The sequence below is a fragment of the Lissotriton helveticus genome, chromosome 11, assembly GCF_964261635.1.
Source record: "Lissotriton helveticus chromosome 11, aLisHel1.1, whole genome shotgun sequence".
Taxonomy (NCBI): domain Eukaryota; kingdom Metazoa; phylum Chordata; class Amphibia; order Caudata; family Salamandridae; genus Lissotriton; species Lissotriton helveticus.
In genome coordinates, this window is record NC_136072.1 from 570,050,270 (window position 1) to 570,122,358 (window position 72,089).

The window sequence follows — 72,089 nt, forward strand, 5'->3', positions numbered from 1 at the left end:
TCTTAATGGTGTTGGTGGATCAATGGTGGCGGGACAGGGTGGGTGTTTACTTCTCAATCCTGACTTTCACTTTCCGCCTTCTGGGACGCGTATGCGCGCCGTGGGGGGCGGGGGCAGAGGGGCTGGCTGGTGACCAATGCCCTCATTACATTTGTTGGGGGACAGGGACAACACATGCACATTGCACATTAAAAAATGTGAGTTACAGTAAGGTGCGCCATCAGGGGCGCAGAGAAGAGAAGACAAAGCCACGCTCAGGTCAGGACTGTGCAAACTCCATCACGGGCGGGGCCTTTATTTGCATTTGCAATCATTTAAATTGCCCGGCCCCTACCTGGCTAGCCCCCCCCCCCCCCCGCCCCCATCTACCCTGGCCCCTGCCTGCCTTCTGCTGCCCATCCGTTCACCTCGCGATGCCAGGCCGAGCAGGCCCCCAGCCCTCAGGTCAGGAGGTGAGTGCGTCTCGTGAATGGTGATGAGTCATCGACTCGACATCATGCAGTGTGAGTGAGACGGTGATCCTGGCTGCCCTGTTGTAGAACGTTAGTGTGCAAGCAACTCTGTGCTTCGACTCTATGGCATGCTATTTTTTTTGTTCTATTCCTGCAACAGTTCTCTTATGTAACATAACTGGTTCAGGTTCTATTGTACAGTGCTCTGACACCTTCGGGTACAGTGAAAGTCCGCGCTTTATAAAAATGCATTAAATAAATAAATAAATAGGCGCAGAAACGGCTATGACAATGGGGTATGATGACGTGAGTGAAACTGTGTGTGTATGGGGGGTACTGCTACTGCAGCTAGTCATAGACTGTCTGGGAGTCGGACTCAAGAGAACTTGAGGCTATCACCATTATTGTTTAATCTGTCATGTACCAAAAAGGGTGTTTACTGACATTAAGGTGTCTGCTCTGCTTGTACCCGACTGTGGCTGTGGGCGACTATCTCTGGGTGTTAAGGACAACGAGAGTTAATGTGAGGACTCGCCTTCAGACAGTGCAAGGCCTTCAGCCCTTCCTGGTTTGGGGCGTTTGCAGCAGAGAGAGTGAACTCTGAAGGCCTTGGCCTTCCTCTGTAGGATAAAAACCCTACAGGACGGGTCAGCAGCGGATTACTACGTCTGATTCTGTAGACCTTGGTAACAGATAGATTCCAATGCGGACTCCGCCTTTTATTTTTCCACTGTGGGCAAAATTGGTACCCTTTTGAAATGGTTAATAACAGCCATTACTTAACAGCTAGGAGAGACAGACGGTTCACTTTATAGTGTTTAAGCAAAAAGCTAGACCATGGGCAGATGATTAGGTGAAATTGGGCAGAAGAAACCCACAGATCCTGTGTTTACCGGGACGGAGTCATCACCTGCCTTCAAGCCACTCTGTCCAGCCTAGCCCTTCAGTTGTCACAGTGTAGTGCCTGTGTCCCATCTCTGAGCTCCGTGATAGCAAATGTGATCCATTATTTATATTGTTCATCATGGCACCTGTATAGCGCCCAATATTCCTTTAACATGGCATCTCAGCACCTTTCAGTTACATTAATGAGGGAAATCTGTGCCTTTCCATGCGTTTTCACGGTAGTCTGGTGCTAAATCTGTTTGTTGAAGGTGAGCGTTCAGTATGGTGAGTTTCACCATGATAGCTCGTTGTACCCTGTGACGGACGCCTGTTCTACTTGGAAATGGATAAATGCTCCAGTGTTTAATGAGGTGTTAGGTTTTTTTTGTGTGTGTTTGTACCGAATTGTTTATGCGGGTCCTTGGTTGGCAAACGTGCCCACTGCCCACAAATATATCTTGGTATAAGTAGCTGAGGGAAACCAGTGCTGCAGGATGGCTTCATAGATACTTGAATAACTGTCGGCCTGTGTAGGGCACATGTTCATATAGCACTAGCACATGACGCAAATTAAACTGCCTCTGAGCATTGGAGTGCATGAGTGAGTGAGGCCTAGGACAGCTGTGGTGCAAGTGTGTGCGAGACTCAAAGAGATGCAACCCATCAGCCATACCAAGAGGCCGGGAGTTATTGCAGCGAGTCAGTGAGGCAGAGGCACGGGGGGAGGGGGAGAGTGCTACTTTTGAATCTGTGTGATTTGGAAATAATGTAGGACATCAGACAATTGTGGGAGACTTGCAGATGTGCTGTCAGTGAACCGGAGGGTGTTACTCTGTAGCAATGGGCATGAGACTCCGCAGTGGTTCCTATCCAGCCTGCAGCACTCTGAAGGCCTCACCAAGCGATAAAGAGGACTGCTGCATCTTGTCAATGAGTGGCTCTCGAGTGTGAATGAGTGAGTCAAAGAGCTGCAGCCACTAAGCCAAGGTTACTACGAACCAGTGACGTAGCCAGTATGTCACTGTCATGAGACCTAGAGGGAGCAAGGAAGGAAAAGGAAATGGGGCAGGGCGGCAGGCAAGTTTGAAATCATAAAAACCAAGCACTAAGTGCTGCTTCGTGGGAAGCTACAAATGGGTCGAGGGGTTTCCTGAAGCTGCATCTTGCTTCATGTTCAATGATTAGCACTACCAATCAGCTCAAACACTACAGAGCAACCACTCACTTTGCCAAGAAGAGCCACTACATAAGTGATTGTAAGTTGTTTGCGCAAAATCAATAAAATTCTGTTTAAAAAAAAAAAAGAGCCACTACATAAACAGAATAGCCTCTCCTATCTTCTCCCAAACAGTGATCTGTTGGCCAAGAATTTCATAAAATACTTAAAGAAATTCAGCAATACATCTCTGAGCTATTGCCTCACCAATGCAACCCCAATGATTACCTCCCTTGCCATCCTTCGGCTGACTCACATAACCTCCAACACATGTCCAGCCTCCATTCCGTGTCACTTTGCATAAAGACATAACAAAATACATCTACAGGATCGCCATTAGATACTAGTCTTCCAGGTTTATTCAAAGACCCAATGGCACTCCCATGCAATCCAGGGATTTTCTGTTCTCTCTACAACAACTCCTAAATTTTAATTAAGTCTATACACCACTTTCTTCAGGTGTGAATTAATTTTAATTTTCTCTTTCAAAGTTTCAAGGTATTGTCAATTCTATTTCAGACCCTTCATAGTTGTTCTTTTTTCTTCATCCATAAGCAGTATCTGAGACAATAGGATCACTCCTTGGCATTGTTCTGATTGCTGCCTCTGTTAAATAATCTGCTTTTGACAGTATTGTTGCAAATGGCATAGCGTGTATGTTGAGAGCGTTTCCAACTTTCTCACTAGAACTTACAGAAAGACAATATAGAGGCATTTCATTTAAATGTTGGAGGTTTCAAATCAAATTATGCTAGATTTCTGGGAGGTAGGGCAAAGTGGTACATGGTGTGCCGCACCGCCGGGGGGGGGCCCTCCATGTGCTTTGCAGGGGGGGGCCCTCAAGTTTTGTTACGCCACTGTGTGGCGCACACGCTGCCGACATGTCAATCAAGCGCCAGGAGGCACTTAAAAGGATCCCCAGGCTCCTGCACCACGGGACACACGTGGGTGGCACCGGGCGAAGCCAGGGCCAAGGGCGGGCCCGTCTGAGCCCGTCAAAGACCGGTAGGGGCCGGGCTGGGCCACCTTATGTACATTTACTTAGTGTCATTTTTTCTTTCTTTTTCAGTTGCAGGGGGTCTGCATTATTCTATTGAACTGGGGCTATGCCTCATGCGGGGAAGGGACCCTCTTGTAAGTGCAAAATAGGAGTGGGAGGGGGGTAGTGGGTATGCTCGATGCCTTTCTGTCCAGGGCAGAATCGGCTCTGATGCATGAAAATAAACTAACCGAGCATAGAACCCCAAACCCCAGTCCCAAGCTCGAGGGTAAGCCCCAAGGTAGTGGCAACATGCGAAAGCCCTACACTTTCACCCCCCTAATGGTTCAAAGTCAGCAAAGCTATGGCTCAGAGATTCTATCCAAGTCTTCACCCCGCCCTCTGTTACTAACTTACATCCACTAATGGTAACCACTAGGGGTAAAAAAGCTCTGCAGGCTAATCAAGGTGAACCCCCCTCGAAGAAAAGGAAAGGGCGGGGCCCACCCAAGTCTATCCCACAGCCTATGGCAGGGGTGATACGGAAGGTAGCACAGAGGGGGCATGTTGGTTGTAGCCAATTTAATCCATCCAGTACAGAAGTCTCTAGCCCCGCTAAAACGGATGAGGACTCCCTCTATAATCGGATGATGAAGGGTATTGCTGAACATCTCGTTCCCCTGACCCACAAACTGTGCCAAATAGAAGGTAGATTAAGCAAATTAGAACAGGTCTTATTACATCCTTCTTTAACCCCGGTCACAGCTCAGATAGTTTGTGGGTGTAGTGCAGTAGATGAGGGAGGTGGAGAACATGGAGCAAGAGGGGCTGTCTCCGAAGACCAAAATCTCCCTGATTCAGCTCCCGTCCCCAGCAATCTGACTCCACCTTCACAGGGGGCACTTAATCCTACTAGGCAGCAACCTGCTTTAATGGCACTTCGAACATGTCCCCCTAGCTAACCAGGTCCTCCCGATGCCCAAAATGGACCCCCCTCTTTGCATCTTCCCCCTGAAGCCACCCCTTACATCATAGTTTTGGGCAATGTCGCTAAATTGGCACCGCTGGTTACTGGGGATTGGCCAGCATTAAGGAACAAGGCCTTATATTAACTGGGTTCAAGGACGGGGCTCAACAATCAATTGTTTAAAGAATTCAAAATGGTTAGTAGAGTCCCCTGCATTGGGAAGGCGCATAAGTCATTTCAGGGTGATTGTGTGGTCTTAAGTTTTGGCTCCCCTAGTTTGGTCCAGCAAATCCTGGAGAGGGCCGGGGATGAATGTGCACGTGATTGTATCTCTGTCCTTCCCCTGGGGTACTTTTACCGCCCCATGCCTACCTCTAGTTTTTATGGAAGGCGATGGCCTATACAACCACTTGGCCAACCTAGTTTCCCCATCTCTCTTAACAACCGATTTAACGCCTTAGCCTCAGTTGAAGATATCGACTGACTGCAGGGTCCTGATCTCAGTATTCCCACTGGGCCTACTCAAATCAGGGTCGCGGTGGATTCAGGACATGGTTTCCCCCTTGTAATTTACCTGTGTTCCATACTAGTCCGAGAGCGATCTCCCTAGTGGGGGTTGCACCGTGCATCAATTTAGGACACCAAGGAGAAGTCTGTAACACTCAAGAGAGACTGCGTAGGGAAGCGCAAGCAATCAAGGTTATTTTACATCTACAGGGTCACACACTCAATCAGTGCCTCCGGGTAGTGGTAAGCAGGGGGAGGAGGAATTTATGCCCTCCTCTCCTCTAGGTAGTTCCAGGCCAGACGACCACCTGTCTGTTATGACAGCAGGTTCTTGGAACATCACAGGTCTTTTATCTAAAACTGTATGGGGCGAATGGGGCGGGTTTGTTGATCAGTTTGATCTCCTGGCATTCCAGGAGACTTGGTCCATGGCCTCAAGGCTCAAGAACGGCTGAAAGAACGCTGAAAATAAAAAACGAGCTGTTTGGGTAATGCCGACTAGGGTGCAAATGGAATTTTGCACATGAATCGGCACTACAAGTTGTACACAACTTTATCAAGATCCTGACATTTATCCACACAAATTTCGACTTACTGACTTAACCCATGTTCCACCGTCTATAGTGTTTCAAAACGAATGAAATAATTCGCTATTACACTACTGAAAAAAAACAGGGTAGCAACCAGCTGTTAGTGGTGTTAAGTATGCAGAAATTAAAAAAAAACTAATGTGAATGGTATTTTAGAAGATATTCCACATATCTGTACCGCATTCCGAGTGCCATGTTGTTTGAGGAGGTAGTACCGCACCTGGAAAATACAGGCAACTCATGATACATTATTTCTCAAGTATTACACTGCCTCCCATTGCATGATCTATCCATCAGAATGGAGGATAATTTGATAATAATTAGACGCTACGTGTGAAAAACGCTAATTCAGAGGCAAGGCAAGCATTCCAGGTGCAGTAACGTAATTATTGCACTATAGTATTATCGTGGATTTAGCATGCGCCATGATTGACGGTCACAGAGGGATTAGTGAAAGGCAAATATAGAAATTGCTTTATTGTATCAATTCCGGATATATGAGCATCACTTATTAGACCATCTCCTGACAGCTCCAGTCGCCGAATCACTTCGGCTGTAATTCCTGTTACAGAACCATTCCTGTGATGGGAACATCTCTGCACTAACGCAACTCATGCCTCCCTATGGAAGTAATTGCTGTAATAAGAATCTTTACAATAAGCAAATCTTTTGGCAGGCAGTGCTCTGACATTTGCGCAGACAGAATGCTCACCCCGGGAGCTCCCCTAGCAGATCTGCTCTTTACCGCTGAGCTAAACAGAGACGTTCGGGGAAGTGACGCAGAAAGGCCTGCACATGGCCCGTATTTCCAGCCAGCTTCATAAACACCAGCAGGGCATTTATTCCTGATATGTATCCGAGCTGTCACTCACAAGGGCACGAAATTAAAGGGAGCGAGGCACGCGGGTCGGAGGTCACGGCATGATGGCTCCCAATAGAAAACAAGCAGCTTTTTATTAACCCGACTTCCCTTCAGACGAAGGAGAAAAAATGGGTCGTCAGCAGAGAGGAGTAATTGAGCTCTACTGCTAAGGGAGCCGGGGCCGTCACAAGGTCACACAAGGCATCGGCCTGAGTGGCAGATAGTGGGAGTCCAAATTTATCCCACGACTAAATAGATCTTCCCATATGTCGGGAAATAAATGCGAATTTTGAGATTTCAAGATATTGTCAGAGTGAGAGGCTAGTTGGGAAAGGTAGAGTCAGTCACATCACTTCAGACATATGTTGCTTGAAACGCAAGACTAAAACTCAATTGATATGAGAAAAAAAGAAGTTGGGCAGAGAGGTTCAAAGAGCCAAGTAATATAGAACATATTTGCTATTATTACAACGTGCACCACAAAAGAAATTGCCTCTCAATACTTAATAACAGGTGTAACTCCTAAACATTTGCTTCTAAGTACTCAATATCAGGTGTAACTCGTAACCAACACAATCGTACTCATACTATTGAACTTGAGTCAGATATGGACGGTAGATTTGTGCAGGAGGTTGCTAGTGTTGGGCACCAGCACTCATTTTTTGACTGAGACACATTTTTTTATCATTAGACATTGACCCAGAGCTAGATACAATAAGGAAGAAAACAGGAGTAACAGAAATATAAAAAAAAGTGACAAATGAAGAACGCAGGGATGAAAAAGAACATGAAAGAGAACTTGCAAGACGGAGTTAACCGCTACCGCGTTTTCCCGCTGTGCGCTGATTTTTAAAAATCGCGCTGTTTATGACAAAGCCAGCTCGTCATCCGCGTAGCGCAGGTAACGCCCATGACGAGCTGGCTTTGTCATTAGCATCGAAGGGGTTAAAGACAAGAAGTGTAGGGTGATGAAAGAAACTGAAAGTGGCATACAAGAAATTCCTGGTGTTTGATAGCGTCTGTCGCAGGTACCGAAGAAAAACTTTGGGCACTGCACTTTGAAATATTTTTAAGAAACTAAGCAGCAAGTTGTATTTATTTATTACATTTTATAAATTAACCACTGACAGTTATTGAAACAGATGATTGGACTGATTCCCACTGCTGGTGTAAGAGCAAAAAATAATTTGAGACAACAAAAAGTGTTTAGAAACCAAAAACAAGGTGATAGATGGAATGCTTGAATTAATCCCAGCCACTCGAGCCCTATTCCAGCAACCCAGGACCGTTTTTTGCCCATATTAGGGATCATCAGCCAGTTGTAGCTTGGTTCCTGTGGTACTGAGACTGGGCCTCAAGTCTGTCAGTGGCCAACATTATGGATCAGGTAGGGCCTGGCCTCGAATTTAGGGCTAGACTGTTCCCTTTGGATCAGGGGCAAGACTGATTGCATATGGCAGGGTCCAAAATGAGGTGGGTTAGTGGGGGAAAGCAAAGCATTGGATGTGACCCTGAGCAATTGCCACTGGCTGAGGTTAATTCAAGCATTCCATCCATCACCTTGTTTTTGATGCATTAAGTATTTGGAAATAACACTAGAATGAAAAGGGGGGCTCTTGGCCCCCCCGCCCGCATGGCGGTGTGGCGACCGCTCCCCTCCACCAAGGCCTCTCGGTGGTGGGGCGTGTCCTCAGGGGCGCGCCCTACCACCGATTGGCGGGCGCCCTCTCTGACCCGGATGGCATTGAGCGACATCCGGGTCGGGGGGCGGGCTGTAGGAGGGGATAAAGAAGCGGGGAGCGCCCAGGGGACTCCTTGTTGCCTGGACGCTCCCCCCATATCGGTGGTGCCCCGCGCTCGGGGCTTCTTGTTAATTTTAATCTGTTTTGTTTATTTTCGAGGGATCCCCCAAGAGATCGTGCGTTGGAGGCGTCAGCGGCAGCGGGGAGCGGGCGTTCACGAGCAGCGTGGCAGCAGGCGTTCACGAGCAGCGTGGACGAGAGACGAAAAGGTTTCTTTTCGGATGCGGTTGGTTCCCGGCGTCTGCCCAGGTATTTGTCGGGGCAGGAGCGGGCAGGGACGAGCAGCGCGGCCCGCTGGGGTGTTTTTCGAGTAACGAAAGCGGAGCGCCGCCTGATTCAGTTCCCGGTAGCCAGCGAGGTAATTGTCGGGGCGGGAGCGGGCAGATACGATCAGCGCGGCCCGCTGCTACAAAGCGCCGCACTGGAACAGCTGCTGTGACTTTGGCACTTTGTTTAGGAATTTATCCACGGGCGAAACGGTTTGAGCCAGGCATCCCGTGAGAACTGTTTTTCTCGTGTTGGGGGCGAAGCAGGGTCAGCTAGGGCAGGGCTTTGGGTGGGAGACTGGAGAGAACACTGCACAGCCAGGTTGTTTTGGCGTGGGGTTGAATGTAATTTAACAACAGGTTTACCTTAAGAGTGGGCAGCAAAGGCTTGGTTAACTCCCATCCCCTTTGGGGACACTATTTCCAGTTCATTTTGCGTGCTGATTCCCAGCAATTGTTTGAGTCCACCAGCAAAGGCTTGATCAATTACCATCCCCTTTGGGATACTATTTCCAGTTCATTTTGCGTGCTGATTCTCAGCGATTATTTGAGTCAACCACCTCCAGGTATTGACATCTTTTTTCTATTACAGCCAATCACAAGTTTGTGTGTTCCCAATGCATGCGCAGCATCCTACACGCGGTGAGCCTGGAGTGGGGGACGGCCGCACACCCGATACCGGCCGTGAAAGACGCGGGATTGGATCGGTAAGAGGAGAACGGGGGGCTTGCATTTCACTGCTTTTGGTAGCCGCCGGGTGGGTTTACGTTAGAGTTCACTCACCCCTGACAAACCGGAGAAGCCTGGGCGTTGCGGTTACGGTTGCGTGGTGCTTATAGCCCCCCGTGCATCCTCCAGCTGGTGAAGGTACAAAGCACACGGTCACCTGTGTTGTAACACTAGGAGTGTAGGGCAGGGGTGTATAAACATGCCCGGGCCAAAGGGTGGTAAAGGAGGGCCTAGCATGGAGGTTATGATGCACGCCATGATGCGTGAGATGAGCGAAATTAATAAGAGGTTGGGGAAAGTGGATGAATTAGAGGCCCGCATGAATGAGAGGTTTGCTGATCCACCAGGCCCATCGGGCAGGCCTATGCATCAGAGAGCGGCACCTTTGCCGAGGGGGGATTTTATTACCCCACCAAAGAGATCGAAGGCCAAGAAGCCGAGGTACAGTGCCCCAAGCCTCGTGCCCTTAGTGCCGGTCCCGAATACACCCGTGTCTCCGGTATCGGTTCCCCTGGCACCTCTGCCAGTAGTTCCTGTGCCCACGCCGCCAGTGCCGGTCATAACGCCGGCACTCCCTGATCCCCCGCCTGTGGTGTCGCTTCCGGTCCCGAGTGTGCCGCCGACATCCGCTCCCTTGGCTGTCGCGCCAGCGCCACCAGACATGCCTCTCGGGGTCCCAGATGTGCCAGCTGGCAATCTGGACCCGGTCCCTGTTGAGTTGGTATCCCAGATAGCCACTTTATTACCTTGGTTGCAAAAGGGTGGTGTGTTTCCTGCCTCATCAGATCATGCGGCAGAAGCGGCGAAGCTGGTAGAAAAGATTAAAGCTGCAACGGCGGCTGACAATGTTGCGGTGCCCTCATCTTCTTCACTTACAGGTTCCAGTCCCGCCCAACCGAAGGGAGATGATGGCTTACCAGTTCAGGTGCCCGTCAATGGTAAGGAGGTGGCTATGCCTCTCTTGGGGGACGGCTCAGTGCCATCCAGGAGTGAAAATTTGGCACAACATGTGTCGCAAGCAGTGAAAGAGTTGATTTGGGCGGGAAAGTATGTTCAAATTTTTTCATTGCTGCTAGACAATAGGAAAATGGAGCAGGCCAAGGTACTGAAGGAATGGATGCATCCGAGTGAATGGAGGGCACAGTGCTCCAGGTTCAGGGTAGATGAGACTTTGAAGAATTGGATCAGGGCCTTTTCCGTCCTTACGGCTATCACGGCCGAACGCCCCCCTAATGTACAGGCAGCTATGGCTTGCTATCAGAGCAGGATTGTGGGGTGGAGCGATCAATACACTGGGGATGCGTGGAAAGAGTATGATGTGAATTTCAGGAAAGCAAAGGAATTTGACTCATCACTGGCATGGGACAGAGTAGATTCTATGTCTTGGCATAAACAGTTCTCAGGGGACACAGCCCCATCCCAGGCCACTAATGCAGTCAGGGTGTTCTCCGCCAGACCCCAACAGCCCTTTCGGTCATCCCTGGGGAGTGAGGTCCCTGAAAAAAATAGGGGGGGGGGAGGGTCGGAGAGAAAGGGTGTTTGCTGGGACTTTAATAAGCGCTCCTGCACAAGGGCCCAGGGCACCTGTAGATTTAGACATGCATGCGCAGTCTGTGGTCACCCATCCCACCCTGAGACAACTTGCAGGTCCAAGCAAGGCAACCACGGGCAGAGGGGAAGGGGGAAGCCAGAGTAGTGCAAACGATTCGGGCCTTCCCACACCGATAGACGCTTTGGCAATGATCCCATGGTTGAATAGATACCCGGACCACGCAGCGGCCACCCTCCTTCAGGAAGGTTTCTCACAAGGTTTTAGGATCCCGGCGGGGGGGGTACACAGGTAGCGCACGTTGCAGGAACCAACTGTCAGTAAAGCATAACCCTGAAGTGGTGGGGGCGAAGATTAGCAAGGAACTGTCACTGGGCAGGATAGCGGGCCCCTTCCAGGAGGTGCCTGTTCCCAATTTTGTGTGTTCACCGCTGGGAGTAGTACCTAAAAAAGAGAGAGGCGAGTTTAGACTGATTCACAACCTGTCGGCACCAAGAGGAGCATCCTTGAATGATGCGATTGATGAAGGGATTTGTAGTGTGAAATATGCCTCATTTGACCAGGCAGTTGATTTATTGCGAGCTCTGGGGCCGGGGGCCGGGGGCGCTGATGGCAAAGTCTGACATAGAATCAGCTTTCCGTCTCTTCCCAGTCCATCCGTTGGATCACCACCTCCTAGGTTTCAATTTCGAAGGCAAGTTTTACATGGACAAATGCATGCCCATGGGCTGTTCCATTTCATGTGCTTACTTTGAGACGTTTAGTTCATTTCTAGAGTGGGTCATGAGACAGGCGACGGGCCACCAGGAGGTCATGCATTATCTAGACGATTTCCTTTTCTTAGGTGCGGCGGGCTCTCAGGAGTGTGCTTGGGCATTGCAGGAATTTTGCGTGCTCATGCGGGCTTTTGGGATCCCGCTAGTGCCAGGGAAGACGGTCGGCCCGGCCACCTGCTTAGAATTCCTTGGGATCGAAATTGACTCGGTGGAGGGATGCTTCAGGCTGCCCAGGGACAAAGTGTCTAGATTTAGAGCAGCGCTTTCACAATGCCTACGCAAGGACAAGGTGACCTTGCAACAGCTGCAGGAAGTAGTGGGGCAACTGAATTTTGCTCTGCGGGTCATCCCAATGGCACGCCCATTTTCACGCTCCATTGCACAAGCTATGAGAGGCTTACGAGAGAAACACCACCGCACGAGGCTGTCATCTGAGGTTCGCCAGGATATGCATATATGGATGGCATTCCTGGCGGATTTTAATGGCAGGATAGTGTGGCCCGGTCCTCCCGCCACATCAGCAGAGTTGGGTTTATGGACTGATGCTGCTGGTAGTGTGGGCTTCGGCGCCATTCTGGGGTCCAAGTGGGTCGCCCAGCGGTGGCCGGAGGAATGGAAAGCGTGGGGTCTGACCACCAATATTGGCTTCCTGGAACTCTTTCCAATATGGGTGGCCTTGAAGGTCTGGCCGGAACACCTATGTAATCAATCAGTGGTGTTCTGGTCGGATAACATGACAGTTGTGGAATGTATAAATCAACAGGGAGCACGCTGCCCCTTCATACTCCGCCTGATAAAGGAGATTGTGTTACAGTGCTTAAAATGGAATGTGATCTTCAGAGCTAAGCATGTCCCAGGAATCCTCAACAATGCAGCTGATTCCCTCTCTCGCTTTAAAATGCAGGTATTCAGGGAGCATCTTCCTGCAGCAGACCCCTCGCCAGCTCACTTCCCGGCAGTACTTTGGCAGATTGGTGCCCCAGACTACAGGACCTCGTGGTTGCTAGCTTAGCCCCCAGGACCAAGACAGCTTATGAAGGGGCGTTTTTGTCTTACCGGGCTTTCTTGGGGCTGGAATGGGAGGCTAGGTGGGCGCAGGAGGACAGTTTTGCGGCCTACTTGGAATCAATGCACAGGGAAGCGCGCTCAGTGGCGGCGGCGAGCAGACATAGGGCGGCGGTTTCCTTCTTCGCGCAGGCTAAGGGCATGCAGGCTCCTACTAACACCTTCATGGTGCGCAAGGCTTTGAGGGGTTGGCGCCGCCTACAAGGTCACGCACCAGATGGAAGAAGGCCCATTGGGCTGGCTCGGCTGACAGCCTTATTGGGAGCGCTTCACAGTGCCTGTAGCTCCGAGTGGGAGGTACTTCTGTTTAAGGCTGCATTTGCCCTGGCCTTCTATGGGGCTCTGAGAATTGGTGAATTAGTCGCAGGGTCAAAAGGGGATACGCTAGGCGGCCTGCCGCGGGCTTGTGTAAAGATCAGTGAGGATACTATGTGGGTGACAATTCAGAGGTCAAAGACTGACCAGGAGTCTCGGGGTCACACCATAGTGCTCCACCGGGCACGGGCCAACCCTTGCTGCCAGGTTTCACACGTGGAGTTACTCCACAGGCAGCGAGAGGGCACGTCGGGGGGTGCACTGTTGTGTCACGCCGATGGCACACCATTGACCAGGTACCAGTTTAGGCGAGTCTTGGAGCTGACGGTCAGACAGACAGGTTTCGACCCCAAGGAATTTGGCACTCACTCATTTAGGATTGGGGCAGCAACTGAAGCAGTAGCAAGGGGTCTCCCGGTAGAGAATGTAAAGAGAATAGGGAGATGGTCGTCGGAGTGTTACAAACGATATGTACGAATTGACTTGTTGTGACAGGATGGTGCTCACACCTGGTGTCTTTCTGGTTTTTTGCAGTTTCTCAAACCTGTGACGCAGGGGAGGAACTCGCCGGCGGGCGTCAACGATCAACACCATCGCAGCACAAACAACAGGAGGGACACAAGAAAGTGGTGACTTGGATTGTGGGCCATTCTTATGTGAGGCGTGCTGCACATGTTTTTCTTTCAGGAGACCGCAGGAACAGGGCTGCGCAGCGGGGGTTTCATATCTCCTTTTTTGGTAGGGGGGGTCTGTGCCTCAGCCAGTTTAGGAGCTTCTTCCAGGGAATCTTAGCGCAGCAGCCCACCCCCCGTCAGTGGTGATAATTCACCTGGGGGAGAATGATTTGGCCAGACTAGAGAGGCGCATCCTTATTGAGGAAATCATCTCCACTGCGGGGTGGGTAACTAGGATTTGTCCGGGTTGCACAGTAGTATGGTCGCAACTTATCCCTCGGTGGCAGTGGCGAGGGGGGGACTCTGTCAGGGCGTTGAATCACTCGGTAAAGAGGATCAACACACAGTTGGACAAACTATTCCGAGCCCCCCGGTTGCAGACGATTCCACACGGGTGTATCTGGGGTAAGCATTTCTATCTGGGGGACGGGGTACACTTGACTGAGGCAGGGAATGTCCTGTGGTCTAATAATCTCTGGGCATGGTTAGAGGGTTTTGCTAGGTAAGGCAGTCCGATTGTAGGGATAGGAAGGGGGAGGCCAGATCGTCGGTTAACAATGCTGGCCTGTGGCGGTAAGGTCATGACCGGTGAGCAGTTATTTTAAGGTCTGAGGGGGTGGGCATCATCCTATGGAGGTTCCTGCCCAGGGGGAGGGGCCATTGGCCCTTCCTAGAACTTCAGGGGCAAGGTAATTGGTGCTTCAAAGGGGCGCGGGTTGGAGGAGTCACGCTTTCCTTAGGCTGGTAGCCACCCCGCGCGCGCATACTTATGACGTCAACAGATGGCGCTGAGTAAGGGCCCTCCTTAAGTGGGTAAATGGAGTTCACGGCGTGGACCGGGTAATTAACGGGCCCGGCTGCGCATGCGCACATCTTGTGGTGAGGCGCAGCTAGTAGACCTGACCCCGGTTAGCGACCTTGCCATATGGCCAGAAATGTTAGTATACTAAATTTCAGATGAGGATGTTAGATTCGGTTAGGAAACAATCTGTATTAGAGTTTTGTTAAGGATAGTCTCTCACACTTGTTGACAATCATGTATCTAATGTCCTGCTGAATTTTGTATAAACTGCTTATCGTACAATTAAAATGTATTGTTTTATATCTTAATAAATACGGCCGGGGGGGTCTTGCGACCCCCGCCTTCCAAAGATAACCACGTTTAATGTCCTTGTGTCTGGGGGTTGGTGTGGTCATAGGGAGGGGGCGGCAGCCAATCACTGACCATGTAAAAAGGGGGGGCTCTTGGCCCCCCGCCCACATGACGGTGTGGCGACCGCTCCCCTCCACCAAGGCCTCTCGGTGGTGGGGCGTGTCCTCAGGGGCGCGCCCTACCACCGATTGGCGGGCGCCCTCTCTGACCCGGATGGCATTGAGCGACATCCGGGTCGGGGGGGCGGGCTGTAGGAGGGGATAAAGAAGCGGGGAGCGCCCAGGGGACTCCTTGTTGCCTGGACGCTCCACCCAAATATCGGTGGTGCCCCGTGCTCGGGGCTTCTTGTTAACCCACCCACCATCCCTGGAACAATGCGGTGTTGTATGCATTATTAGTCTAATTCAGTCGGTAATTTGATGTAATGTTTGTTAGGCCAATTTTCCTATGCTTAGAAAACTGATTGGTTTTGTAATTTTGCTTGTTATGCTTTCTCCTAGGCCTTTTTTCCCTTTAGTTAATGGTACTGTAATATGTTATTGGTTGCATTGGTATTAGGTCTTTTTTCCCGTTTTAGCTTCACGGTGTTGTGTGATATTTACTTAGTCAGGGTAGCTGTCCTTTAGATTTTTTCCATAGGTCGTCGTATTTATTAGGTGTGGGGCATGCGGTAAGGTCATGAGCGGTGAGCAGTTATTTTAAGGTCTGAGGGGGCGGGCATCATCCTATGGAGGTTCCCGCCCAGGGGGAGGGGCCATTGGCCCTTCCTAGAACTTCAGGGGCAAGGTAATTGGTGCTTCAAAGGGGCGCGGGTTGGAGGAGTCACGCTTTCCTTAGGCTGGTAGCCACCCCGCGTGCGCATACTTATGACGTCAACAGATGGCGCAGAGTAAGGGCCCTCCTTAAGTGGGTAAATGGAGTTCACGGCGTGGACCGGGTAATTAACGGGCCCGGCTGCGCATGCGCACATCTTGTGGTGAGGCGCAGCTAGTAGGACCTGACACCGGTTAGCGACCTTGCCGTATGGCCAGAAATGTTAGTATACTAAATTTCAGATGAGGATGTTAGATTCAGTTAGGAAACAATCTGTATTAGAGTTTTGTTAAGGATAGTCTCTCACACTTGTTGACAATCATGTATCTAATGTCCTGCTGAATTTTGTATAAACTGCTTATCGTACAATTAAAATGTATTGTTTTATATCTTAATAAATACGGCCGGGGGGGTCTTGCGACCCCCCGCCTTCCAAAGATAACCATGTTTAATGTCCTTGTGTCCGGGGGTTGGTGTGGTCATAGGGAGGGGGCGGCAGCCAATCACTGACCATGTGGATAATTTGTGCATGGAGTTAGGTAGAATTTACAAGTATCAGAAACAGTGTCTCGCACAGCACTTACAAGAATACATACAGGGTGCTCTGTGTCATCGAGGACACTGTTTCCATTCCTAGGTCCTCTATGGCGAATAATTGCAATCAGTTGTGGAATTCGAAATGGCTGAATGAAGGCAAACCAATACTGCAACACCCAGAATGCATTAGGCTATCACATAAAAGCCCAGGGCTGGAAACTGCAAAAAGAATAATTGATGGACAGAATGCAGAACAATGTTATACATTCATCCCAGTACAGAGATCTGGGCCTAAATCCATAGTTGTTTTGCTCAGCATGCCATTCCAGTTTGGACTCAGCCATATGCAAATCAGCCTTGACCCTGCACCCAATGGAAACAGTCCAGCCCAAACTGCCAGGCCAGATCCTCCCTGGACTGGAAACAAGCATCCTACGACCGGTTTCGGGCTTTCAGCCCTCATCAGCCAGGATAGCTTCACTAGAAGGGCATGAAGAGCACGGACCCACGTCTGGGCATACCCGTCCCACTCGGGGTGACAAATGCAAAAAGAACAATTGATGGACAGAATGCAGAACAATGTCATACATTCACCCCAGTACAGAGATCTGGGCCTAACTCCATCGTTTTTTTGCTCACCATGCAAATCCAGTTTGGACCCAGCCATATGCAAATCAGTCTTGACCCTGCGCCCAATGGGAACAGTCCAGCCCGAACTGCCAGGCCAGGTCCTCCCTGGACTGGAAACAAGCATCCTAGGACCGGTTCAGGCATTCAGCCCTCATCAGCCAGGATAGCTTGACTCCAGTAGCATGGAGAGACCCACGTCTGGCACAGGGTCAAGGCTGATTTGCATATGGCCAGGTCTAAAGTGGGGTGACATGGTGAGCAAAGAATGATGGATTTAACCCAGATCTCTTGACTGCGGGTGAATGCTTTGATTTTTTCAGCATTCCATCCATCAATTGTGTGTCTTTTGCTTTCTCGCCCTAAATGCGCCGGGTATGCACAGACATGGGTCCCACGCTCACTGTGCCACTGGACTCAAGCTATCCTGGCTGATGAGGGCTGAAAGCACTTGCTTCAATCCAGCTCTCTTACATACAATTTTATTATCAAGAGATTTCCCAAAAATGAAATGCACTGTCAATTAAATGGACAGAAAAAACAAACCAATGACTCGCAGCTCATGAGCTGTAAAGCCACTTCAAGGCACCAACCTCTTGGCAGGCCATTCATACACCTTTCATACATGTGACACATAAAAAACATTCACACCTCCAGCCGCGGGCCCATCACATTACAACACTTCCACCAGCAGACAGCGCCATTCAAGGGCCCATCACTTTCACATGCCCACATTCCTGACATAGCAACTACACAAACTGATGGATTGCATGGAGTTCGCGCTAGCAGTGTGTGTAGTGACCAGCATCAAGTCACTACTCACACACCGCCAGCCGAGTGCCAGTCCGTGCACAGCGCCAGCCAAGCGCCAGTCCTCGCACACCGCCAGCCAAATGCCAGTCCACGCACACTGCCAGCCAAGTGCCAGTCCACGCACACCGCCAGCCAAGCACCAGTCCACGCACACCACCAGCCAAATGCCTGTCCACGCACACCGCCAGCCAAACGCCAGTCCACGCACACCACCAGCCAAGCGCCAATCCACGCACACTGCCAGCCAAGCGCCAGTACAACCACACTGCCAGCCAAGCGCCAGTACAAACACACTGCCAGTCAAGAGTCAGTACAAACACACCACCAGCCAAGCGCCAGTCCACGCACACTGCCAGCCAAGCACCAGTCCAGGCACATCACCAGCCAAGCACCAATCTAAACACACCACCAGGCAAGCGCCAGACCACGCACACCGCCAGCCAAGCACTAGTCCACACACACCGCCAGCCAAACGCCAGTCCACGCACACCACCACTCAAACGCCAGTCCACGCACACCACCAACCAAGCACCAATCCACGCACACTGCCAGCCAAGCGCCAGTATAAACACAATGCCAGCCAAGCGCCAGTACAAACACATTGCCAGCCAAGAGTCAGTCCAAACACACTGCCAGCCAAGCGCCAGTCCACGCACACCGCCAACCAAGCACCAGTCCAGGCACACCGCCAACAAAGCACCAATCCAAACACACCGCCAGCCAAGCGCCAGACCACGCACACCGCCGGATATTCGCCACTTCACCCAAACCGACATCACATTTAAGATTTTTTTTTAATATAAATAAGAAAACACAAACAAATTACAAATTGATACAAATCTACTAACACAACAACTAAAACTAAATACAAATTATTAAACAATAGAGGCCAGGCAGTTCACTTTACCACTCATGGATGCTTCCAAAAATTATTTTGCGTGCGGGACATTCTAAAACAAGCAGGCACACACAGCCCAGGGTTAGAAGGACACTCGGGCAGTACATACGAACCTCCTTCCGCAAACCTCTTCGCCAACAGACTCTACATCTCCTACTGGAAAAGTCTTTTGAGGATGTAGGAGGAATGTGATCAGGAAAGTGGCGATCTTTCAATCTAGCAACATCCTCCACCACTCCAACTCTAGGATCACTTGCCTGTTCCACTAAAACAAGGCTGCCTATTACAGACTCCTGAAACTTTACAAAAGTCATCTTTGACTGAGGACAAGATTCCTGGAACACAACAAAAGCATTAAAGGTTGCCAAGTGGAAAAGATGGATATCCAACTTCTTGTACCAAATGTAAGCCTTACGAAGAGCAGCATACTGTTCCAACCTCTGATCTACTCTGTCAATGCCACCCATGTGCCTATTATAGTCTAAAATGCACACAGGTTTGCACGCTTCAGCAACCTCACCCCAAACAGTCACCGGTTCAGTGCTTTCATCATGGATGGTAGTCAACATGTAGACATCTCTCCTGTCTGAAAACTTCACAGCTAGAAGCTCCTCGCAACAAATTGCACTGCACTGTCCCTGGACAAGCTTTTGACAAACAAGTTCTTTTGGGAAACCTTTACGGTTACAGCAGATTGTGCCACAAGCACAGTGTCCACTTTGGCCAATTCCCTTAACAACAACACACCAGTGTAGAAGTTATCTACATATAAATGATGGCCTTTGTTAAATAATCCTCTACCAAGTTCCTACACGATTTTTTCAGTCACTCCAAAACCGGACGGACAACAAGGGGGGTTAATCCTGGATTCCTTACCGGTGTACACCCTGAAATTAGAGACATATCCAGTCCGACTGTCACACAGCATATACAGCTTAATTTCATAGCGTGCCCTCTTACTAGGAATGTATTGCTTAAAACCAAGCGTCCATTGAACAACACCAAAGACTCTCCACTGCAATTTCTTTCCCTGGAGCATAGATTTCAGAAAATCGATCAACAAAGTGATCAATGACAGGCCGAATCTTGAAAAGACGGTCATAATCAGGGTGATCTTGTGGCAAAGCTAAACCATTATCGACAAAATGCATCATCCGAAGCATAAGCAAATACCTATCCCGACTCATGACTGCTGGAAATATAGCAGTTGCCATCAAGGGACTTGGGGCCAGATGTAGGTAAATCTATTTTACCGACACTTAAATACCGAATTTTACCGAATCGGTATTTAAGAGTCGGTAAAATAGATGTACCGAGATGTAGGTAAATCCAGATGTGGATTTACAGATTCTTTAAAAGTCGGAATTTACCGACCGGTATATTTACAGATTCTGTAAAATTACAGATCGGTAAATTACAGAACGGTAAAATTACCGATTCTGCCCCCTACATCTCAAATTCCTTTTACCGGTCGGTAACGGCCGAATTCGGCCGTTACCGACCGGTAAAACCCTACCTACATCTGGCCCTAGGAGACCAATATGAAGCCATTGCTACCCAAGAACTTCTTCATATCTTCCAGATTTGTGGGAGTCTACCGGGTAGCTCTAGAGTGGGGCTTAAGGCCGGCACTGTTCTCCTTTAAAAACTGTTTGGCATACAAATTAGTCTACTCAACAATCTCTGCCAAAAACACATCATCCATAAACAACTGAAATAAATCAATCGGCAAAAAGTTTTCAGTGTTCACCCTACACCATGGAACACCAGTAAAGTCTGGCAATGCCGGCTGCACCATGCCTGGGGCAACCCAGAGGTCAGCACTTCCAACAGGAAGCCTTGCAGCCCCAGGCTGCCGCCCAGCTGCCTCTTAACTCACTATACCAACGGGAAGTCTTGCAACCCCAGGCTGCAACCCAGATGCCTATTGTCTCACTATACCAACGGGAAGTCTGTCAGCCCCAGGCTGCAGCCCAGATGACGGCACATCGATGTCCTCCTCTAACACAGGCACTTCATCCGCACCAAGAATAGCTTCATCTGCACTCAGAGTATCTTCATCAGATGATGCCATGTGGAGAGAAAACTCGCCGCCTGAATCTTCTCTTCCCACCTCTGCCTCAGAATCAGAGTCAGTCTCTGGACCACGGTCAGAGGAAGAACCAAAAAGGATTCCAACAACTTGCTGAGCTGTAATCCGGTGGCTAGCCATTATCCTTACTAAGAAAGGAGACTGCACAAACAAGTCAACAACCAACACTGTGCAAAGTAAGAAAAAAAATGTGTGCCTTTATCACAAAGATCTATATACTAAAAACCTATACAATTCACTTACAAGGGACAGCTACACTCACCAGCACCTACTCTGCAAAGATAGAGCAAATAGTCAACGATATCCCACTAGAAAGAAGAAAAAAAATGAATCTACAGAAAACAAAATACACATCAAGCACAAATGCAAAACATTTTTTAGACACTCAAAAAACAGAAACCAAACATACTGGTATTATTACACACTTTGCAAAAAACACATTTACATTGAAATTGTACAAAAAAGGTTTCTTACCAAACACATGCAACTACACAAACAGCAGAACCGACAGTAACGAAACCGCAACCTGCAACAGTCTAAAGAGCAAAAGCCTAGAACTAGAACAAAAAAGGAGGGGAAAATAAAACATTACAATTCCCAAGAAATAAAAACAATACACATTATAACAGGCTATGTCACAGGCTATGCCACCAGACAAATGGGGGCAGAAAGGCCAAATAAACGGGCTGAATACACATAAACAAATATATGTCCCCTGGAAGCAATCAATTTATTTATTTGTACATCCCTGGAACTAGTGGGCTTTTCTGCCCCCCCCCCCCCGGGCCAGAAATGCCAAAAATATAGGTAATCTGTCCCCAAGGGGGGGGGGGCAGAAAAGTCTTACAAATTAATTAGGCCCATAATAAGTGACCCTTGCCCAAGGGGTCGCTTCCATTTCAAATTTAAAACACTCCCTGGTATCTAGTGGGGTTTTCTGCCCTCCCCGGGGGGCAGAAAGGCCAAATAAAGAAACCGATCTGCCCCCAGGGGGCAGAATATACTAGAGAAAAAGAAATGACCCCTGGAAGTGACTGGTCACTTCCAATTTAAAAAAAAAACATTCCCTGGCTCTAGTAGGCTTTTCTGCCCCCCCCCCCCGGGGCCAGAAATGCCCCAAAATCAGGCTATTTGTCCCCAGGGGGGGGGGCAGAATATACATTTTTTTTAATTGTGCCCCCTGGAAGCGACCCTTGCCCAAGTGATCGCTTCCATTTAAAAAAACAATTCCCTGGTGTCTAGTGGGGTTTTCTGCTCCCCCCTGGGGGGCAGAATGTCCAAACAAATAAACCAATCTGCCCCCAGAGGGGGCAGAATGAACTTAGGCCTAATTTGGGGCCAAAGGAAGCGACCCTTGCCCAAGGGGTTGCTTCCGAATTTTATAAATAAATAATCCCTTGCTCCAGTGGGCTTTTCTGCCCCACATGGGTCCAGAATCGGCCAAAAAACCTCAGATCTGGTCTGATTAAATAATGTGCCCCCAAGGAAGCGACCCTTGCCCAAGGGGTCGTTTCTTTTTCACAAAAACATCCCTGGTGTCTAGTGGGGGCATTCCTGGTGCACGATCGCGACGCTATGCACGATCGTGCACCAGGAATGCCCTGCATTGGGACATCAGGGAAGAGGAAACACTGTTTCCACCCCGATGCCTCAACTCCCAACAAAATGCCCCCCCCCCGCCCCACCGGAGGCCAAAACCTACCTCCTCTCGCTGGACGCGCTGGAAACAAATGGTTTCCAGCGGGTCCAGCGCTTCTTGATGACGTCGGTGCGCGATGTGCGCGCTGACATTATCAGGAAGTGTGGGAGGGCTCGGGGGTGGCAGCAGAAACTCTTCCGCTGCCATCCCTGTTGGTGTGGGCACGATTGATGCCCCAGGGGGGAGCGCCAGTGCTCCCCCCAGGGGCTGTGCTGATGACGGAGCGTTTCCGTCATCAGCACAGCCCAACCAATGCTGATGACAAAACCGCTCCGTCATCAGCATCGAAGGGGTTAAATGCTACTGGTGGGCTTGCAGCGCTGCTTGCGCCACCCACGAAAGTAGCCTTTTAAACCTGTCTCAGGCCTCTGCCACTGCACGGTCTGCATACGCAATTTACTGCCGCTGTGACATGGCACATAAAGTTGTAGCCTCGTCTATGACTCCTCTTTTACTACATATCTGCCATCCCTAAGGTAGGCCCTAGCTAGCCCTATGGGCAGGGTGCATTGTAGATAAAAGGTAGGACATGTGCCTTAACTGTGTGGCATGTCCTGCTAGTGACAAACAGCCTATTTGGTTTCTCACTGCTGTGAGGCTGCCCTCTCATAGGGATGCATTGGGGATTCCTTGATATGTGTTTCTGTGGTAATTCCTGACATGGGAGGGGTAGCGTGATCAAGTTTGCATAGTGGTGTTCGCAGATTTATTATTACCATTTTAGAAATGCCACTTTTAGAAGTAGGCAATTCTGTGTGCTATGTGTCTTTGCGCCTGCCTGTTGTGTATTGACTGTCTGGCTTTAGGGTGACAGATGCTGGGGAGGTGCAGTGGCTCCAGAGAGTCTGGATGAGTCCGCGCTAGGCTGAATAGGCCTGGCCTGTATTTGGAGTGGTGGGAGGAGTAGCACTTGCACCTGAAAAGGGCTGTGCCTGCCTTCCACAATGATTGCTCCACCCCCCCTGTCGTGTGCCTGCGGCCAGGGTATACACTTACAATGGGGAGTGATGTGAACTTGCAAAGTGCCCTCCAGAACTGGTTTGGACTGGGCTCAGAGCCCTATGCCAGAAGATCACAAAGACTTTATGCACTATAAGTATTGGGGCTGTGACTCCATGTGAGTTGAGCTGGCTGGGAAAAGGAAGAGACTGTGTGGGAGTGCGACCGGCAGGCTGCTGGACTGCCAAGAGGAACCACCTTGAGACTTACCGATTCTTGCGAGGGCTGAGATAAGGATTGCCCCTGTGCCCTGAAACCCTTGTGCTGGCATGCCTGTCTACACCCTGCTACCACGTCCCTAGTGCTCTCCCAGGAGGGCAGAACTGTGTGCTTTTAAACATCGGGCTCGTGGCCCTGAACCACAAGTTTGGGGGGTGCGCTGTGACCAGCTCTCCTGAGCCCCAGGTGTGGGCTTGTGCCTCCCTAAACAGCGTGAAGAGCATCCATCCTATGACCTAAAGGATCGTGTGTTGAGCACTTTACTCTTCCAACAAGGAGAAGCATTGTTGCTCTGCTCCCTGGACAGTGAGTGCGAGGAAACGCTGCTTTCACTAGAGGAGCCCTGGGCAGGGTTTCAGCCCGTGCCACTGGAGGCAAAGAAAATGTAGGGAAGTAGGTGCCTGGTGAGCGCTGTATACTTATGTCCCCTGGGCCCAACGTGTGGACTTTCTGCGCCATAAAAGACAGAAGGAGCACAGGTTGCTCGTGGTCATGCCGCACGACTAAATCCTCCCTTCAACAGCCCCTTCCTGAGACCAGAGAAAGAGAGTGTGGAGTGGCTGCTCATCAGCGAGCCCGCACGAAGCCACTGTGCCGTTGATAGGCACCTTAGTGCCTATCAACGGCACAGTGGCTTCGTGCGGGACACCTGAGGACCCTGAGGGAGCCCGCCACGGCAGCCAGGAGCCTCCTATCCCCGCTGCAGCAAAGAAACACCCATGGCGCCTCCCACTCCGTGGCCTTGGAGGTGCTCACCTCAGGAGTCTGGGGAAGGGAGAGCCACAGGAAGCTCCTGCCACCATGTTCCCCTACACCAGGTAACCGAGCGGGGAAGGGAATCCTTGACGAAGGTCCCACTCGGCCCCGGTGCCCTTTAATATCCATTTCCCCGGTATAGCAGCTGCCAGTGTGGTGGTAAGCAGCTGCCTTGAGGAAACTGGGTGATCCTGCCTAGACGCGGGGGACCCCCATCCCTTTTCAGACTCACTTTGAGGGCCCCTGAGGAGTGGGGATGGTGGCAGGGAGAGACCTTGACAGAGGCCCCTGCTAAGAAAGGTTGCTGCGTCTTCTCTGGTAGGTGCGCAGGTGCTCCTGTGGCCTACGGGGCCTACCTTCATAGTAGGATAAGCATTCTGTGCCCTAATGATAGTCTTTCGAATCTTGGTATTCTGAGTATCCTTCAACCACTGTATCTATACAATCTGGTCATTTATAGTAGGCCGAATCTAATGTCCTATTTACATAGTCTGGGGCTCAGAGTGAGGAATGCTTTTTATTTTGCATAAGTTTCTGATGAGTAATCCACCGAAAACCGGATATTGTCTCCCCGCATTAGCGATCCAGCTCTATGTGAGGTTTGTAATAGCCGTCTACTGCGCCGGACTGGCCGTAGCTGGCACCAGGAAATGTTTGTTACCGGGGTGCAAAAAATGTAGGCCCCCTGTAATAAAAGCAGCAGTGGTGTGACAGGAGTGGTGCTTCCAACGAGCACCACACCCCCCGAACCCTCCCAGGGGCCGGGCGACGTGTATGCCAGGGCTGGTTTCGGTTACTAGTCCGGCCATGGCTGTCTAGCTTGTTTGTAGCTGAAAAGCACATTATAATGGGTCTCAATTGTTTCAGTTCTGTGTTGGAGGAGATAGGTGGCCTCATTCAATGTGCTCTTTGCAGCTCCAGTGGGAGCACCAAGGATATGTTCCATCATGATCGCAGTACATTTGCAGGTAAGGCTTTCAGGTCTCCAGTTTCCATTTTTTTATGGAATGCCATAGAAGCAGACATTATTCCAATGCGGTTTATCTTCCATTTCATTGATCTTTTTTATGTAGCATACTTCAATCCCTCAGTCTGGTATTTTGTTTAGTTGGTCCTCCATATCATCCATTTGCCCCATCACTGTTTCCAATTTGGTACGAAATGAATGCATTTCTGTTCTTATTGCCTTTATTTCCTCAGATATCACTGGAAGTCTAGTTTCTATTATCCCTGTTCTGGTTTCCACTGCTGTGATCTCTTTCAGGAGAACTTCTAACGTTATTTCCTGTTAGGGGGCTTGTTGGTGATGACATTTTGTACTGCTAAGCCTTGGCGACTTCAATAATTCTGCGAGTGCCAATGTTTTGAAAGTTTGGGCACGTTATTCTCTAAAAGGAATCATTGACTAGTGTTCTCAGCTCGTCATTTTGTATCAGTGATATAACGCGGGCCCCTGCGGTGCAGGGGGGGCAGCCCTCCAACAGGGGCGTAACACAAGCCCCCGCAGCCCCCGCATTGCGGGGGGGCCCTGCGCTCCTGGGGGCCCCGCCGGGCCCCTCACTGTAATACATCATGATGCATCATGAATCATGATTGATTTTAAATTAATTATGGACGGTCCGCCGTGCGTGCCGCGGCACGCCCGTGGCCCGTGCCTGCCCGGCTCTGACAAAATGGTGCACTGCGCGGGCCCCGGCCGGGCCGGGCCCTGCAAGTAAATGGTGCGGGCCGGGGCCCCTGGAGTCATGGTGAGGGAGGCCCGGCCGGGGCCCCAGTGTAGTCTTAGAATTGACCGGTGATGAGTGAGGCAGTGCACTGCCACAGTTAGTATTCTGGGCCCCGGACGAGCCCTGAAGCTCTTGAGGACTGGTGGTGCAGGGGACCCGGCCGGGCCCCCTAAATTGTTACAAAGTAATTGGTGCGGGTGCCCGGCCTGGCAGGTGCCCGTGACGTGAGGCTGGCAGCGGCTCTGAATCATTGGTGCAGGCCCCGGCCGGGGCCCGTGAGGCTGGCAGCAGCACTGCAGGTCCGCAGGAATGGTGCGGGCCCCGGCCGGGGCCCGTGAGGCTGGCATTACTGACTGCAGGAATGGTGCGGGGCCCCGCCCGGCCCGGGGGCCCGTGAGGCAGCAGGCTGGCACTGCAGCAGGAATGGTGCGGGCCCCGTGAGGCAGCAAAGACACTGGAGCAGTAATGGTGCAGGGCCCCGGCTGGGGCCCGTGAGGCTGGCAGCACTGCAGGAATGGTGCGGGCCCCGGCCGGGGCTCGTGAGGCAGCAGGCTGGCACTGCAGCAGGAATGGTGCGGGTCCCCGGCCGGGCCGCCGGGGCCCGTGAGGCTGGCAGCGGCTCTGCCTCTTGAGGAAATCAATTTATCAAATGGTGCGTAGTCTCGGCCGGGGCCCCTGAAATTGATATAAATGGGTAGGTGGGCCCGGCCGGGTGCCACCGTCGGTGTGTGTGACAGTGACTGACTACTACTAGTCTTAATGGTGTTGGTGGATCAATGGTGGCGGGACAGGGTGGGTGTTTACTTCTCAATCCTGACTTTCACTTTCCGCCTTCTGGGACGCGTATGCGCGCCGTGGGGGCGGGGGCAGAGGGGCTGGCTGGTGACCAATGCCCTCATTACATTTGTTGGGGGACAGGGACAACACATGCACATTGCACATTAAAAAATGTGAGTTACAGTAAGGTGCGCCATCAGGGGCGCACAGCAGAGAAGAGAAGACAAAGCCACGCTCAGGTCAGGACTGTGCAAACTCCATCACGGGCGGGGCCTTTATTTGCATTTGCAATCATTTAAATTGCCCGGCCCCTACCTGGCTAGCCCCCCCCCCCCACCCCCATCTGCCCTGGCCCCTGCCTGCCTTCTGCTGCCCATCCGCTCGCCTCGCGATGCCAGGCCGAGCAGGCCCCCAGCCCTCAGGTCAGGAGGTGAGTGCGTCTCGTGAATGGTGATGAGTCATCGACTCGACATCATGCAGTGTGAGTGAGACGGTGATCCTGGCTGCCCTGTTGTAGAACGTTAGTGTGCAAGCAACTCTGTGCTTCGACTCTATGGCATGCTATTTTTTTTGTTCTATTCCTGCAACAGTTCTCTTATGTAACATAACTGGTTCAGGTTCTATTGTACAGTGCTCTGACACCTTCGGGTACAGTGAAAGTCCGCGCTTTATAAAAATGCATTAAATAAATAAATAAATAGGCGCAGAAACGGCTATGACAGTGGGGTATGATGACGTGAGTGAAACTGTGTGTGTATGGGGGGTACTGCTACTGCAGCTAGTCATAGACTGTCTGGCAGTCGGACTCAAGAGAACTTGAGGCTATCACCATTATTGTTTAATCTGTCATGTACCAAAAAGGGTGTTACTGACATTAAGGTGTCTGCTCTGCTTGTACCCGACTGTGGCTGTGGGCGACTATCTCTGGGTGTTAAGGACAACGAGAGTTAATGTGAGGACTCGCCTTCAGACAGTGCAAGGCCTTCAGCCCTTCCTGGTTTGGGGCGTTTGCGGCAGAGAGAGTGAACTCTGAAGGCCTTGGCCTTCCTCTGTAGGATGAAAACCCTACAGGACGGGTCAGCAGCGGATTACTACGTCTGATTCTGTAGACCTTGGTAACAGATAGATTCCAATGCTGACTCCGCCTTTTATCTTTCCACTGTGGGCAAAATTGGTACCCTTTTGAAATGGTTAATAACAGCCATTACTTAACAGCTAGGAGAGACAGACGGTTCACTTTATAGTGTTTAAGCAAAAAGCTAGACCATGGGCAGATGATTAGGTGAAATTGGGCAGAAGAAACCCACAGATCCTGTGTTTACCGGGACGGAGTCATCACCTGCCTTCAAGCCACTCTGTCCAGCCTAGCCCTTCAGTTGTCACAGTGTAGTGCCTGTGTCCCATCTCTGAGCTCCGTGATAGCAAATGTGATCCATTATTTATATTGTTCATCATGGCACCTGTATAGCGCCCAATATTCCTTTAACATGGCATCTCAGCACCTTTCAGTTACATTAATGAGGGAAATCTGTGCCTTTCCATGCGTTTTCACGGTAGTCTGGTGCTAAATCTGTTTGTTGAAGGTGAGCGTTCAGTATGGTGAGTTTCACCATGATAGCTCGTTGTACCCTGTGACGGACGCCTGTTCTACTTGGAAATGGATAAATGCTCCAGTGTTTAATGAGTTGTTAGGTTTTTTTTGTGTGTGTTTGTACCGAATTGTTTATGCGGGTCCTTGGTTGGCAAACGTGCCCACTGCCCACAAATATATCTTGGTATAAGTAGCTGAGGGAAACCAGTGCTGCAGGATGGCTTCATAGATACTTGAATAACTGTCGGCCTGTGTAGGGCACATGTTCATATAGCACTAGCACATGACGCAAATTAAACTGCCTCTGAGCATTGGAGTGCACGAGTGAGTGAGGCCTAGGACAGCTGTGGTACAAGTGTGTGCGAGACTCAAAGAGATGCAACCCATCAGCCATACCAAGAGGCCGGGAGTTATTGCAGCGAGTCAGTGAGGCAGAGGCACGGGGGGAGGGGGAGAGTGCTACTTTTGAATCTGTGTGATTCGGAAATAATGTAGGACATTAGACAATTATGGGAGACTTGCAGATGTGCTGTCAGTGAACCGGAGGGTGTTACTCTGTAGCAATGGGCATGAGACTCCGCAGTGGTTCCTATCCAGCCTGCAGCACTCTGAAGGCCTCACCAAGCGATAAAGAGGACTGCTGCATCTTGTCAATGAGTGGCTCTCGAGTGTGAATGAGTGAGTCAAAGAGCTGCAGCCACTAAGCCAAGGTTACTACGAACCAGTGACGTAGCCAGTATGTCACTGTCATGAGACCTAGAGGGAGCAAGGAAGGAAAAGGAAATGGGGCAGGGCGGCAGGCAAGTTTGAAATCATAAAAACCAAGCACTAAGTGCTGCTTCGTGGGAAGCTACAAATGGGTCGAGGGGTTTCCTGAAGCTGCACCTTGCTTCATGTTCAATGATTAGCACTACCAATCAGCTCAAACACTACAGAGCAACCACTCACTTTGCCAAGAAGAGCCACTACATAAGTGATTGTAAGTTGTTTGCGCAAAATCAATAAAATTCTGTTTAAAAAAAAAAAGAGCCACTACATAAACAGAATAGCCTCTCCTATCTTCTCCCAAACAGTGATCTGTTGGCCAAGAATTTCATAAAATACTTAAAGAAATTCAGCAATACATCTCTGAGCTATTGCCTCACCAATGCAACCCCAATGATTACCTCCCTTGCCATCCTTCGGCTGACTCACAGAACCTCCAACACATGTCCAGCCTCCATTCCGTGTCACTTTGCATAAAGACATAACAAAATACATCTACAGGATCGCCATTAGATACTAGTCTTCCAGGTTTATTCAAAGACCCAATGGCACTCCCATGCAATCCAGGGATTTTCTGTTCTCTCTACAACAACTCCTAAATTTTAATTAAGTCTATACACCACTTTCTTCAGGTGTGAATTAATTTTAATTTTCTCTTTCAAAGTTTCAAGGTATTGTCAATTCTATTTCAGACCCTTCATAGTTGTTCTTTTTTCTTCATCCATAAGCAGTATCTGAGACAATAGGATCACTCCTTGGCATTGTTCTGATTGCTGCCTCTGTTAAATAATCTGCTTTTGACAGTATTGTTGCAAATGGCATAGCGTGTATGTTGAGAGCGTTTCCAACTTTCTCACTAGAACTTACAGAAAGACAATATAGAGGCATTTCATTTAAATGTTGGAGGTTTCAAATCAAATTATGCTAGATTTCTGGGAGGTAGGGCAAAGTGGTACATGGTGTGCCGCACCGCCGGGGGGCCCTCCATGTGCTTTGCAGGGGGGCCCCCTCAAGTTTCGTTACGCCACTGCCCTCCAACCCTTTAGGGGGCCCCCTATTTAGACAAGGCCAATGAATATCTATAAAATACAGGAGACTCTGGGGCCCCTGATCTCATTCTGCAGGGGGGCCTAGTCATTTTTCGTCATACCATTGTTTTGAATGCATAACTGTGTTTTTATATAAGTATTTCATTAGGCTTGAACTGAAAAATATAAAAAGGGAAGGCTACGGATACCGTAACTGATTGAAAGAAACCTGTGCGCTGTGAACCACAACTAGGTGGCTGCTGCAGCTGCTCCACCCACCATACTATCTTAGACGCGCATGCTTCTTTCTCTTGTAGAGGCGCTAAAACGTTCGCATCGAAGCAGCCGGGTCCCTGGGCAGCACGATGAAAATACAGCCGTGCGTGAATGCCCGAGCTCCTTATATTCAAATTCTGCACATGCAAATGCCGCTAATCCCAGCTAAAACCGAGAAAGCCTGCCATGCTTGTCTCCCAGGCAGCTTTAAAAAATCCAATTCTTCGCCCGAATGTATTGCAGAACTATCTGTCTTCATGTTCATTAAAAAAATTTGCATGAGCCAGTAATCTTGAAGAACCGAGGGCTGCTTGTGTCCAATAATACATTACAAATGACATCTTCGGAACACTATTAAATTTGATATTATAAACCATGATGAGGGGATTATGGGTCTGCACTGGAAGCGTGGCCTTCTGAAATAAAAGAGCTTTCTTTTCCTAACATTTTGATGAACTGACAGGATGTGTAGGGGGCTAAATTAGAGTCAGACTCAGAGTTGCTCTGATCCTTGGCTTCTGGAATAAGGTGATGTGCAATTTGCACCTCTGGCTGCTCAAGCACAGGACAAGTTCAATCAGTAAAATGTCTCAGCGGGTAAATGATCCCGCTGCTAAGATCTGGTTCAACTGGTTTGTTCCACCCCAACGTCCTGCGAATGCTGATGAAATATTACAGTTCGGGTGAGTACTCTTATTTACGGCAATAAGGAGCAGCAGGATTGTCGTTTATGTTGCTATATAAAGTCATGTTTTTTATTATCATCAGGTGGCAGCTATTTACCAGGCAGCCGGGTAAACAGTGATATTTCTCTTATATATAATAGCAGAAAAAATAACTGTGGGAACCTGGACCGTGCAAATAGCTAAAAATGTCATATTTGTTTGCAAACTGGCTAAATAGCAAGGATTATATATTACATGACAGTGACCGAGTAAACAGCAAGAAAATTCACCATGCACAGGTTATAATATTCTGATTGCACTGCAGCCAAGTAAATTGTAAGGAAACTTCACTGTTACATCACAACATGTTCTATTCTTTGGGTGGTGGCTTGGCACAGAGAAAGGAACCGTACTTACCTTTTTATTAATTTACAAGCTAAAATTCACTGATTATGTTCTATTTAGCCGGTGACGTAGCAAACTATATGCATTCATTGTGTATGAGGCAGTTTGTTAAACAGCAGACTATGTACTGTTTGCTCACAGATAGGTAAATAGCAAAGAAACGCCACTATTTACTAGGCTGCCAGATGAATAGCAGAAATTATGTACGCTTATGGTTGGCCATCAGCCACGTATGAAAACAAACACTATTTACCCAGATGGAAGTTAAATGTAAGATAAATGCTATTTGAATGGTGATCAAAGAAAAAGCAACAAGTCACTATTTGTGTGGCCAATGGCTAAATATCGGTGACTCCATCTTGCTTTTCTTTCACAAATCTTTGTGATCTATTTTTTCCTTCTTGTTTTCCATTTTCAAACTTTTGCAGGCTTTGTAAAGTTTGCAAAGTTTGGAAAACTATATTAAAATTACTTCAAGTTATTAGTGGCGGTTATCCTATGCATCACTGCATGCCTCTCATATTTTCAAAGAGTGACAATTATGCCATGTGCATCTTCCCTTCAGGGCATGCAGCTCCATGGAAACCAGCATCAGGGGAACTGTCACTCTCAAGTGTTTATTGGAATACAGACGTCCTCTGGCCAATCAGGGGCTGCTGATGGACCTTTGCCTCTCACAGGACTCGCAGTGTAGAGAATTGACAGACAGCCGAACATTTGGTAAAGAGGTGCAGTCTTTGACTATGTGTGTGAACAATGTATGAACATTCATATGTTGGGTCCTCTCTTGTCACAGGCTGATCTGCTGGAATAGACTTGGAAAACACAAAAGGTGATGGGAGGCTGCTTGCTATAAGTCTAACCATTAGCAATAGCTCAGGAGAGCACTCTAACCCATCGTACCTTTGCCCTTGCTAAGGTGAAGAAATCCCTGCATAGCGCCTCGCGCTTTTTACATCGCGCTATTTCTTAAATTTACCTTTCTGATATTTGCTTTTGCTGCTGTTTATTTAGTTATCCCCTGTTTTTAATCGCGGGGCTCTCCTTCCCCTCTTACCTGCACCTTAATTGTTGTTATCCACCGCTATTGTTGCGGGTCCGGGTCCCGGGGTGGGAAAAACATCGGCCGCCATCTTAGAGTGGTGTTTGCCGAGAGGGGGGCGGTGACTACGAGCGGACTAGCGCTCTGTGGGATCTGATGCACGCCTACATATAGCTCCCTGATGAGCGCAGCGGGATCGCACAGCGGGGGCGCCTCCGCAGCGCCTGAGTCACGCCAGAGTCCAGCCCGTCTGCGCCTGTCAGCGTCCCGGAGGCGGCCGGGGCTGGACGGCTCTGGCTTGTTAGATTGTTTTATTCTGGTCCCTGTTTGTTCCGTTCTATTAAAATATGTTGATTTATACATCGGCTGAGCTACTTGCCTTACGCCTCCCTCGAGGCTATTGCTCCCATATTTTTCCTGGCGGTCGGAACTTAAGGAAAGGTTGTCCGTCATGCGGTTGGCGTTTCCCGGTTTTAGACGGAACCGTGCATGACAATACATCTGTCCCTTTTCAGTGTCTTCTCCTTAATACCAGGTCGGTAAATTGTCACTCCCTTAATATTTGGAATTTGCTGCATAATTCCAACATTATGTGTCTATTTCTGACTGAGACATGGTTAGGTGAGTGTTCCGCACCGGACCTGGCCAATGCCATCCCTCCGAATTATAACATCTTTAGGAGGGATAGAACATTGGGCAGAGGAGGAGGAGTAGCTCTTATTGTGAAAAAGAGCATTTCCTGCTCTACCTTTCCGGTGGAGAATATCCAGGGATGTGAAGCCCTTGGCTTCACCTTACATCTCTCCCCTCTCCAGGCTTGTACCGGGATACTTTTGTATAGAACTCCCGGATCGACGGGACCTTTCTTTGACGAATTGCAAGTTGCTCTTTCAGTTCCTTGTCTCAGGTCTGATCATTGCATTTTTCTTGGAGATCTTAATGTCCATATGGACAAAAACTGTGACCCTGACGTTACTAAACTTATTGATATCACGGCCTCGTTAGGGCTATCTCCGTTTGTGCAAGGACCAACACACAACAAAGGCCATACTTTAGATCAGATATTTTCAATGAGACCTATTTCTGTTTGTTCCATACAGCCAGTACTCTGGTCTGATCATTTTTTAATTTCCTTTTCCTTGCCTGTCACTGCCCTCATTCGGGAGAGAGAAGTAATAGAGGCACGCGGATCTCACGCCCGTTCCATCTGCTCTCCGGGGATATGTTATCGGAGGCTCTCATCACCTTTCCCTGTCCCCTTCTGGGAAATTTGGAAGAGAATCTTGCCCTCCTCCAAAAATGGCTTATAGCCAGATTTGAGACCTTAATCCCCGAAAAGAAACCTAAATTAGGAGAGCGCAGAGCGTTGGCCCCGTGGTTCTCTCCCCAGTTGAGGATACAAAGACAGGAGTGTAAAAGGGCGGAGAGGGTTTGGAGGCGGGCTTATGATCCAATTGAGAAATTGAAATTTCGAGCAGCAATAAAAGCCTACCATCAGTCAATTTGGGATGAAAAAGGGCTTATTTTGAACGCCGTATTGATGAGGCTGATAATGTCTGCAAAGAAATTTTTAAAGTGGTTCAGGATTTTACTTCTCCTGCCGTTTGTACTCCTAGTCATATTAACACTGACTCTTGGATACAACAATTAGCCACCTTTTTTGTTAGTAAGATCACAGCTATTCAAGCCTCTCTCTCCCTCTCTGGCTCTCAACCGGAGTTGAGCCATTTAACGCCACCATCTCTTGTAGAGGGTCATGGCCCTTTCCTCTTCGAATTTCCTCACATGGATCTTAGTACATCGCTGGAGCTTTTGTCAGGTCTGAAATCTGGCTCTCCTTTAGACCCATGTCCGGCCAAATATTTGGGGAAAATGGCATCTGCCATTAACATTTTGGTGAACCCCCTGTTGAATACTTCCTTGTCTACAGGGGAGGTGCCTCTGGCATGGAAGCGCGCCATGATTCTACCTCTGCTCAAGAAACCCACCTTGGACCCCCTCATCCAGGCCAACTACAGGCCAATCTCCCTTCTCCCTGCTCTGGCGAAAGTGGCCGAGAGATACGTGCACAGGACAATTTCCAGTTTCATTGAAGGAAACGACCTGTTGCACGCCTCGCAATCCGGTTTCCGTGCTAATTTTAGCACTGAGTCGGCCTTACTCGAGGTCACTGATGCCATCAGGGAAGTGCTCGACTCTGAGGGAAAGGCCATGTTAGTCATGTTTGACTTGTCGGTGGCATTCAACACCGTTCCTCACGAAGGCCTCCTTGTAAAACTCTGGGAATGTGGCCTTCGCGGAACGGTGTGGAACTGGCTTAAATCTTTTCTGGCCGACCGCCGACAAACGATCTGGGCGCCTCCTTTTTCCGCTGATATGGCTCCGCTAGAGGTGGGAGTCCCTCAGAGCTCCATTCTCAGCCCTATGCTTTTTAACATCTTTATGGCCCCTCTGGCGGTAGTCGCGGAATCATTTGGCGCCCAGATCGTGTCATACGCTGATGACACCCAGCTCCTGTTCACATGCGATAGGGGCGGGTCTTTTAATGGCATACAGATCAGGGACTGCCTTGGTGCGGTATTTGAGTGGTTTAGATGTCATGGCTTAAAATGCAACTCAGATAAGTCGGAGCTCCTCTTTTTCAGATGCGCCCCTGAACCCAATTGGAAATCTTGGTGGCCACAAGATATGTTTCCCCCTGACAATGTGTCTTTTAAGGCCAAAAATTTGGGAGTGATAGTGGATTGTGAATTATCTTTTGGGCCTCACATCTCGTCTCTCTCAGGGAAATGCTTTGGCATTTTGCGGATGTTGAGGAAATTTCTTCCTCTGCTATCACTCAACCATAGGAAAACAGTTGTTCAGGCATTGATCGGTTCACGACTGGACTACGCAAACGCTCTTTTTCTGGGGTTACCGAAATATCTTATGACCCGTTTGCAAGTAGTCCAGAACTCGGCAGCCCGTCCCATCTTTGGACTCCCGAGGAGAGCTGGTGCCACTGTTTTATTGAACACCTTACACTGGCTACCTATCTCTAAGCGAATTCTTTTCAAATGCCTGACCGTGGCCTTTAAAGCCTTACACGGCATTGGCCCCAAGTATATTGGGAAACGTCTTTCCCGGTATGTACCGAGCAGGACCCTGAGGTCATCGGGTTTGTCCATGATGACAGTCCCTGCAATTCGACGTGCAAGATTGGGAGGTCGGTCTTTCCGCCATTTAACACCAAAGGCCTGGAACGATTTACCACTGTCCTTGAGAAAGGCTCCTTGTCTTCTTGCTTTTAGGAAGGACCTGAAAACGTGGCTCTTTACGAAATAGATTTCTTTCTCTTTTTCTGCTCTTTGCTGTTGTGTGGCTGCTTTTATGTGCTGATATTCTTCGCCAAAGCGCCGGGATGCTCCTCGGAGTAGCCGTGCGCTATAGAAGAAATAAATTAACATAACATAACATTAACATCATGCCACCTCAGTTTAGACCTAGCCATCTGCAAATCAGTCTTGATCTGTTCCTCATGGGAAGAGTCCAGTCTGAACTGCCAATCCAGGCCCTCCCTGAACGCGAATACCAGCAACCCAGGACTGGTTTCGCCCATGTTATGGGCTCATCCTCCGAGTGCAGCTTGGTTCCAGTGATACAGTGAACATGGGATCCACATCTGGGCATGCAAATGCCACTTAGGACAATACATGAAAAGCACAAAAGGTGATGGGAGGCTGCTTGCAAAAAATCTAACCACTGACAATAGCTTAGGGTAGCATTCTAACCCATTGTTCTTTTGATTTTCTGGGATAAACTTGTGTTACATTCATGCTTTCATGCGCGTGCTTTGATTTTCTATGTTCTATGTATTTCACGTGCTTGCATGCACGTGTTTGTATGTTGTGTTTTTCTTTGAATGCTATGTCTCATGGCACGATCTGAGATCGGGCCCTTGAGTCAGAGCAAACAAAGAGGTCAGTTAGTTGGAGCTAACCGGTGTGTCAAGACCTGTTACCGATGGTGCTTCATTATTGTGGATTAAACTTCATTTTTATTACAATTCCTGCATGTTTGTGACTTGACAATTTGGCGACGAGGGACAGTATATTTAGAAGCACCACCTACAGTTTTTTTTGGAAAATTCTTAAAATAATTTTTAATCTGTGATTTCTATGTCGTATTTTTATGCTCACAGATTAATGACTATTCCACTTCGTGTCCACAGAATAATACGGAGTACAGTTCTGCACTTTGGCCAGCTCCTGATAACCACAGAAGATGGTGGAAGCTGGAATTTACATAGGAAGCCTTTATCCTTGTTTTATATTTTCGCTTGGACAGTGTGGGAGTATTACTGCAGTGGAGTTGTGACCTATTGTGAATGGTCGACCTCGGTAATCTCTCCTTTCCTAGAGCGGGATATCAAAGGACATCAAAGGAACTCCTTTCAACGTGTTATCCTTTGAAACTTATAAGGATTCCACTCACCGGCATTTCGTAGAGGATTGACGTCACGCTCCTTGGAAAGTCGGAGTTCTTCTCTGAACTGATAAAGCCAAGACGCAAGACATTCCTCAGTCTGCTTCCTCATATGTAGTACGTCACTGTGATTAATGACATGACTGTACCTAGCAACGAGGATACACATTTTTTTATTTTGTGCGCATGCGTGTTGCCTGTTATAAGGTATTTTGTTTAAGGAAAGCCCACTTTTCCGAAATCTTGCGCGAGTGTTAAGAACATTTCTTTTCCACATCGCAATTTAACAGTCCAGGTGAAGATTTCATTTGTTTTGTGTTTCCTTATTCTATTCTTCCGCATTAGCATTTATTACATAGTCATTTAGACAAGTCCTTTAGTCAACAGTTGTGGAGCATATATATATAATTTGAGCTATATGTATTTTATTTATTTCTTCCTCTTCCACAATTAACCTATTTTCTTTTTAGGATTTTAAAAAACTCTACTGAGTCTAGTATTATAGATAAGATTATAACAGAAGTCGTTTAGTCAACAGTTGTGGAGAATATATATTGTTGAGTTATACATATTTTATTTATTTTTTCTCCTTCCACAATTAACTTCTTTTCTTTTCAGGATGTTGATACACTCTACTGGGTCTAGTATTATAGATAAGTTTAAAACATGTGTGCTCAGGGTTATACATTGTCACTTCTGCAGTGTTTCTTGGCTGCAGGAAATTCACCTTGCATGCCTTGAATTGAATGGTAGGCATAATTTTTAAATTACATTGAGACCTTAGATGCTAATGGTAAGATGAAACCTGCAGAAAAGAAAGGCATATTTTCATATTCTTTGGGACCTGAAGGCCTCAAAGCTTTCAACCAGTTACCTAGGACAGAGAGTAGTGGTGAAGCTATCTTTGACTTTAACAAGTTCTGTTCCCCAAAAGTATGCATTGGTATCTCAAGATACAATTTTTTTTAAAAAAAACAACTTGCGAAGGAAACTGTTGCTAATTATGTATCAGCACTTAAAACTCTGTCTCTAGATTGCAAATTTGGTACTCTGCAGGAAGATTTGATTAGGGACCAAGTTGTCATGCATGTTAATAACTCTACGATTCAGGAAAGATTATGGGTGAATGGTGATGAAAATCTTGAAAGTATTTTAGCTATTATAAGGAAATCAGAAATGACGTGTAGAAGTGCGCAGCAGGTTAAAGGCAATGAAACCAATACCAACATAGACATTGTTTCAAAAATAAATTCAAAGCCCAGTAACAAAAACATTGAGTTTTTAAAAAAAGAAAAGCAGATCTTTAAACCAAGAGGAAAAATTTATGAAAACAAAGAAAATTGGAGGTATTTCAGGTGCAACAGCAAATCTCATTTAGCGAATAGTAAAACTTGCCTAGCTTTAAAACAGAAATGTTCAAATTGTGGCATGATTGGCCATTTCACTTCTGCATTTAGGAGAAGCAAAAACAGTAACAAGGTCAAGTGCATTGAACATAGTGACGAAAGTGAGGATGAAGAATGTTCAAATAATTTGAGTCGTAATTCTTTTGTGCTGAACATCAAACATTCTGATCTCACTGTTTTAAATGTGGATAATGCCACAATCCGAAAAAAATTGTTTGTGAAATGACCATTGGTGGAGTAAAAATTAATATGTATGCTGACTCAGGTTCTACATATTCTATTATTAATGAGTCTCTCTGGAAATACCACTTTATTGACAGATTGGGGAAGCATTTGGAAAAAATAGACATCAATGCAGAGGGTTATTCTGGTGAAAGAATTGATATTCTTGGTTTCAGAACCTTGGTATTTAGATTTAAAAATCATCAATGCACTGCTAAATTATACATTTCAAAGAAAGGTCCATCTGTTTTAAGTTGGTTTGAACAAGGGAAACTAGACATTATTTTAAAACGAAATAGTCCAGATCCAGTAATGGTGGTTGATGAACAAAATGGAATTAGTTCTTCCATGCTCAAGAAATTTCCTAAAGTATTCAAGACAGGAATTGGCAAATTGGTACATTTTAAACATGAAATCTGTTTAAAGGAAAATGCATGTCCCAAGATACACAAAGCACATAACATTCCTTTTGCAGTGCGTGAAGAAGTTAAGAGTGAACTTGATGCTTTGGTTAAAGAGGGCATCATTGAAAGAATTGAGTCCTGAGAATGGGTTTCTCCCATTGTCGTTGCAAGGTGTGCTAATGGCAAGGTCAGACTTTGCATTGATCTACTCCATTTGAATAATAATATTGTCATAGTCCAGTTTCCTTTACCTTGCATTTCAGAAATGTTAGCAACCATTGGTGGTTCAAAATTTTTGTCAGCGGTAGATTTATCTGCCGCTTACCACCAAATAGAATTACATGAGAAGAACAAGAACCTTACTGCTTTTATCACCCCGTTTGGTTGTTTCAGGTACAATAGAATGCCTTTTGGCTTAGCGTCTGCCGCTGCTATTTTCCAACGTGTCATGCAGGAAGGACATTTTTGTGAATTGTAAAAATGCGGTATCGTTTTAGGATGATATTCTAGTATTTGGTGAGAGTCAAGAAGAACATATTTCTGCTCTAGAGAATGTGCTTTGTGCCCTTAACGACCATGGTTGACCATCAAGCATGCTAAATGCAAATTTGGAGTACATTCAGTAAGTTATCTTGGTCATGAATTGTGTGAAGAAAGTATTAAACCTAAACATGATTTAATTGAGGCCATCAAATCAGCTCCACATCCTTTATCTAAGGATGATGTTAGATCCTTTTTGGGTTTAACTGAATTTTACGCTAAATATATCCCCAATTTTTCTTGTCGCACGTATAACAGTAGACAACTGATTAAAAACAGGAATCCATTTGCATGGTCTAATGACTGTGAAGCAGAGTTCAAGGAAGTAAAAAAAGCAATTTGCTCTGCTACTGCCCTTTCTTGTTTTGATCCTTCTCTCATGTGCATCATCACTACTGATGCTAGTTCAAAGGGTTTAGGTGCTGTGCTTGAACAAAAAAGTGAACCAGGGAAAGAATGCATTATTGCACATGCTTCTAGAGCACTTACTCCACAATAGAAAGGGAAACGTTAGCCTGTGTATTGCCGTTAAAGCATTTTAGAGTGTTTATTTGGGGTGAAGAATGTCAAATTAGGAGCGACCACAAACCATTGGTGCGTTTACTTACTGCAGAGGGTATGTTAAAGGCTTCAGCACGTATTGCTCGCATGTCAATGCGCTTACAAGATTTTATTTATACTATTATGTATGTTCCTGGAAAGGATAATGTTGTTGCTGATTTTTTATCAAGAATGCCTTTACCCATCAAGGAAGACCTTTATAATGAATGGGATGGTTTACACATTGCCTTGCTACACGATGAAGGTCCCATGCCTATTAATCAAACATTGTGGAGCAGAGAATTTGATGAGGATATGCTTTTGAAACAAGTTGCAAATTACATTTCAAGTGACTGTCCAAATAAAAAGAACATTAGTTCAGAACTCAGGTGTTTCTGAGAAATTAGAGATGAATTATCTTGTAATACCAACATTATAAAAAGGGGTGACTGTGCTGTACCACCAAACAATTTAAGACGCACTATAATTCTACAGGGCCATGAAGGACATAGCGGGATTGTAAGAACTAAACAGGCTGTAAAGAGTGTATATTGGTAGCCTGGGATGGATATGTTCATTGCATGCATTGTTAGAAACTGTATTACCTGTGCCAACTCTGTTAAGTCCCTGATTCCTCTTAAGCCTAACATGGGTAGTCATGTAATTCCTGACAATCCTTGGGATACCATTGCAATGGACATTATGGGTCCTGTAGGTTGTAATTCACAATTTATCTTAGCAGCAAATGATGTTTTTTTCAAAATGACCAGTCATCAAAATTGTTGAAAAAATTAACACTGATTCTGTATTGACTTTCTTGGATGAGACCTTTACTGAGGAAGGTCTACCAGTGTGGCTTATAACTGATAATGGTGTTCAATTTCTTTCCAATAAAGCCAAATCATTTTTTTAAAGAATTGGTGTAATTCATGCTTCCACTTCTTTAAATAATCCCAGCGGCAATGGTGTTATAGAGAGGTTTAACAGGGTTCTCAAGAATGCTATACAAGCTGCAGGAGTAGAGAATGATAAATGGGAGTTACCAGTTCACAAAACTGTATGGATGTACAGAACCACCATGAATTCTATGACTGGTTATTCTCCTTTTGAGATCATGAGAGGGAGACTTCCCAGAACAAAGGCTAATCCTTCATGGTTGGTCCCTTCAATTTCATCTACTTTAGATTTAGGAAAAGTAAAAGAAAACATTGAACACACTCATGTCATTAATAAAGAGTATTTTGATAACAAAAAGGGTTCAAGGATTGATCCCTCTGTGGAAATTGGTATGCTCGTTAAGGTCAAGAAACCGTGGAAAGTTGAAAAAGGAGAACGACAATTTATGGGTCCTTTTGAAGTTATAAAGGTGTTAAAAAACTCTGTAAGATTGTCAGACAACAAAGTTTGGAATTTGAGTAGGATTGCAATTCTCAAAGCCGATAAAGATGTGTATTATAACACTGAAGATAATAGGAATGATCTCTCTGATTTTTCTTATTTAGACAACGTTGATGATAAAATTGTTGATAGAAACAGTGTTCCTAACACAGCTGATTTTCAAGAAAATGTAAATGACACAGAGGTGTTAGAGAAAAGATAATTAAGAAAACCTAAATGGATGTTCGAGCTTATTTCATTTGTGAAAGACAGAATTGTAATGTCATTCTTTATATTCTTTAAGGGGGGAAGGTGTGTTACATTCGCGCTTACATGCACGTGCTTTGATTTTCAATGTTCTATGTATTTCTCGTGCTTGCATGCACGTGTTTGTATGTTGTGTTTTTCTTTGAATGCTATTTCTCATGGCATGATCTGAGATCGGGCCGTTGAGTCACAGCAAACAAAGAAGTCAGGGGCATATTAGCAAGCTGAAGTATCGCCGCTTTTTTGGCGAATTGTGCCGAGAAAGCGGCGATACTTCCAGCGCCCTATTAACAAGGGCATGCTAACGCCTGCCTCAAGCCCACTTTGCATGTCTGCGAGAAACATCGCTAATGACATGCAAAGTAGGCGTTCCCACGTCCAACCACATGTAAAATGTGGTTGGAGGTGGGACACCCTATTACCAAGGCAGGCATTGGGAGAAGAAGACCTGCGATAAACTCGTTTATCGCAGGTCTCCCACCGCCTGCTCTGACCAGGTGTTAAGGCATTGATAACATGGGGGTGTGGATCATAACGCTGAATCCACCCCCCCATATTATCAAGGCACACTTTAGCGCGTGAAAACAACGTTTGTTTTCATGCGCTAATGTTCCATATCGCCGACTATCGCCGGATTTAATTTCGCCTACGTGTTGTGCATTGATAATTACGCGCTAACACGGCGAAAAAATCCGGCGATAGCCGGTGATATGGAAATGTGCGATGTGCGTTATATAACGCACATCTAGATAATATGCCCCTCAGTTAGTTAGAGCTAACCGGTGCGTCAAGACCTGTAACTGGTAGTGCTTCATTATTGTGGATTAAACTTCATTTTTATTACAATTCCTGCGCTTTGTGACTTAACAACTTGGCCCAGGTTTTGCGAGATACAAAGGAACCTTCCTTCTCTACTCAAGTCAAGTGAAGTCAAACCCAGACACTTGTACTTGTCATTAGTATGAATTTTACAGAGAGTGGAGACCTGGAATAGCAGCACAGGAGTTTGGTAGCGGGAAACGTAGAGACCACAGCTCTGTGTAGCACTTCTTCCTAGAGTGCACCTTACAACTTTGGGGACGAAATACAACCAAATGGACTAGAATCTCGATCACATCCAGCCAAAGTTCATTTACATGACATACTACATGCATGGGGGCGTAGCTTGGTGCCAGTGGAGTAGGACACGGATTGAGGAGCTCCAGCCCAGCGAACACCCATTACCTGTTATCCTGCCATCTCGGCCCTCGTACAGGTTTGGTGAGACCGAGGCCAATAAATTAACCGAGGGGCATGAAACAAGTCCTTGGAGGTGGCTGCGGGAGCGGTGCAGGGTGGAAGATTGTGGCAAGCGGGTTGTCCTAGACAAGATGGCGGACTCCCTTTGAACTCTCCGGGAGTTGACAAACCCTGCTGGGAGCCGCTTGAGAGAAGGACAGCACAGAGTAGAGAAGTGCTACCTCAATAGTGAGCTGCAGAGTGGAGTTACTGGCCTGGAGTGTGGTCTCGCTGATCCTGTTGGAAGCCCCCGGAAGAGCTGGCTGTGACCGTGGGGTGGCAGCCGATGTCTGGAGAGGCGCGGAGGTGGAGGGGCCATGGGGACAGTCTTCTTGCAGCATGGGCTGATCGGACAATCTGTGAGGACACCCAGGGAGACCCCAGGCAACGTAACCAGGCCAGATGCCCCTTGACGCCTGCCGATGCAGAGTGAAGCGGAGGTGAGGTGCAGAGGGAGGCGGCAATGAGACCTAGTCGGCCTGCAGATGAGTGATAATTTAGGGCCTGAAGAGGTAGGACCGTTGGCGTGTCTGCGATGGGAGAGAGGCCAACGGCGCTATATAACAAACTGAAACAGTGGCCAGTGGGACCTCTGGAACTGGCGCAGCCGTGCGCCTGATGATGGTGGAAGTGCTGCTGGCGAAGAGTGGAAGTGGCGTCAAGACCTACCCACAGCGCGCCTACCATTTAATGGGCGACGCGGGCATGACAAAGTAGGAGTCCTACCGGCAGATGGTTGGAGCAGCCTCAGGCCGATGATCTGTACATGAGGGAGGATTGGGATAGCAATACACTGGGCAGGCTATGCGGAATTGGCACTGTAGTACCATGGAGTAGAACAATCGCAGACATCTGGGGCCAGTGGAGAAGGGTTCATGGCCCGGCCTGAAGCAAATGAGCGATGTAAAAGTGAGGCACTCAGGACCTACTTGTGAGCCCTCAGTCCTTAAGCAAGACCATCTTGCGGTGGAAGCTAACCCCCTGGGAGTCAGCGGTTCCAGAGTAACGATCATAGGAGAGCCTCAGACCGGTCCCCCTGAGGAGTTCAATAAAGAGAGCCACAGAGCTGCTCCCCTCCTAGAGAACTAGCCACTATACCACAGACAAAGAGTGTTTGATCAGGGCCAGAGACCCAGCCTGTTGTTAGCAGTGTAGCGCACGTACAGCTTATGTACTGTCAGAGTAGGGGCAAATTGGCAATGAGCAGGACCCGGACCTGGCATCATTGCAGAAGACAGTATCCCTTATCAAAAACAAAGTCAAGGTTCTGGAGAAGAGGGCATAGGACAGCGAAAATAGGTCATGAAGAAGCAATATAATAATTTTTGCGGTTTCTGAATTAGCAAAAGGATCAAATACATTGTCCTATATAGAGGAATGCCTCCGCAAAGAGGTGGCACCAGAAGGACTATCCCAATTTTACAACCTGGGGAGGGCTCACAGGGTCCCTACATGGGCCCCCAGGCCAGGGGCTCCCCCGCTGCCCATAATAGCTAAACTCCTTCACTATAGGGACAAGGACCATATTCCGGCTTACGCTTGCTCATGGAAGGACCTTCAAATACTTAATAGCAAAGAGATGATCTCTCGGATTTCACCAAAGAAGTGCAGAAGGAACAAGCAAACTTCTTGGAAGTGAAGAGCCGCCTCTGACAGATGAACGTTCAATATCCAATGATATTTCCAGCGCGGCTGAGGGTGATCACGCCTAATGGGTCACAATTCTTCCTGACACCACAAGATTCCTGGAACTGGATCAAAACGAGAGCAGAGGCTGTGTCGGGGGGGACTAGACGAGGGGGGCCCACATGCCAATGCCGAGGTCTACAAAAAGGGAGCCCCCACATTAGCGGAGAACCAGCGAAAATGAGGGAAAGGGATCAGAGCACTAGCAGAACTTATTAACGCAGAGAGGAGCCCACATACCTCAGTCTGTGAACAAGAAGATATTTGCTCTGAGACGACCAAGGACACTAGCTCAGCAGAGCAAACAAATGTTGAACTGCCTCAATTTACTCCGAGAACGGAAGATGAAATTATCTAGGGCAAGTGGTCTCAAAGCTAGTGTGGAAAGTGGCCCAGCGATGGCCTCCTGATACCTCCGCAAGGGCAATGCCCCAATGGAACTATCCGGAACTACACCTAGAGGGCTGAGCTCATTGTAATGGGGTGGACCCGGGAGGGGTGCTCCGCTCCAAAACTGTATCACCAGCCCACCCTGGTTGTTGTTAAGCAAGTGACCTCACGTTTGGACACCTGTTGGTGTCTAGTTTGGATGGGGTTTGTTTTTATGCCTGTCCTGGTGTGTGGGAGTTGGTCCTTATGTTGAGGGTTATTGAGGGGAAGGGGAGGGAGCATGCATGGCAGGACGAGGGGGCTCTGTCAAGATCACAGACGGTGAGAATAATCAGGATACCAGGAATTCCTAGTGGAAGTGAGAGGTGCCTCAGAGATTACTATGGCTCCCCCTGTAGAATATAAAGCACTCACCTGAAATGTCAGGGGGATGAAATATATGACCAAAGGACATATGGTCTATTTCCACTTAGTCAGGAGAGGAATAGAGATTGCACTCCTACAGGAGACATACCTCAAGGCTAAGGAAGGGGCTGCGTTACAGCGCAGGTGGCGAGGGCAAGCATTCTACACAGATTACTTGGCGTTCACCAGGGGAGTTCTGGTATGGATTAAGGAAGGGGTACCCTTAAAATGCACAGGACACTTAGTTAACCCAGAGGGAAGGTATGTGGTGGTACACGGTACATTAGATGGACACAACATCACCATAGGGGGCATCTATGACCCCAACACAGATCATGTCTCGTTTTTTCGGCCCTCTCTACCACACTGGCCCCCACCTCATAGGCTCTTTCATAATGGGGGGATTACAACTGTATAGCGGATATAGACTTAGACCCTCCCCACCTGCTGTTAAGAGACACACCAGTAGTTAGATCAACAAGGGCCCTGAGAGAATAGCAAGCTCAAAGGGGAATGGTGGACTACTGGAGGGTGCAAAATCCAGACGAACCAAATTATTCGTTCTTTCACACCTGTATGACCTACATGTGCAACTGAATATGATATTATGTATTACAGACATACACGAGCGAGTGGCAACTAGTGTATATTTAGCCAGGACGATCCCTGACCATAACCCCCTACTCCTGGTCCTGTACTGGGTGCAGACCCGACCCTGTCTCTCTACATCAGGGGTACTCATAGTACGGCCCGCGGGCCGCCAGCGGCCCGGCATGCCTTCCTAGGCGGCCCGCAGACCTTGCAGGCATGTACCAGTTTGAAAAAAAAAATGTTTTCTGGAGTGTCAGTAAACACCGCCGGTTGATGCAGCCTGGACTCGGAGAGGCTCTGCTCTAGGGGGGCCGGGAGATTTCAGCCATAGAGTGGAGCAGCAGGGGCCTCAGAAGAGGTGAAAAAGAACATAGCCTTGTTAACAATTTAATGGTCTTTTAAAGACCTGTGAAGTGCTCCGGAGCGCCAGGCTAGCTGTCTCATCCCGGGCTGCCACACGGGGAACATCCTTTACAACGCGGATGTTACCCCGCAGTACCGTTACAACGCGTCTTTTACAACGCAAGTCGTAACCACGACTTGCGCTGGAGGGCGCTCAAGGATAAGGAATAGTAGATTTACTATTCCAACACCTTCCCTACTGTACGTAGGCTGGTGTTAGAATAGTAAATGTAACTATTCCTAAGTCTGCACCCCTACAGCGCAAGTCGTGGTAACGACTTGCGTTGTGAAAGACGCGTTGTAACGGTACGTGTGGTAATACCACGCGTTGTACCGTCATACATCCCTGCCACACAGGGGCGGGGGAGGACGGGTGACAATTGTTGGACAATTACAGTGACCAGGACTCAAAGACAAACCCCGTGACTGATTGAACCGATGACCTTGGAGATCACTCTGCGCAGCTCGTGCTCCCCTGAGTAGCATTTGTTTTATCGACACTGAAGGGATGAAAGTCTGAATCAGCCCAGCCTTATTAGGAATCTCTGCCCTCCGGATTACACCTGATCTCTGCTGCAGCAGTCCAGCTGGCTCTCGTGCACCCTCTACATTAGGGTGTCATTAATAATGTGCTGCAGATTTTGGGAAGGCTGGGGAAGGTGGTTCGATGTGTGCAGCAAAGAGCTCTTGCTTTTCGTGATATTTCTAATAGACTTATTACACCTCACCTAGACAGAGAGAGTCAGGAGAGGGCGAGGGAGGGAGGGTCAGGGGAGTGCGAGGGAGGGAGAGCGCGAGGGAGGGAGAGCGCGAGGGAGGGAGAGACAGAGGGAGGGAGGGAGAGACAGAGGAAGGGAGAGTCAGGGGAGAGAGTCAGGGGTCAGGGGAGGGCAAGCGAGGGAGGGAGAGAGAGAGCCAGGGGAGGGCGAGGGAGGGAGAGAGCGGGAGAGTCAGGGGAGGGCAAGGGATGGAGAAAGTCAGGGGAGGGAGAGAAAGGGACAGTCAGGGAAGGGAGAGAGAGCGACAGTCAGGGAAGGGGGAGGAAGGGAGAGAGACAGAGGGAGGGAGGGAGGGAGGGAGAGGGAGGGAGAGGGAGGGAGAGAGAGGGAGACAGAGGGAGACAGAGGGTGAGAAGGAGGGAGAGAGAGATGAAGACAGAGAGAGAGGGAGGGAGACGGAGAGAGGGAGGGAGACAGAGAGAGGGAGGGAGACAGAGATGGAGGGAGACAGAGAGAGGGAGGGAGACAGAGAGGGGGGAGACAGAGAGGGGGAGAGAGAGAGGGAGACAGAGAGGGAGAGAGGGAGAGAGACAGAGAGAGGGAGGGAGACAGAGAGGGAGGGAGAGAGAGAGAGAGGGAGGGAGTCAGAGATGGAGGGAGGGAGGGAGGGAGAGGGAGAGAGACAGAGAGAGGGAGGGAGGGATACAGATAGAGGGAGGGAGAGGGAAGGAGGGAGGGAGACAGAGAGAGGGAGGGAGAGAGAGAGGGAGGGATGGAGACAGAGAGGGAGGGAGAGAAAGAGGGAGGGAGATGGAGAGAGAGAGGGAGAGAAAGAGAGAGGGAGGGAGACGGAGAGAGGGAGGGAGACGGAGAGCGAGAGGGAGGGGGAGAGAGAGAGGGAGGAAGAGGGAGGGAGAGAGAGAGGGAGGGAGAGAGGGAGACAGACAGAGGGAGGGAGGGAGACAGAGAGAGAGGGAGGGAGGGAGACAGAAAGAGGAAGGGAGGGAGACAGAGAGAGGGAGGGAGGGAGACAGAGAGAGTGAGGGAGATAGAGGGAGGGAGACAAAGAGGGAGGGAGACGAGAGAGGGAGGGACGGAGACAGAGAGAGAGGGAGGGAGGTAGAAAAAGAGAGAGAGGGAGGGAGGGAGAGAAAGAGAGAGAGGGAGGGAGACAGAGAGAAAGAGAGAGATATGTGTGTATGCTGGGTCTGGTGGCTCAGTGGACGAAGACATCCGCTGCAGGTGCCTGTGTTCAACCTCATGGTCACAGGTTTTTTTTTTTTGGCTCGAGCACCGGCCCCTCTCTCACTGACCACGCCCCCACCGGTGTGGCCCTCGGCCACAAACCACACTGTAAATTTGGCCCCTGAGAGAAAGTTTGTGAGTGCCCATGCTCTACATGGAGGCTTAAACCAGAGTCCCTGGAAGACTCCATCTTCCATGGCACAATCAAAAACGCTATCACCCAATACTTCGAAGAAAATGAAAGAAGGGATACAGACCCCCAAGTTGTTTGGGATGCCTTTAATGCCGTTATTAATGGTAAATGCATATCTGAGACAGAGGGGAACAGATGGAACCTTCTGAGAGAGGTGCAGGCATCGGAACAGCACCTAGGGGAAACTGAACAGCACAGGCCAGAGCACAGCGGGGTCAAGACCAGCTAATGGAAGCTGGGAAGAAAGTAGCGGAGCAAGTAGAAAGATTCAGGTGTTTTGATTATAGAAATTAAATGATACGAGCGCACGAGGAAAGGGATGACACTGGGACACTCCTGTCAGATTGCTAATCTGGCAAAAAGGGGATCCACAATCCTAGAGTTTTGGGAGGAAAGCCTATCCATTATCAATGCACAACTAGGTACAAACCGCACGTTCCTGGCTTACTACACTGGCCTCTATAAGAGCAGGTTAGAGTGCACAAGGGATGAGCTTGATGCATTCTTTCATCCAATTAGGCTCCAAACGATATCAGTAGAAGATGCAGAAACCCTGGGAGGGGACATTGAGCTCACAGAAACCAGGGTGGCAGTCAAAGTAATGGCCGGGAATAAGACCCCTGATACAGATGGTCTGCCTATAGAGTTTTATTCAACCTATATTGAAGAGTGTGGCCTCAGGTTGGCAAGCCTTTACAACGGGGCACGAGATGCAGGCAGACTCCCCAAAATGACACGAGAGGCTCTGATGGTGCCACTCTTGAAACCAAGCAAGCCTCCCAATGAAAAAACTGCCAATAGACCTTTATTTATGCTCAACCTTTGACAATAAGGTTTTGAGTAAAATCCTTGCCATGCGCCTACTTCCACATATGAGTACTCTTATGCACCAAGATCAGGTGGGGTTTTTACCTGGGCGCAGTGCAGCCAATAATGTTAGAAGATTACTTAAAGTTCTTGAGGCAGATACCTACGAAAAAGAGGAAGCAGCCATCTTAACTGTGGATATTGAGAAGGCCTTCGATAGCCTCGAATAGTCTTACCTTTTTCGCGTAATGGAGAGATTTGGCCTTGGAGAAGGGTTTGTAACCTGGACTAGACTGCTCTATGAGGAATCTGTGGCCCGGGTGAAAACTGGGAGAACAATCTCAGATTGATATCGAGTGCCCAAGGGTACCAGGCAGGGTTGCCCCTGTCACCGCTCCTTTTCACTCTAGCCATGGAGCCCTTGCCCGTCACGTCCAGTTGGGGAACCCATACAGAGGCCTGCTGTTAATGGGGAGCAGACCAATTTACCAGATGCCAATACTGCTAACTCGTTTCAACTCTTTTTTTGAGAGCGGTCATATTGAAAATCCAACAATATATACCATAATCTTCTTTTTCTGTCTGAATTAAATCTTTTCTTTTTATGACATTTTCACAGATCAAAATGTAAACTTTTTACCATTTTTTTAAAAAAAAGATGACAAAAAGTTAAAATTTTGATATGTGAAAATTTAATAAAAAGAAAAGGTTTAATTCAGACAGAAAAAGAAGTCTGCTCGATATCGTGGGGGGCGGGATGGAGGGGTAGGGGAGGGGACTTTGGCTGTGTGTAAGAGCTGTACATATATCTGCTGGGCATAGACTATAGGGTGGGGGTCTAATAGTGCGTATAGTTGTAGCTTTGGGACTGATTGTCTGGGTTACCACTGTTCTTAACATTACCCAGTCTCTGGAGCATGGACACTGAGGGAAGACATTATGGAAGATGCGGCAACCAAAGGCTGCTCATACTGTGGATACTGTGTTTATTATATGATTTATTACACCTTGTATGGGTGCCTACTTGTAAAACCAATAAAATTCAGTTTAAAAAAACAAAAAAAGAAATAACATACCTCATGCATAAACACAAAGTCAGTAGGTGATTACCTTCCTGGGGTGCAGGTAAATAGACTTGTTCTACAGTACTACTGACTCCGCTACTATTACCAGCCAGTAGTACAATGGACTGCTAGTAGTGTCATAGCCAATTATTTTTCACTGACAGAATATCGACTCAAAAAATATTGATGTAAAAATTATTGGGTCAAATGTATATGATACAAAAACATCGACTGCCTATACTTAAAAAGGTAAGTAAAAAAATACTGTGTTCAATACACATCTTTAACGCTGTGGAAGGACAGCCTATACGTTTATTGACATATGTTTTGTGCCTGTCCACGGCCTTGCATTTACGTTGTTTCTAACGCATTATCTTTACTCAAATAATCCTAGACATTGATTCATTTCTGCCGAACTCTGTAATTGCTTGCTTTTCAAGCTTTTACATTAGTCTGGGATACTTTTTGGGATATATACATATTCTCCATATGATTCAACGTGACCCTAATCATTTTGGATGTATCGCTTTTATATTCACCTTTTAACATTTGAAGATGGCATAACCTTATTGAACTAAGTCCGGCATTGCACATCACTGATATTGGCAATGCATGGATTGTTCAATCGAATAGCGGGCGAGAATAAGAGCTACTTATATAAATGTTAAAAAACATAGGATAAGACCGGTAATACATATCATTGATATTAGTAATGCCTGAATTGTCTAATCCAACAGCATGCATTAACAATAACCACACATATGTTTCACTAATAGGATTTGGGTTCCTTTTGAACCAATGATCTAGTGTTCTTCAAATAATATAGAGTATTGACAACGCCCATGTACTGTGCCTTTTGTAACTGATGTCCTCAAAGCAGTATCACATAAAAAAGATCAACAATAACAAACTAATCCAATGAATATTGTTCATGACACACCTGTTGATGTTTATATGAAGTTGAGTTAAGATTGAATTGTGTATATAGTTATCTCACTGAAGGAACATCTGTGGTTTATTTTCACACAGATACATTTCTTTTACCATCAATTCGACTGTTTAAAGCAAGAACTTAATTTCAAGGAACATATGATATACATGTCCTACTTGTGAAGGTATGTTAGCGAAATCAAGTGGTGCTATTGGATAATGTTCATTTTCTTTGCTTTTCACTTGGGTACTGTACAAACCTTGGTATTCCTTTCATGATCTGGTATCTTGACTTTCTTTGGGTCATTATTTTCCAGACAGAACTTAGGCTTATGTACACAGAATATTGACCAGTTATTGGATAACAACGTTGATCATTTTGCTATATCTTAATTGAACCTTACAATATAAGAGTACAGTAGAGTTCTCTGCTTTTTCACTCCTTTTTTTTTTTTCCTAAGGTGCACAAATATATTTTTCTCTTTTTGCTTCTTCTTTGTACAAAATCATATATGGAATGCCTTCCCAAGAGCTTTCAAAACAAAAATGCAGACCATTGTTATTACATTGAATACACTTACATTCTATCTACATACAATATAAGCTATTTTTGTCTGGTTCATTTGTGGTTTTTGCTTCTATCTTAATTATTGTAAATAGTTTTCTATATGTATATATTTTAGCCCTGAAGAAGTCCCATGAGGGACGAAACACGCTGGCAGTCTTGTCCAGTGTGTGCTGTGTTGTCAAGGAATTTACTATGGTTTAAAAAAAATAAAAGGAATCGTTTTCTACAATCAAAAAACGACCACTGTTCTCTCTTTTGGGAAGACCTTATTTCAATTCTTTATGTTTAACCATGGACAATAATTACTTTTACCAACTGCTTACCTGTTGTTTTGAGTGCAGGGCCATTTCTGCTTAACACATATATTTAACACTAACATTAATTTATAAAAAATAAAACACATTTAAATGTTTATTTTACCAAATATAACAAATAAACTTACTTTAAAAAATGTAAACACATATATAAACATACATATATTAAAAAAAATATATTTAAAATAATAATATAGTTAGAAATCATAATTAATATATTATCAAAAATATATGTACATATATTTAAATATATCAAAAACTTTTAAATAATAAAAAAGGAAACAAATGTAATTTAAAATACAAATTAAACAACACACATTTTTTACAATTTATTTAAAAATAATATGCAAACAAAAAATTATAAAGATGATTATTATAACAAAAAAACCTGTAGAAATTACACACAACACCCATGGTTTTTGACACTGCCCCAAATTTACAACATACCGTAAATCTGGGGCAGCGCCCAAACTAATGGTGTAAGGAGGAGAGATGCTTGCATTTCTCCTTGTTTTTTCCTCTTTCCAAATGTGCTGCGTTCTGCCCCTACATTACAATTTATTTTCCTTACTATCTTCCTTATCTTCTGCCACTAGTTCATTTTCTCCTTTTTCTACCCCTTTGTGTCTGTAGCACTTTGGTGCAATCCCTTGGCATTGTCTCCTTTGGCCGTCTATATCACTGATGAATCATGGATGTTATCTTTCATCTATCTCTATGGATTTAACCTAGAAAAAATGATTTGTGACATTTATTTTCAAATTTGACAAATGCATGTTAGGTTACCATGTTTAAGAAAAAACACACATGTAACTTGATTTAGGTATTGCATCGTAAAAGCATGCAGAATGTTAGATGCAGGATTGTAATGATATTTAACCATAAACAAACTAATGAAAAGTTTAACAAATGCATTAATATGTATCTCTCCATGAGTAAATAAATGTAATAAACAAACGATAACAGAAAAGCCTATGAAAAGAATAAAAACTGTTATGTGTTATGAACATGGTGGTTAACCTTAGAGCGTGTAATAATAAACACTGATAAAGAATGAAATAGGTGTTATAATGATTTGTATTAATAAAAGTTTATTCTAAATGTGCCTTTGAATCTTGGCTGATGTATTAACCTACAACGCGCAATAGAAAAAAGTGTTAAAATATTTATTTATTTTTAAGGGTACTTTATACTGACATGATGTAGATGCAAATCCTTAATTTGCTGAATTGAAGAACTAATGCATATTTTCCAATAAGGTGAAAATCATATTTTAGCATAAATGCATCTGGCCCAAGCTGTGTATCATGAAGGCCAACAACTTGCTTTCCATTTCTTGTATGAATTTATTGACTGAATAGTCTGAAGCCTATGGGAACCTTTCATAAAGTTTCTACTTGTACTCTAACAACTAATGATTCATTTCACGTCTGTAGCTCTCTCGCCTGGACTTGCAACAAAACTGCTACTTCCTAGAGCACATGCTTGGGAAAGAACTGACAAAGGATGAGAGCATGTAGTCGTCTATTTCCTAAATGACACAACCAATAGTGAGATTAGTGTGGTAGCTGAGGTTTTTCTGGAATAATTATTTTGATCATTTGAAGTAAAAATTCATGAGGCCATTCACGTTTGCGCTACAACATCACCATTCGCTTACTCTTATGCTCCTCTTTTTTTTGTTAACTTTCCCATATTATTATGCTCCAGTGTCTCCTTTCATTCATTTCCAAATGCTTTTCCCAAGTGTCACAGCAGACCATTGAAATTTCCAGGCTTTACGCTCTTCGTTTGTACGATTAACTCTTTACACTGTTCCCTTTGCGCTTTTCGTCCCCAATTTACATAAACTTCAGTGTCTCACCAGTTTACATGATAATCACAAGATGACTGAATGGGGTCAGATTTCCCCATGTTAGCGGTGTAGCCCTAAGAGTTCCTGTCAGTGATGAGTTCTATTCGGCAAACCCCATATAAGTCCAGCACAGAGCCACATGTACAATTGCATCACTGAAGCAACAGTGGAGAATCAAAGGTAATTTACAGAAGGCAATGGAAGTAATATGGCACAGCATGCTGATGCAGCACTATAATCTATCAGTCATCCCAGATTGAGCACCCAGAGAATAGAATCTTTACCACTCCACTTGAATAGTACAAATGATCGTTTTCAAGAACAGCTAATACAAGATGTAATACTTTTACTCTTGGATGTTAAATTGAAGAAGTCAGTAGCTGAGTTTGTTCTTCCCTAACACTTGTCATTGCTTGAGAGGATGTCTAGAAATTATTACATTTGACTTGGCTAGTGCTTGATAAACCACTTTAATTTGGACTGGGTAAGTGGAATGGTGAGTGAATGTTTTGTCAGACATGAAAATGCAACATTTGATAATAAATCTGCCTCTCGGTAGTTGGTGGTATTCCCTGAAAAAATTAGGTATTAGGCATGCAGTTGGAAAGAGGAATTTACATAGGTTATGCAACACCAATGAGTTGTGCCATTGTGTGGACTTTTTTTTTAATACATATTCTTAGATTGAGGAGTGAAGACGGTTACGGAGACTGAGCAGATACTACACTTTCTCAACAATTTCTTGGTTGACGATAGAGTGCATAGGAATAATGAATGCAACAGACTTCTGATCACCTTTGAAATGGCAGTGAAGGGGAAGTTAAAGGAGCCAAGATTTTTCATCCATATTGTTATGGATCAAAATGTAATCTTTCGCAATGGAGCCACCTTGAGAAGCTGAATAGATTAGGAGAGTTGATGCATGAAGAGATGGGAAGCAACAAGAGATTAAAAGACATATCAACAGCAACAAGCACAACAAATGCTGAGACACTCGACATTTATGTACAGAATGTGGTCACCACACAATGCTCTTTACAAGCAATTGACATTCAGTGAGAGTGGCAGAAAAACCTCATCATCAAAACAGTGCCACAAATTGGGCCAGCAACAGAAGGTCAGTTTGTCTACATGAAGACCCAATAGCATGAGAAGTAAAGTCAAGAAAGGTTTCGACACAAGTGCAATTGGTTTTGAATTATGTTGGGATGGATGCTTGAGGATGTGTAGACTGAAGCCTACTAACCTGGCAAGCTAGATATAAAACTTGGTGTTGCTTGACATTTTCCTGTTTGTTTAGGCAGTGCATTTGTGAAGCAATGAACTAGCTATCCAGAGGGTAGCATTTATGAACAATGATGTGGTAGTCAATATGGTAAATGAAATCACAGGCCAGGCCCACTGGATATTAAAACTGCTAAAGAACCCGGTCCATGTGTGTCTGAGACAGAGCATAGGATTCAGAGCTAAACCGGTACTAGGTCTGCATTTACAGTCATTGAGATTCGGTGGGTTGGTCCTGGAGGGTACGAGATGTGTAACACGGGCACCTGCAGGAGATTGGATAGTAGGAGAGTGATGGCAATACAACCAGCAGAGGGATCATTGGCCATGACAACTATGAACACCTACAGATAATCATGGAGAGAGTTCACAATGAGCTGGATGGAAAAATAAAGGCAAATAAGAAGGGACAAGGGCATCGACTGTGTTTGGATTTACACAAAATAGAACCGTCTCTCTCCCCCACAGAAAGAAAGTTGTCTGGGATCGAGTGTTATGGAAAATGCTTTTTTAGAGGCGAAATATCAAGGGACTGATTGGATGTAGAACATTTAATAGTTGTTTGAGAAATAGGAGTAATATGTGGATGGAAGTAAAGCAGCCTAATTAAAATATTATTAGATGTACTATATCACATTTGTCTCCTGTTCAAACCATCTCTGGTATACATAATTTGCAGGTACTATTTGCACTGGAAAATGATAGTGCAATATTAAGAAATTCTAAAAAAAAATGCTTAACACATTAGACATCACCGAGAGTATTAGTTATGAAAGTTGTTTAACATCATGATTAAAATTCATACCCCCTAATCCCCTAAAAATGTACTTAGAAATTTTTCCAGAGAGGGACAAAGGATTTGTATGATCATGAGGAGAAAGGCCCAAAGAGTTAATTAAGACTGAAAATCTAACCTGATGGAGAGAATGGCCCAAATGAGATTTAAGTCAAGTCAAGTCAAGGAATCGTTATCATGGAGGCCGATAAGGGAGATAATGTAGTCATTGTGCAGAAAGAGGATTACATTGCTGAAATTGACAACTAGCAATCACAACAAGCTATGCAAAAGGCCACTGGAATGATGTGGCAGGGGAGTTACCAAATTATGAAGCAAGTAAATGCAAACAATGCATCATAATGCTGCACTTTTTGTGACAGCATTATTACATTAGTTTGTAATTGTTACACAAGTTAACCCTGTCTGGGTAAATATTTTAACTTATCTGTTAGTATCAATTTAAACCCCAAATATATCATTAAGCAATAAGGTGATCAGACAACGTTTGGGAAAGTGCCTTCTATTGCGTGTTAACATGTCACCATAGCTTTTGTACCTTTTGATCAGTATGAGCTAGAATTAATTTTTTGTTAAAATCTGCATATTATTCAACAGGTGATGGATTATGTGGCAAATGTGACAAATACACCATTATGTGAAAAACGCTGCAGCCTCAGAATTGCACAATTCCATTGGCCTTGGTTATCACATTGCGTCTTTACATGAGATTGTTACTCACGATTCATATATAACAAAGGGGATGTTAAAAAAATCATATTGTCTGAGTTACATTGTGATTAGAACTATAATACAGAAAAACATGTTGGACAATCCTCTATCAAGCCCCCTTCTTTGAATTGTCCTCCTGAAATGGGAATCTATTGCAGAACACCAATTACAGGTGTGGCTTCTAATAAACACGTAGTCATGAGTAATTTAGTCGGGACAATTAACTCTTCCTTTCAAAATTGTCTTGGCTGGTTTAGGGACATTCGGATACTGACGCTGTGCATTTACCAATTCCATGATGACTATCCAACACACGTAAAGTTGCGTTACATGTACTGACTCAATGTTTATTGTTATCATACTATCATTAGGCTGGTATGAGACAACAGAGAGGACAGGCTCCCATATCTGTATCAGAAGGATAAGGTACACCTAGCAGAGACTGCCTCTCCTGGGCTAAAACTTATCAGCAGTTTGTATTTGCTTCTTTGGAACTCATGCTTATAATTGAGTATGCCTGACCACAAGTTCCAGAAAGCAAGGAGCTGCTTGTTAAAATTTTCGCTCATATCACAATTGAAATGGGCTGTTTTATCCGGTGTGCATGAAGGTGTTGAAAGAATAGTAAGAGGCAGAAAATCCATAAAGTTCATCCTTTAAAAGCTTTTGATGAGGCTTCGCCTAAAACGACATGCAGGTCTAACCGGAAATTTCTTTAGAATTACTCCATAGCTGCCAACCGCCCCATGTCAAAATTCAAATATTTAGCTGGTGCTGTTTTTTGTAGCTAAGAATTCTAGTTCTATAATTATAATTTAATAGCACATAAAAAGTCCAAGAAACCAATGTGCTTTTAGATTTAAGGCCCAGACTGACTAGTTTATGGTTATACCCATGACATAAGACACCTTATGAAATCTGTTAGATTAAATGCTTCTTAGGGAGTTTCACAGCAGAAAACCAGTAATTTTTTATGAGAAAATAGTGTAAAATGACGTTTGAACAATACAAATGAAGGTCAAATAAAAGCTAAGTGTTGGACTTGGCACTCTCTGCAGGGTCATGCCCAAAATCTTTTACCTTCACCCTTCTGATTTCTGAACCCATTTTCTTTGGCCTTTAGAACTCTGCACACTTAACTCTTGCTCACCAATACTAAAGTGCTTGAGCGCTCTCTTTTGAACATGGTGAAATTGACTTTTGTCCAATTGGCACATTTAATTTACTACTAAGCCCCTCGTAAAGTGGTAATACATGTACCCAGGGCCTGTAAATTAAATGCTACTAGTGGGCCTGTTGCACTAATTGTGCCACTCACTTACATAGCCTTTTATCAGACCTGCCTTTGCAGCCTCTGTGCAGTTTTAAACTGCCATGTTAACCTGGCAAAATAAACATTTTGCCAGCCCCAAACTTTCCTTTTTAATACAGGTAAGACACCACAAGGTAGGCTCTAAACCACCCATAAGGCAGGGTGTAGTGTATTAAAATGTTTGGACATGTATTTTTACATTTCCTGGTAGAGAAAAACTCTTAAATTAGTTTTTCACTACTGAAAGGCCTACCTCTCTCATACAATAATATTGGGTTACCTTATTACATTTAATACTTGATAACTTTCAATTGGGAGCAAGTGGGAATGTTGTGCGTGGTATCTAAAGAATTGTAATGTATAACCCTCCTTAATGGTAAAGTTGGATTTTTGGTCACAATTCTGAAAAATCCACATTTAGAAAGTTGGCATTTTTCTGCCCTATATATTTGGTGCCAGTATCCTGGATCATATGACTAGGTGTAGCTGGCAATTAGTCTTGGTTTACTTCTTCCAGACAGTGAGACAAAGGGGGAATAGGTGTTGGAAGGATGGGCCATCACTGACTTGATAGAATGCTGAGCGGTCACCTACCACACTTGCACATCACAAGGACTCTTCCTCAGCACACTCACAAAGGGTTCTGTAATAGTCTTTTGTGCCCCCAGACAGGCTGGTCCCAGGCCAGGGAGGCAGGAAATTCCAACCATCTTTGGGTGTGAAAACTTCCAGAACCTTCTCCTACTTCAAAGCTGGCACCAAGTATAAATATTGGACGCTCTGACAAAACTCTTCAGTACACCTCTTGACCTGTGGAACACTCACAAGAACTGCTGTGCTGCTCTGCTGCAAGAAGGACTGATAGTCTGCTGCCCTGATACTCTGCTCCCAGCTGCCTGCTGCCCTGCTGCCTGAGTGAAAAAGACTGGACCTGCATCTTGAACCTAGGACCAACAAAGTGACTCTGAGGGCTAGTTGGCTGACCATCTGATCAGAGCCTCAGGGACAGAAGAGTCTCCAACCACAGTGAAATCGGCACCTGGACTCTGTCTGCTGTGAGTCCTGCCTCCCAAGTGGTTATTCCCAGTCCTGGACCCTTGGAAGTGGGCCTAAAGGTGCTCTGCTAACCTGGCTGTAGTCCTAGAAGTACTGATACAGCACAATGCATCACAGCCTTGCATTGGAACCTCCTATGCACAATGCATCCCTGACGCAGGACTCCGTGCTCCTTGGAACCACCGCTGCATAGGGCATCCTCAACGCAGGACCTCTCAGCTTAGCTCTGCAGCTCCTCAGAACAGCCACTGTCAGAGCATCTTCAATGCAGGAACTCGCATGGCAGACCGAAGCTCCTCTAAACTGCGGCTGCGTGAAGCATCCTCAACAAAGGACCTCCCATGCTCCGGAACCAGAATTTAAGGTACTTTGTCCAGGGTGCCTAACTTGGTCCGTGTATCCCTCCACGGTCCATCGTGGTCATCCTGAACTTATGACTTTGTTCAGGTCCAGCGAGACCAGGCAACTACACTTGGCGCTTTGTGCTTTTAAGCTCTACGTTTACCTAAATCTTTCAAATCTCAAATCTCAGCTTCTACTTAAGTTAAGCCTGACTGCTTTATTGCTAAGCTACAATTAGTTTAAGCACATGTTAATTTGGGGTTGCTTGTGGCTTCACCCTGACAGTTATTGTGGTTGCTGCTTGAGTAGGGGTTCACTCACCTCAACCAGTAAGCCAATTTCCTACACTAAGCACTTTGAAAGATAATTTCTGGTGGTAATGCAGGTAGGGAGAACATATTTGGGCCTTGTTAACAGACCACTATTAAGAGGCAATGTGAGACAAGGGGAACTATGAAATATCTTATGGCTGGTTGGCACACTCACCTATAGTTAGACTCTCCACACATAAACACAGACTTCATCCATCCTTCTATATACAATCGCCATCAACACATAAATTCATCATCCATTCATCCATTTGTCCTATTTTCAATCTGTTCATACGTCTGACCATCCATCCATCTAGAATCATTTTATCCTTCATCCCATACCCAAACTCTGTCAATTCAATCTTCCAAGTTTCTACCATCTTACACAATATGTATCCATCTACCCAAACACAGTCTTTATACATCTGCGAATGCACATATTCATTCAAAGTCTCACTCTCTCTACTCCATTCAGTCCAGTGCACATATTGTACATGAGTCCCTGCACCCTCACACTATTTTCTTATACCCATTAATACATTACCACATTACCACTCATCCATCAACTCATGCATCAATCAGCTCACCTTTCCATGCATATGATTTACCAACAACCTCGTTCACTGTTACATTCCCTCACACACTCACACACTTCACTCTTGATAACGACCAATTCTCCACATATAGACTTGTGGGCATGCTACTAGCAAGCATATGAATGTTCATGCATGTTTATTTGCCACTAATCATTTGAGTTCATTGAATAAGCTCATTTATTTCAATCTCATCCCAGGCGAATAGCATCTTGAAGAATTTATTTTTATGCCTTGTTTTTTTTTTGTTAAGTGAGAACGTCTTATTTCGTTTATTAAAAAAGACATATTCAGGAGGCCCTTAACTCGAGAGGCAAACCGCTTTTGTATCAGTGAATGGCGTGTAGCGCAGGAGATGAACTGATACTGTTTGGCATCAGTTCCCATGTTTTGTTCTGCATCCCGTTCTGGGAAAAGTCCTAAGTCCCTCCCCCCCCCCCCCCCCCCCCCTTCAAAGACTGTCACTGCCAGTCCCTCTCAACCTGGTCCCCTCGAATCCCAACTATCTTTTCTGCAACGGCTCACACTGACTCTTCTATACCCCCATACAGGCACCAGTCCCCACACCCATTCGTGCAACTCATGCTTGCAAAGGAAGGCATAGCTGTCAAACACCTCAGTATTCCTTGGGCACAGAATGTCGCATCCATGCGCCATCCTGTGCCCGGAAACCCAACCTGCAGGAAGGCTGGGTGAGCTCAACTTCAGGAAACCAGGCAAAAGTACAAATATTCACCTGCCTTCACCGAGGGAAAGTATCAAGACATTCTACGATGTGGATGAAGTATAAATTTACCCCGGGTCATTGCATTATTACTTCAAAGTCTAGAAATCACGCTAACTGTGCACCATATTCGGAGCTCACCAAAAGAAAAAACTCGTTAAAGTGAGTGCATGGATAGAAAGAACATGGAGCCAGATGTAGTAGTAAGATAGGATATGCTGAAATATATCATAGTTTGTGCCCCATCTTTTTGTGAATCCTACGGTATTTTGCGAACCGAGCTAGGAGCTAATATGTCACCTCACAAAAAACTGAATCGTAGTGCATTGCAATTCAACCTGTTTCGTGAATATGAATGTAGTAGGTGGCAAAGTGCGACCTACTAGGATTCGTTGTTGTCCGCAGGATGGTGGCCTTCTGGGAATGGCAGAACACCATGCGGGTGAATGAGCTAAATACACTATTTTTTTTACTGCATCCTGCTTTCCGTAAAAGAAAAGGCATATGTTTAAAAATTTAAATTTTTTAAATGATTTTTTTAATTAAACATTGGTCCAACGAAGCACTGCTTACTCCAAAAAATGATTTTTGACCATTTACATAGGGAAAGAGGTCTCATCCAATAAAATAATATTGTTTTTTTGACCGGATTTTGGTTGCAAAACATTGATACATACCATAAGAAATCACTAATTTGAAGGAATGCCCTAAACATGCCCCTTCCAAATGGCAATTCCTAATAGTTTAATAAACTCATTTAGCAATTCGGTAACTGGTTACTGACATAATAAATCGGATTAGTAAACTCAAAAAACACATTTTCTAGTCATAAACCCTGGGTTTGTGACAAGAAAATGCGTTTGTACATTTTGATTTTGGCCCATGGTAACTGGATCCCACTCTTACGCCCACAGGCCCAATCATTGCTGAAATGGCTAGAGGCCAATTATGGTACTGGCTTGGATATTCAACTTCTCTTCAGGCACTTCATCATATTTCAAAAAATTGAAAGTGAAATCACCTATAATAACCTATTTTTCCGTTTACTGCAAGCACTGCCAATGACAGAATCCACACAACTATTACCCATTACACTGCTAAAAGTGTGACGTTTTAGACTGTTTGAGGCCAGGCGTGGCTGGTACATGTAAGAGTGGTGGGGCGGGGTGGAGGAGAAGTAAACAGACGACGGAATAGGGAAAATAAAATAAATATATAAATAAAACCACTTCCCTTGCGCTCACCGCATCGTTAATTCGGCGATGCGGCAAGCACAAGGTAACTGGTTTTATTTATTTATTTTCCATATCCCGTCGCCTGTCGACTTTCCCCGCCTTGTCCGCGCCCCCACCCCACCGCTATTACCTGTACCAGCCATGCGTGTTCAAGGCCCCCATAGCTGTAAGAATGGCTTGGGAGGCTGGCAAAAGTTGTTTTCTTGTATATTGAATTAATAATTGACTGTTGTGCTGCTCATTTTTTAATTGCACAAACAGCACCACAATGTGACAACTAACGTAATTGGCGGTGTTGACAATTAAGTGCTGCTGCCGTGCACCGGAAACGACTGGCTCAATTTAAGCACTGCTCCAGAGAGAAAAAGATCTTCTCACGGTGCACATACCCAGAAAGAGACTTCCGAGATTTGACGGGTTAAAGGAAGCTTGATGCATCTCCAACATGACTGGATCAATATAACTAGTGAAGCAGTTGAAGAATAGAATAATTTAAATAACAACAGACACATGGTGTGACAACCCTGCTGTGAAAGATTTCTTTACGATCTCCCTATATTTACTTCGAGACGGGTATTTATGCTGCACCAATCACAGGTGATCCATCGATTGTCAAGCGAAGAAAAGTCTGTCTGCCAAATAGGTATTTTTTGCAAACACAATAAAAACCTACTTTGTGGTTATAGTTGAAATTCATACAGAGAGATTTAAGCGTGTGTGACGCTGTAGTTAGGCCAGTTAGCTTACAGGAAATGTATTTTATAAGCAGTAGAAATAACTTGGTCCTTCTACGAATCGGCAAAAAACCCTCCAAAATGACAAAATACCCAAACACCCTTAAGTAGGTGTGCTGCTTGAATGGGTGGTGGGGGCTAAATGTGTGGTTTTATTTACATTTCCATAAGGAAGCTTTGTAATTTGAAAGCGAGAAAACGATTAAAATTCCGACACACCAACCCTTTGTGATTTCACAATTTTATTTCTTGTAAATCCTTACGTGGTTTTAGAAGAATAATATAACAAAATAAAGATAAAATAAACCTAGACTGAACAGAAATCATACAGTTTGGATTGAACTAGTTGGAGCGTCCCATGGAGAAAGTATATAGCCTTACTAAACTGTTTTTAAAATGATTAAAAAAACAGAGGAAATGTAACTCATGATTAGTGATTTCGGACTCAAGGGTTATGAAAACACGCAAAACACCTGTCAAGAAAAGGGGAGGGAGCACCAACAGTATACTTGACACAGGGCGTAACCGCCGGAGCAACTCCTTCATTAGAGCAGAGGAGCGTCGCCCCACTAAAAAATGCCACTAGAAAAGCAGCAGAGATAAAAAATAAAATGGTAATAAAGTTAATTTATTACTATTTTATTCTTCACCACCCATCCTGAACCGGTTGTCAGGAGGGGGTGGGGCCATTGATGCTGAGTAGAAGCAGTAAGATGTGCACTTAAGTTTAAAGTACGCATTTCACTTTAGCCGGCTGTCTTGCTACTGCCAGCCAGACATGTGCATTTGAAACCTCTCTAACCCAGCTGTTCGCACAGCATTCCAGTGCTCTTAAGAGTACTGAAAGAGACTACTCCCTCTAATCCTGGTGCTTCTTTCATGCTGTTTAATAGCATGAGAGCAGTGGCAGGATTGGTTAAGGGGACTTTTTTCAATCACTGGAGTCCCAGAGATGTCTAGAGAACCAACCCACCTTGAAGTTGGAGAGACTTTGGAGGTACTCTGCCTCTACATAAAGAATGATGTGAAGACAATTCTCCAGGAGGCTCTTGGAGAAACTGCAGAGACTTAGACTTTGCACCTCCAAGCTTATTGATGTATCTTGCCACTGAAAAGTTGTCCCTCCTTAGAAAGGTGCAGGTATAAGACTTGTGTTTGGTAAAGCTCTTGATAACAAAGATGCCTCCTAGAAGCTCTAGTGAGTTGTTGTGTTGATTCAAAAGTCTCCAGTTGAGAGAGGGCCAGAGGTAGCGCCCCAGACTGATCTGATTAAGCCTAAGTTTATAACGACTTCTGGAGAGGTTTCAAAAATAGCATTGCCATTCCAAGTCTCCAGGTTCAGAAGCCAAAAATGCAGCTCTGTTCACAATACCTTTTTCAGTGAAACCCGGTCCAAGTACTACAAACTTTGTGGTAGGAGATACGTTTTCAAGCACTGTAGAACATGATAATTAAGGAGAGCATGAATGATGGCTTGAACTGAGGCCTCCCGGATGCCAATGAGACAGAGAGGGTTCCTAGAGGTAGGAAAGGGGCTGCCTGGAATGACATCAACTCCTCTTTTTTTAAGTTTAAAAAGCTTTATTGAAAATGATAAACATAGTAAAACATCAATACAAGGTAAAATATAGCAATACAGGAGATTGAAAAGATGTTAAAAGAACCATGTGTATAATACAATCCCAAATAGGGAAATGAAAAACTGAACCTAAGGCAAAAAGCTTTTAAGAATGTTGTTGTTTTTAATGAGGGGAGGGAGGGAAGGAAGAAAAGAAAGAAAAAGAAGAAAGGAGAGAAAGAAAGAGAGCGACAAACTAAGTAAATCATTAATGGCTGAGTATTAGTAAGTTGGGAATAAGAAAGATAATAGATAGAAGTTAGACAAATGAGATATTGATGAGAGAAAGGTAAGATTCAAAGAGCATGTCTAGAAATAAAATCGGTTAACGGTAGCCATAACAAGTCTTTTTTAATAGAGGTACAGAGGTGGCAAAAGCACGATCAAGTCTGTGATAGTAACATAACAGATTGCACCAGGCAGTGTATGAAATTTTTGAAGTATCCTTCCAGTTAGTTGTGATAATCTGAAAAGAAATAGCAATATACAAATCTATAAACTTGCGTACATTACATGAAACATTCCAAAGAGGTGAGGAACCACCCATAAAAATATATACAATCTCAAAAGGGAAATCTGTGTCAAGGATATAATTTAGTTTGGACCAGATTCGAGACCAAAGGGATTTAATCAATGGGCAAAGAAAAAACATATGGAGGAAGTCACTATCAGCGAGTGGGCAAGACCAACATTTCTTGGAGTCAAGCCGTTTGAATTTCTGGAGGTCAGAAGGGGTGAGAAAGAGCCTGTTATAAAAAAAATATAACGACTGTGTGGTGCTTGCAGAACGGGAAGCAGTGTGTATTTTTGACCATATAGAATCCCAAACTTGAAAAGAGAATTCTTGAGCTAAGTCCTTTCCCATCGGAGTTGTAATTTAGATTTGGATCTATCACCAAATGGATGGGATAGTAATTTGTAGATAGCAGCAGCTTTGAGAGGGTTGGAGAAATCTGGTGGGGGGGAAAGGGATGGGGCAATGATGGATGGAGGATTGTATTGAGAAAGAATTGAGGCTAGGGTATTTGACAGCAAAGGATATTGGGAGGAATATGTATTTGAGATATGAAAAGAGTCACAAATGTCTGGGAAGGCCCTTGGGGAGTTATCTGTAAGTAAATGATCATAAGTGATAATACCTTATTCAATCCATTCCTTCCAATATAGCACTCCGTTATTAATTTTCAAGAATTTGAAATACCAGATCGGGGTTTGATAAAAAGATTCAATATGTGAGGTAAAGAAATGAGACAGTGAGTGGGCAAGTGTTTTGGAACATTTAAATATGGGAGTGTTAAAACGCTTCAGGGGGATGGGATAAACGAATAGCTGTAAGAAATGAAAAGGGTGAAATTTGTGCAAGTTCAATTGAGCTCCAGGCTATTGAAGGAGAGCAAGAAGAATCTGATAAAAAGACCAAATTTGCTTTAATGGGAAAGCAGAGTGATAACGGGTAAGATTTGGAAAGTTAACCCCACCTAGGTCTTTGGGTTGTTGAAGACGGGAAAGAGAAATCCTAGCTTTTCGATAGTTCCATAAACATTTTATGAAGATTCGGTTAATAGTTCTGAAAAAAAAACGGGAGAGAGATGGGAAGCATTGAAAGATAAAAGTAAGTTGACTATGGGGAGGAGCATAATTTTTATAGAAGCAAGTCTACCCCACCAGGAAAGGAAAAGAGGGGCCAATCTTCAATGAATGTCGATAACTTTTTCAGTATGACTGCATGATTAATCTTAATAGTTTCTCTAATAATATTCGAATAGAGGACACCTAAACATTTGATGCTGGTAGGATTCCACTCAAAACCAGAATCACGAAACATATGGGAAAAGCAAACTTTGTTTAAAGGCAAAACTTCGGATTTATCAATATTTAACTTATAGCCTGAGACAAGAGAGTATTCACGTAACAAGGAGAAAAGAGCAGGTCAAGAGGTGGATGGGTTGGAGATGTATAATAAAATGTCATCAGCATACGTGGTATATTTAATGTCAATGTTCTGAAATTTAAAGCCAGTATAAGATGGTGAACGTTAAATGTTGTCCATAAAAGGTTCTAAAGCAAGATTAAAAAGAAGAGGGGAAAGGAGACAGCCTTGTCTGGTGCCTCTATGGAGGGAAAATTAATTAGATTGAGAACTGTTAACCCAAATGGAGGTAGAGGGGGGCAGAATATAACAGTTGAATATGTTGAATAATATGGGGACTAAAACCATGCCATCTCAATGCTCCAAACATGACATCCCAATTAACCCTTTCAAAAGCCTTTTCAGCATCTAGAGTGATAGCTGCAACTGGAGAGTCCACTTTGTAAGCAAGATGGATGATGTTGAGATGAGTTCTCGAGTTGTCAGTAATTGATCTATCCTTGACAATCCCAGATTGATAAATATTGATGAGGTCAGGGATAACTTTGCTAATAAGAGTGGCAAGAATTTTGGCATACATTTTACTATCTGTATTAATTAAGGTGATAGGTCTGTAGTTTTTGCAAAGTGAGGGAACCTTATCTTTTTTAGAAATCAGGCAAAGCATTGCCTGAGTAAAGGTTCCATCAGATTGCCACTTATTGAGAAAATAATAAATCAATGAAAGTAAATGGGGTGTTAAGATTTGTTTGAAGTGAAGATAAAATTGAACAGTGAGGCAATCTGGACCAGGTGTTTTATCTTTGGGTAGTTGAGTAATAGCATTGACTATTTCTTTGTCTGAGATATGAGTATCTCGGGATGTAAGATCTATAGAGTGTTCCGGAGATTTGGGAATGGTTTGAAAGAAGGAATCAATTTGTGCGGGAGAAGGATTGGATTCAGGACTGTATAGAGAGTAATAATATTGGACAAAGCATTCGAGAATTTTATCATCTGCAGATTGATGGACCCTCTGATTATCAGTAATTGATATGATTTTGGATTTCTGCTTCTTAATTTTAAGATAATTTGCTAGAGGTTTGTCAGCTGTATATTTTGGCATTGAATTTGAGGAGATTATTAATTGCTTAGTTCCGTGAGAGTTTATTATATTGCATTTTCGATTTGGTAAGAGAAGATAGTGTATCAGTGGAGTTTGTGGTGAAGTATTGATGTTCAAGGTCTTTAATTTGTTTATGGATAAGGGAGGATTGTGAAAGAGCTTTTTTCTTCTTCTGAGCAACAAAGTTAATAATAACGCCTCTAGCAGCAGCCTTAATGGAATCCCAAATACAATGAAATTGAGGGCTGGAATGAAGGTTATTGTGAAAATATTCTTCAATAAAGGATGTAAATTGCTCAACGAATTGAGAATCTAAGAGGAGAGGATTATTAAAGCGCCATCGACGAGAGGTGGGAGAAGGTGAAAGGTAGTCCAAGTCTAAAATGACTGGGCGTTATCTGAAATTTGGATAGTGCCTATTTCTGAATTAGTCATGAATTGTAAGGTGTGTTGAGTAAGAAAAATGTAGTCGATGCGTAAGTGAGACCTGTGAACAGGGGAGAAGACGGTAAATTCTAAAGTGTCGGGATGAGAGGTTCTTCCTGAGTCAATTAGACCTCTCGAGGAGATGGCTTTATGAAAGGATTTCTGCATCCTATTGGGAACGTATTTGGTTAGAGAATTCCGATCTAGGAATGGGTCCATGAGGTGGTTAAAATCACCACCCACAATTAAATCATCAACTGCATGCAATGAAAGAAGAGTAGAAAATTTGTTCCAAAAGACTAAATTAATGCCATTAGGGCAATAAACATTGCAAAAGGAAAGTTGAGTATTATTAACAATAGTATTTAAAAATAACCATCTACCATTGTTATCATGAAACTCATTTTGTAACTGAACATTTAACGATTAATGAAACAATATAACAACACCATTCTTGTTATTTACTGCCGGAGAACAAAAGATTTTTCCTACCCAATGTTTACGCAGTGAAGATAAATCTTGCAGTTTGAGTTGTGTTTCTTGCAATAATGCAACCTGACATTTCAAGCTTGCTAAATGAGATAGGATTCGCTGTTTTTAACAGGGTTGCGAATACCTTTAACACTCTAAGCGAAAACACGAAGACCTTTCTTGTGTATGTTTAGAGAAAAGGTAAGGCCGAAAGTGAAGAAAAGTTAGAGATGGAAAAGAGTAGAGAATAAAAAGACAAAAAAAGAATGAAAATAGACATCAGAAGGTAAAATGTCTGAAAGAGATGGCCACCACAGGAGCAAGATCAGAGAACAATAAAGAGTCATGAGCTGAGAAAGGAGAGAAAGGGATATAGGAGGAAATGGAGAAGGAGAATGTTGCCAGAGAAACAATGAAGAAGGGGAAAGAAGATGACTAGGAGAAGATAATAAAGAAGAGATGACAGAAAGCCAAATGGCTTTAGCAATAACAGTGCACAAAAAAAGACAAACGTTTGGGGAGGGGGAGGAACGGCAATAACCAAGACGACCACCTCACTGAGAAGAAACATCGAGAGAAAAATAAAATTGATACAGAAATAATAAAGAAGAGAGGGAGAAAAAACTCCAAATTAAAAATAGTAGACGAGTGAAACAAGGAGGGAGGAGACTTACCAAACAATAAAGAACAAAGCAACGGGATGAATCAGACGTAATAAACATAAGGGTAACATAGGGATGATTCCTCAACAACAGACAGCACAGGGGGTACCTGGAAAATATGAGTGGAAAAAAAGACACAGTTAAAATGGATAACACGATATATCACAAATATTAAGCTTCAGGTAGAAAGACAAACATATATGTTAAACAACTAAACAATCAATGATTGCTAAGTTCCATGAGTTCTCCTCGATGAGAATGGATGAACTTCCGAAGGTCATATGGGTCATCAAAAGAAAATGTTCTGTCTTTATATGTCACTTTAAAGAAGCAAGGATGTATGAGGCCATAGCCATCATTCATGGATTTCAGGGCTGGTCTGAGATCAAGAAATTATTTACGTCTGTTAGCTGTTGGTTTGGATACATCTTGACTAAAGAAGATTTTATGCCCGGACCATAGCATCTGCTTATGCTGTTTGGCAGCGTTGAGGATCGCCATAAGATCAGAATACAGCAGGATATATGTGATGATGCCTTTTGGTTTAGTAGAAGAGGAAACAGATTTAGGCCCTAATCTGTGCGCCTTTTGAATATTAAAAACCATTGATATAGGAAGGCCAGCAATCTGTAAGACTTGGGTTTTCAGAAAGGAGATCATGTCAGAACCTTTGGAACCTTCTGGGATTCCATAAATGCGTAGGTTGCAACGCCGATTTCGATTTTTCTAAATCCTCTGCCGTCTTCTTAAGTTGGGTAACTTCAGCAATGATGTCTAGGTGGAAAACAGAGGTCTTTCTTGAGTCTCTTGCTGGAGTTCGTTGTTGTATCTTTACGACCTCCAGAGACAGTCCCTGTAGCACCTTGAGGCTTGGAAGATTGCAAATGATCCATGATACACAAACCAATGTGGCAAATTCAGAGCTCAAAATATGAAAAATACCAGAATAAAGACAAAAAAGTTTCTCTGGGTATAATGAGCAGAGCGTGAGGGCATAAAAGGATAGAATTCCAAACAGTTAGTGCAAGAAAAAACAGTTCTCTGTCACAGAAAATGCCAGTAAGTGATATATAGTGGTACAAAAGGGGATGGTGATGGACGGAGCATCTGAACCAATCAAACACTCACACCCAGTCAACATATCTGGGTTTAATCCATCACCGTTCTTTAGCCCACTCTGCCACCCCAGTTAAGACATGGCCATATGCAAATCAGTCTGACCCTGTGCCCCATGGGAACAGTCCAGCCCGAACTGCCAAGCCATGCCTTCCCTGGACCGGAACCAAGCTTCTGAGGACCGGTTTCTGGCATTTCAGCCGTCTTCAGCCCGGCTTGCTTGAATCCAGTGGCAAAGCGAGCAAGGGACTCATGTCTGAGCATACCCTACCAACTTATGGCGAACAAAGTGGTACAAAAGGGGGTGGTGATGGACGGAGCATCTGAACCAATCAAACACTCACACCCAGTCAACAGATCTGGGTTTAATCCATCACCGTTCTTTAGCCCACTCTACCACCCCAGCTCAGACATGGCCATATGCAAATCAGTCAGACCCTGTGCCTCATGGGAACCCTGTGCCTCATGTGATATATAAGCAGGAGGTAAAGCAACAAGCAGGCGTATATTTCCTTAAATATATTAATGCTGCAGAGAATGAATGTTGACGCTTAACAAATTAGTGGACTAAACTGTAGACACATAAAAGTGAAATATATAACCAGGCACATAAGGAATACATTAAATCTTGGTAATATAGAAAGACAAAAATATACCAAGTGACAGGAAATGCTGCAGGGAGAAAAATAATGCTGAGGAGAAATTATTTCAAACCTCCTAGGAGAAAACAGACCCTTGAATCTACAGAAGAAAGAAGTATCTTCTTGCCTAAAAAAAAACGATAAATTATTGAGCAGAAAGAGTAGCAGGAGGTTTATATTCCAGGCACATTATGAAGCAGTCAATGAGTTAATTACGTGCTATATTGTAAGCGCACAAAATGGCGGTCGCCATTGCTGAGGAGATCACAATGCTGGTAAGAAAAAAGGTTACTTGTTCAATAAAGTGGTCGGAAACATGCCCACATACTCCTGGCAGTTACCGACGTGTTATCACCGGTCCGCAAGTATCTGCGCCGCGGTGGAGAGGCTCCTTCAGCGAGAAGCAAAGCTCAACGTAGCGGAACTTCTCAGGTTGCGGCCATCTTGTCGCCGCCGCCGTGCCTCCGACATTAACTCCTCTTTAATAAAGGAAATCTTCAGAGGAGGAGGTTTCAGAGGGCAGGCAATGTCCACTGGAAAGTTGAAGTACATTGAAGTTTCGGTAGAAGTGCTGGAAGCTTTCTCAGTTCATAAGGAATCCCAGATCGTGCAGAAGAGATATCGTCCAGTCTAGATGGGGAGAAGGGGGACAATGGACAATAATGCATAAGGAGGATACAATCGAGACATAACCCAGAAGAACTGCTCTAGCATGCAGATGAACCACCATTGATAAAACACTAGAGGTCAAAGAACAGGCCAATATCACGTTTGGTGTCTCTAATGAAACGGTAGGTGCCTGGGAAAAATTGGAAGGAAAAATAGGCATCCTTAGATCCAGCCAGTTACCCTGGGGGATGAGGCCATGTAAACATTAGATGCATTCCATTTTTAATTGA